Here is a 72,089-nt window from a genome sequence, read left to right on the forward strand (position 1 = left end):
CATCTAGAGGCAAACTCTCTTGTAGGTTGGCATGCGCCTCTTCGCTAAAATGAGGCATGTCACTTGTACTGAGCATCGTGCCCTGATTTGGAGATGTTTCTCCAACAGCCCTCTCTACCTGTGCTGTACTGGTCGTTGTATTTTTTGGCGATGAACCAGAATGACCGCTACACTCAGAGCTGTCACTTTCGCTAACAGCAAAACCCTCAAAATAGTCTTCGCCATCCGACAAGACACTATCTTCACTGTCAGAGCATAAAAGGGCATACGCTTCCTCTGCAAAATAAAATTGACGGGCCATTTTATTACGTTTATATTCTTATACGTAAAGGTCTTTAAACGTAAATGGTATGAAGTTCGTTAATTTAATTAGAACAAATTAATTGCCACAACAAATTAATTGACTGGCACAGCACTTCCTATCAAATTAATTCCGAATATAACTTATACTACCCTAACCGTCACCCTAAATTATTACTAACTATACCGTGATAACTATTATTACTAACTACCCTAATACTAAAACCTAGCACTATACCCTACCTAACAAGGCAGATTAATGGGATTGGGGGAAATTGTTATGTGGTTTTTTTTCACTATGTCTTATACTGTGATATTCACAGATCTGACACTGTCTCTCCTCTGTTTGCTCTCTGACAGAGCAGCAGGGGAGAGACAGTGTTTATATATACTTGGTCCCAGGGAAAGTTTGTTGCTGCAACAAACTTTCCCTGCGATGGCCATGATTTGTTACCATGACCAGGACCTGAACCAATCAGGTCCCGATCATGTCTCCAGGAGCAGAGGCACTGTCTCTCCTCTGTTTGCTCTCTGATAGAACAGCAGAGGGGAGACAGTGTAGGTTACGTGGGAAAGTTTGTTGCTACAACAGACTTTCCCTGAGATGGCCATGATTGGTTATCATGACCATCACATGTTCGGGACCTGAATAAATCAGGTCCCGATCATGTCTCTGGGACCAGAGGCAGGTGACAGCAGCAAGATCCAGGTGTCAGCGCTATTCTGAGACACCTAGATCTCGCTTTTAACATCCACCGTGAATTCACGTCGGCACTGCACAGAGCCCAGCAAGTGCTGACGTGAATTTACTGTGGGCGGTCGGGAAGCGGTTAACTTGGAAAACCAATGCAACTGTCATAGATTTCTTCGATGTATTGATCAAACGTGACAATACTGGCTGTGTTCAGACAGATGTACGCAGGAAAGAGACGTCGGTCAATTCCTATCTGCATGCCTCTTCGCTGCATCCAAAACATATGATCCGGTCCATTCCGGTTGGGCAATTTTTAAGAATACGGAGACTGTGCTCATCTGATGAGGACTTTGAAAAGCAAGTGACCATTCTTAAACAACATTTCTCTGAAAGGGGTTATACCAGGAGATGTATTAACAGAGCGTACAATAGGGCATGCAAAGTGACACGGACTCAACTACTTCACCCTACCGCTAAGAAAAACGATAATACTAAAATCAGGTATGTCACCACCTATCACGTGCTTCCGGTTTCAGTGTACCGGAAGTGTTTTCATGGGACGGCGTCGCCGCGGTCATCAGTATATGTCTAACATCTGTTGTACTCTATTATTGTCATCTGTGATTGGCTCAGGGCTGCTTTAAAGGGACTGTATTCTTGGTCCTGACACCACCCCCAGACGAAGGCTTCCGGGCCGAAACGCGCGTCGGGGCTTGACACCAGAGATGGTGACTGTCATGATGGGTAAGAGTCCCTTTTCAGCATATGATTTTCCTTCAGGGTATAATTAATTCCACCTCTGGTAAACGTATAGATAAATTTCTTGGCTGTTAATACAGGTACCATCCTGAGTGTACCATGTAATGTTTTTTACTTGGTTACATATTGCTATATACATCCTTTACTACATTATCAGTGTTTTCTCTACCTGTTGCCATTTATGGGTATTGATACATTACCCATTTATTTATTGCTGAGCAGGTTCTCTTGCCGTAGCTACTGTGTCTATATATTCTGGTTTTCTTTCCGCACTGTGGAAATCATCCCTGCTTTTAAATGTGTGTTATTTTATATTGATTTAATAAAGTTACATTGTTTTAATTCTACTTTGGTGTGTCAGACTCCAATCTTTAGGTTTTGTTACCATTCAGAGTAGGAATCATTGACCACAACTCCCTGGATACGGTCCTTGAGCCAATTCTCATTCCAATTACAAACTATATTTTCTAAACCAATAGTCCTTCTTAATTTACCCATTAGACATCTATGAGGGACAGTGTCAAATACCTTTGCAAAGTCCAAAAACACTACATCCACAGCGGCCCCTCTGTCTAGGCTTCTGCTCACCTTTACATAAAAACAAATCAGGTTGGTTTGACAGCTTCTGTCCTTAGTAAAACCGTGCTGGTTGTCACATGTAATACTATTTTTTGTCACATAATCCTGTATATAGTCCCTCAATAGCCCCTCAAACATTTTCCCCACAATGGATGTTAAGCTTACTGGTCTATAATTACCCGGCGAAGACCTAGAGCCCTTTTTGAAAATAGCACCACATTTGCCCTGCGCCAGTCCCTTGGCACTATACCAGTCACTAGAGAATCTCTAAATATTATGAAGTATAGACATTGGCTTTGTACCCTGTTTGGCCAGCTGCTATACCGCTATGGTGGTACAGCCCAGTGGGTCCACACCCCCGTCGTGACACTATGCTGTCCTATGCTACAGCGCTACTAGGCCCTGGGCTTCCATGTTCTGCAGTTTCAACTGTGTCAAGGATAACGTACCCTGGAGATGAACCTGATGTGATGCTATTATTGTCACTGCCTAAAACAGGTTCCATATCTGACAACATCTCTGATACTGTCTCAAATTCTATATATGTATATATACAGTACATATATATATATATGTGTGTGTACTGTATATATATATATATATATATATATATATATATACACAGTGAAGGAAATAAGTATTTGATCCCTTGCTGATTTTGTAAGTTTGCCCACTGTCAAAGACATGAACAGTCTAGAATTTTTAGGCTAGGTTCATTTTACCAGTGAGAGATAGATTATATATAAAAAAAAAAAAAAAGAAAATCACATTGTCAAAATTATATGCATTGTGCACAGAGAAATAAGTATTTGATCCCTTTGGCAAACAAGACTTAATACTTGGTGGCAAAACCCTTGTTGACAAGCATAGCAGTCAGACGTTTTTTGTAGTTGATGATGAGGTTTGCACACATGTTAGATGGAATTTTGGCCCACTCCTCTTTGCAGATCATCTGTAAATCATTAAGATTTCGAGGCTGTCGCTTGGCAACTCGGATCTTCAGCTCCCTCCATAAGTTTTCGATGGGATTAAGGTCTGGAGACTGGCTAGGCCACTCCATGACCTTAATGTGCTTCTTTTTGAACCACTCCTTTGTTGCCTTGGTTGTATGTTTTGGGTCATTGTCGTGCTGGAAGACCCAGCCACGAGCCATTTTTAATGTCCTGGTGGAGGGAAGGAGGTTGTCACTCAGGATTTGACGGTACATGGCTCCATTCATTCTCCCATTGATGTGGTGAAGTAGTCCTGTGCCCTTAGCAGAGAAAAACCCCCAAAACATAATGTTTTCACCTCCATGCTTGACAGTGGGGACGGTGTTCTTTGGGTCATAGGCAGCATTTCTCTTCCTCCAAACACGGCGAGTAGAGTAAGGGCGGGTTCACACATAGCGGAATTTCACTTAAATTCCGCTGCGGACACTCCACAGCGTTAATCCGCAGCGGAGCCGTTTCTCCATTGACTTTCACTTTAATTTAGCAGTGTTCGTTTACACGATGCGTACAATTCCGCTGCGGAGCATAGGCTGCGGAGCGGAATTTGGTGTCCGCAGCATGCTCTGTCTGTTGCGGAGCAGTGGCGGACTGGTTGCGGACTCATGGCGGAATTTCTCCATTGACTTCAATGGAGAGTCAAAATTCCGCAATGAAGTCCGCAGATCTTATGTGTGCTGCGGAGCGTATTGTTTTTACTACCATGACATTTCTTCATTCTGGCTGGACCTATGTATTTCTAGGTCTACAGCCAGACTGAGGAAGTCAATGGGGCTCCCGTAATGACGGGAGCGTTGCTAGGAGACGTCTGTAAATAGTCACTGTCCAGGGTGCTGAAAGAGTTACGCGATCGGCAGTAACTGTTTCTGCACCCGGGACAGTGACTACCGATCTCAATATACATGTATCTGTAAAAAAAAATATAAGTTCATACTTACCGAGAACTCCCTGCGTCTGTCTCCAGTCCGGCCTCCCAGGATGACGTTTCAGTGTAAGTGACGGCTGCAGCCAATCACAGGCCAAGCACAGGCTGCAGCGGTCACATGGACTGGAGCGTCATCCAGGGAGGTCGGGCCGGATGCCGAAAGAGGGACGCGTCACCAAGACAACGGGCGGTAAGTATGAATTTCTTTGACTTTCACTAGGGAAAGTGCTGTCCCTTCTCTCTATCCTGCACTGAATAGGGAGAAGAGAAGCACTTTTCCTGCAGTCCGCAGCGGCCAGTCCGCATCAATTTTCTGCACATTTTGTGCAGATCCGCTGCAGAATCTGCAACGCAGATTCTGTGCGGCATTGATGCGGACAGTTGCGGAGGAATTCCGCCATGTGTGGTCATGCCCTTAATGCCAAAGAGCTTAATTTTAGTCTCATCTGACCACAGCACCTTCTCCCAATCACTCTCAGAATCATCCAGATGTTCATTTGCAAACTTCAGACGGGCCTGTACATGTGCCTTCTTGAGCAGGGGGACCTTGCGGGCACGGCAGGATTTTAATCCATTACGGCATAATGTGTTATCACTGGTTTTCTTGGTGACTGTGGTCCCAGCTGCCTTGAGATCATTAACAAGTTCCCCCGTGTAGTTTTAGGATACCCCACGAGGGGAGATTTTGCATGGAGCCCCAGATCGATGTCGATTGACAGTCATTTTGTATGTCTTCCGTTTTCTTACTATTGCACCAACAGTTGTCTCCTTCTCACCCAGCGTCTTACTTATGGTTTTGTAGCCCATTCCAGCCTTGTGCAGGTCTATGATCTTGTCCCTGACATCCTTAGAAAGCTCTTTGGTCTTGCCCATGTTGTAGAGGTTAGAGTCAGACTGATTAATTGAGTCTGTGGACAGGAGTCTATTATACAGGTGACCATTTAAGACAGCTGTCTTTAATGCAGGCACCAAGTTGATTTGGAGCGTGTAACTGGTCTGGAGGAGGCTGAACTCTTAATGGTTGGTAGGGGATCAAATACTTATTTCTCTGTGCACAATGCAAATAAATATATATAATTTTGACAATGTGATTTTCTTTTTTTTTTTAATATATAATCTATCTCTCACTGGTAAAATTAACCTAGCCTTAAAATTCTAGACTGTTCATGTCTTTGACAGTGGGCAAACTTACAAAATCAGCAAGGGATCAAATACTTATTTCCTTCACTGTGTGTGTATATATATATATATATATATATATATATATATATATATATATATATATATAAATATATATATATATATATATATATATAAATATATATATATATATATATATATATATATATATAAATAAAATTATATATTCCCTACCTTCCCATTCTAATATTCTAGTAAAGACAGAAAGGTAGATAGATCAAAAGATAGATTGATGGATAGATTTTCTAGAAAGATAGAAATCTATCCATACAAATAATGTAGTGTAGGTGTAACACTGTATTTTTTTTGTAACATTCTGCCAGCAAGCAATGCTAACTATGTCTCTTCTTCTTCTCCTCACACTGAAACAATGTGTGAGGGGAAGAAAAGAGACAGGAGATTCGTTACCAGAACTTTCAAAATAAAAACAAATGTGATCGCTGTAAATGGTTTTCACAGCGATTACATGATCATTAGCCAACAGATTGATCTCTGATAATCTGCTCAGTACCCAGAGCTGTACGCAACAGCATGGGCAAAGGGCTGTGTGCACGCGAGCGCGTGCACATTCTCTGAAGTGCTGTTGTCAGTGGCAGATTATAATGAGGGCAATCTGGGCAAGTGCCCGGGGCCCGAGGCTGAAAGGGTGCCCAGTTCGCCCGATTCTCCTATCCCAAACCGGTTGTTAAAATTACAGCCGGTTTAGAGTTTCGGGGTGAAGCATGTCCTCTCACACAATTGTATGCGCGTCCTTAGGATGCGGATACAATTGATTAGTGTTGTGCTGACAAGACGGGAACCAATAGTTTCCGCCTCGCCACTCGGCGATTAAACAATGACACGGTCGGCACGATGATGTCTTAACGTCGACATCGCTGTTACCCCCGGATGACGCTGTCTGGTTACTGACCAGTGCAATGTTGCTGGAGGACGGTGCTGAAACGGGGACAGTTGAGAATGGGTTATTTTTTGTTGTTGTGGGTAGCATTGGGGGCGCTATCTACACAAGTCAATATCTACACTCGGCAACATCTACAGGGGGCATTGTGACTGGCATTATCTACAGAAGGCATTGTGACTGGCACTATCCACAGAGGGCATTGTGACTGGCATTATTTACAGGGGGCATTGTGACTGGAGCTAACTACAGGTGGCATTGTGAATGGTGCTATCTACCGAGGGCATTGAGACTGGCATTATCTACAGAGGGAATTATGACTGCCGCTATCTGCAAGGGGCATTGTGAGAGGCATTATCCACAGAGGGCATTATGACTGGTGCTATCTACAGGGGGCATTGTGACTGTTACTATCTACAGGGGGCATTGTAAGTGTGTGGTGTTTTACATTACAGTGTTTGACAAAATGTAATTCATGTAGACAGATTATGGTGCTATTAAATTCAGGGGCACGGTGTACAGTACTATTGTATTCAGGGGCGCAGTGTGTAATAATACTATATTCAGGAGCAAAGTGTGTTCTGCTATTTTATTCAGGAGCACAGTGTATAGTACTATTATAATCGGGCACAGTGTATGGTACTATTATATTCAGGGGCACAGTGTGTAGCACTATTATATTCATAAGCACAGTGTATGATACTATTATATTCAGCAGCATAGAGTGTGGCACCATGAGAATTTTATCTTCGTTTATAGGTGCGTAAATGTTGGAAAAGTAAGGAGCCGAAGACATCTGAGTGGCAAAATCTGCAGAAATGGGCTGTGGACGGGAGAAGGCATCATAGAGGTCTGGACTGAATGGAGAAGAAAAGAGAAAAAGAACGAAAAATAATCTGAGGTGCCACCTGTGAGTCACTAGATGTAAATGTTTATTCTCCTTGTGACTGATCAGTACTGTAGTCACTGTATGATCTGCAGCAAGATGATGGGTGTATCATTTTTTTTTTGTGAAACACATCTCCCAGCAGATCTTAAACATTGTTCTGGCTATACTGGGAGCTGCCGTTTTATGTCGTTCAAATTATATTGCAGGTGAAATTTGCAAAGGATCTCTGTACGGAGCTGTACTTCTGCTCGTGCTGTATATATGTACTTATCTTGGTTCTGGTGTTGTGTATATATATACTGATCTTGGTTGTGGTGTTGTATTTATATACTGAGTTTTGTTCTGGTGTTGTATTTATGTACTGAGCTTTGTTCTGGTGCTGTATATATGTACCGAGCTTGGTTCTGGTGTTGTATTTATGTACTGAGCTTGGTTCTGGGGCTGTATATATTTACTTTGTCTTAAGGTAAAAGTATACAGTAAAAACTAAACCCAAAAAAACATGGAGGAATCTCAGTTTTTTCAAATTCAACCATTATATGGTACTTTAAATGGTGCCAATAAAAACTGCAACTCCTCCCACAAAAAATAATCCTTCACACCGGTTATAAGTGGTGTACCCCAGGGTTCAGTGCTGGGACCCCTACTATTCAACTTATTTATTAATGATATAGAGGATGGGATTAATAGCACTATTTCTATTTTTGCAGATGACACCAAGCTATGCAATATAGTTCAGACTATGGAAGATGTTCATGAATTACAGGCAGATTTAAACAAACTAAGTGTTTGGGCGTCCACTTGGCAGATGAAGTTTAATGTAGATAAATGTAAAGTTATGCATCTGGGTACCAACAACCTGCATGCATCATATGTCCTAGGGGGAGCTACACTGGCGGATTCACTTGTTGAGAAGGATCTGGGTGTACTTGTAAATCATAAACTCAATAACAGCATGCAGTGTCAATCAGCTGCTTCAAAGGCCAGCAGGATATTGTCGTGTATTAAAAGAGGCATGGACTCGCGGGACAGGGATGTAATATTACCACTTTACAAAGCATTAGTGAGGCCTCATCTAGAATATGCAGTCCAGTTCTGGGCTCCAGTTCATAGAAAGGATGCCCTGGAGTTGGAAAAAATACAAAGAAGAGCAACGAAGCTAATTAGGGGCATGGAGAATTTAAGTTATGAGGAAAGATTGAAAGAATTAAACCTATTTAGCCTTGAAAAAAGACGACTAAGGGGGGACATGATTAACTTATATAAATATATTAATGGCACATACAAAAAATATGGTCAAATCCTGTTCCTTGTAAAACCCCCTCAAAAAACAAGGGGGCACTCCCTCCGTCTGGAGAAAAAAAGGTTCAAGCTGCAGAGGCGACAAGGCTTCTTTACAGTGAGAACTGTGAATCTATGGAATAGTCTACCGCAGGAGCTGGTCACAGCAGGGACAGTAGATGGCTTTAAAAAAGGGTTAGATAATTTCCTAGAACAAAAAAATATTAGCTCCTATGTGTAGAAATTTTTCCTTCCCTTTTCCCTTCCCTTGGTTGAACTTGATGGACATGTGTCTTTTTTCAGCCGTACTAACTATGTAACTATGTAACTATGTAACACACCACTCCATTGACATAAAAATAAATCTGCTTTAATGTATTTTGGGCACAATTAATAATAATTCTGCTTCCTGAAGTTATTAAACATTGCAGTGAACATGATTTATTCATAAAGAATCCCAATACACTGCTTATCAGACTTCTCTTTTCTTTAGTTTCCTCTTCATCTCCCAATCTTCATCATCTCTCTCTTCATCATCATCATGATCATCCTCTTCACTTTCTCTTTTTCTGTTAGGAGGCAATGCAAATTTAATGAAACATTATTGTGCTAATCATTCACACATTATCAATCAATATTATATTAGCATTTATTTTATTTCTGTATATTGCTGCTTTGAAATGCATTGATTGATGATCTCTGAGGTTATGTGCACACACAGCGTAAACACTGCAGATTATCCACAGTGGATTTTATTGCGGAAAATCCACATCGTATTACAGTAGCAGCAGAGTTGATGAGACTTGGACAAATCTCGTCCACACACTGCCAAAAAAACTCGCAGAGAAATCGTTCATAAATTGACCTGCGGTGCATTTTATTTAATCCGCACCATGTCAATTTATGCTGCGGAATCGCTGTTATTTTGTTGCGGTTTTTCCCAATGGGATTCAATGGGAGGTAAAATCCGCAACAAGGAGCAAAAATTGAAAACTTCAATTGTCATCTATTTTGCAGCAGCAATTCCATCTCGTGTGCAGGGGGCCTAGGGGGGTTTCCTTCTAAGGTGGGAATTTTTTTAGACTGGCATCTAAATCAAAAGAGAATTTTGCGCCCCTGAAATTATGGTGTAAATTATAGTCAATTTGTTGGGCTACGGAAGGCCACGTCTCCTTCTTGTTAAACCCATTCACTTTTTAGTGAAACTACGCAAATGCCTCAACATCTCAGCTTTTTTTTCTGTTTTCAGCACAAATGCCTTAAAAGTCACAGTTTTTTGCACAAAATGTGACTTTTGAGATTGCAATTTTTCTATGCCAGAGAACTGGTACAGAACAAATAATTCATATATTTTTATATTAATATATTTTTAAAGAGACACTATACTTCAAAAACATAAAAAATATTAAATACATTTATAAAAATGTCCCCTTTTTATGAACCTGAAAAACTTTTAGCAAGCTGCAGAAACAAGAGGTTTTGCTGAAGTCTTACAGACTAGGAGGGAGCCCTTTCCTCCCAGCCTTCTTTATCTTCGGATGGGTATTTGTTGGTATCAGCATATAATCGAAAGTTTTGGGTAAATAGGATGACAGTGCTTATCCCCATTGGTTATTAGGGTGTATTTGCATGGTGCGGTATTCCGCAATTTCTGTGCTTGTTACGGAAACTGGATAAATCACCGTAAAAAAAAAGAAAAAGACACAACCGCACTGTGTGCATACACCAAATTTAGCACTCTAGAATTCTGGGTACCACTATGTGTGTACTACTGCTAGTACTATTAGTACTACTGCTGGTGCCACTATGTGTGTACTACTGCTGGTACTATTAGTACTACTGCTGGTGCCACATTGTGTGTACTACTGCTAGTACTGTTAGTACTACTGCTGGTGCTACTATGTGTGCACCACTGCTGGTATTATTGCTAATACTATTGGTATTTCTGCTGGTGCCACTATGTGTGTACTACTGCTAATTCTATTGGTATTACTGCTGGTGCCACTATGTGTGTACTACTGCTGGTACTATTAGTAATACTGCTGATGCCACTATGTGATTACTACTGCTGGTACTATTAGTACTACTGCTGGTGCCACTTTGTGTGTACTACTTCTAGTACTATTAGCACTACTGCTGGTGCTACTATGTGTGTACTACTTCTGGTACTATTGCTAGTACTATTGGTTTTTCTGCTGGTGCCACTTTGTGTGTACTACTGCTAATACTATTGGTATTACTGCTGGTGCCACTATGTGTGTACTACTGGTAGTACTATTAGTACTACTGCTGGTGCCGCTATGTGTGTACTACTGCTGGTACTATTAGTACTACTGCTAGTGCCACTAGGTGTATATTACTGCTAGTACTGTTAGTGACACCAGCAGTAGTACTGTTGGTACTATTGCTAGTACTTTTGGTTTTTCTTCTGGTGCCACATTGTGTGTACTACTGCTAATACTATTGGTATTACTGCTGGTGCCACTATGTGTGTACTACTGCTAGTACTATTAGTACTTCTGTTGGTGCCACTATGCAGGGGCGTAGCTAGTGGGGCAGGCGGGGCATGTGCCTCGGGCGCAAGTTAGAGGGGGGCGCAAGCGCCACCCCCTCCTGCACTATAATTATCATGGTACATTGCAGTTTTGTCACGATGTTGCCGCGAATTGGGGCAAAAAACGCGACGAAACTGCAATGTGTATGTCCTGCAAAAGGACCTTTAGACATAAGGTCACATGACCTTATCTCTGACGTTTTTACTATTGCTTAGCGACCTGTTGGTCATATGACCGCAGGACTTCCAGCAGCAGCAGCAGAAGCAAGACTCCACAGAGAAGACTGACTGTAAGTATAAGAGGATTGATTTGTTTAATGGGTCTGTATTTAGGGGGACTGTATTTAGGGGGTCTGGTGTGGGGTCTGTATTTAGGGGGTCTGCATTTAGGGGGCCTGGTTTGGGGTCTGTATTTAGGAGGTCTGGTCTGGGGTCTGTATCAGTTTAAGGGGTTTAGGGTCTGTATATTTAGGGGTCTGTGTTAGTTTAAGTGGTCTGGGGTCAGTATTTAGAGGGTTTGTTTTAGTTTGAGGTCTGGGGGTCGGTATTTAGGGGGTCTGTTTTAGTTTTAGGTCTGGGGTCTGTATTAGTTTATATGGTCTATTTAGGAGGCCTGTTCTAGGGTCTGTATTAGTTTAGGGGTCTGCATTTAGGGGGTCTGATCTTGGGTCTGTATTAGTTTACAGGGTCTATTTAGGGGGCCTGTTCTAGGGTCTGTATTAGGTTAGGGGGTCTGTGTTTAGGGGTCTGGTCTGGGGTCTCATTAGAATAGGGGGTCTGGTCTTGGGTCTGTATTTAGGGGGTCTGGTGTCTGTATTTAGGGGGTCTGTATTTGGGGTGTGGTCTGGGGTCTGTATTAGTTTATGGGGTCTGTATTTAGGGGTCTGTATTAGTTTTGGGGTCTTTATTTAGGGGTTTATATTCGTTTAGTGGGTCTGGTCTGAGGTCTGTATTAAGGGAGTCAGGTCTGGGGCCATTATTCGTGTAGGGGGTCAGGTCTGGTGTCTGTTTTTAGGGGTCAGGTCTGAGTTCTGTATTTATTCAGGGTGCTTGTGATGGGGGTCTGTATTTGTTTCGGGGTTCTGGTCTGGGGACTGCAATAGTTTAGAAGGTCTGGGGTCTTTATGTATTCTATAATCTAGTCTGTGGTCCGAATTTATTAGTCTGAGTAAAGGGGATTGTCCGGGCACATCGATATGTCATCAGTATAAAAAACGGTCTGTGCCCGGACCACCCCTTTAATGTATGGTCCTGGGCCTTGGTGTCTAAATTTGTGTGTTTCTATAGGGGCTGGAAATGGCTGCAGAAGTGATGGGCAAAGATGCCTCATCAGGAGAAGTCGCCATAACGGTCTGCGTCAGATCAAGAAGAAAAGAAAACGGCTCCCATCAGAGAAGACTTCACTGGATCTATAGGGGATCTCCTCTCCTGACATGTCTGTTGCAGGTAATCCTTGTATCCTACATATCTCTGTGTACCCAGGACTAAAAGACAAATGCGTGTTACCATTCCCATTGTCAGGAGGATGTGTCCCCACACAGTGTGATACTGTCAGCGATGGTTGGAGACTGTCAGTATGTAGGGACACAGCCCTTTGACAAGGGGAATCGTGACAACAATTTGTCAATGGTCACACAAAAAGGTGGTGTTCACTATAGACACGGCAGAGTGGCGGTGGGGAAGGGGGGCCCAAGTTTTTGTAACAGCCCAGGGCCTATGGTCTACTTTATCCGTCACTGCCGGCCATTCAGCGCCTTTCTACGAGTGAGGCGGCGCGATACTTTGCGCCGCTTGCGTTGTTGAAAGGCACTGAATGACCGAGAAGTATTCAACCCCAGGAGACCTGCGCAGAAGAGAGCACGTCTCCATTGCTGCCGGACGGCGTGGGAACGGGATTAAGGTCAGTTTGAGCAGTTTGTTATTTTATCGTAATAAAAAAAGTGTGTGACATTATCTACGGGGGTGGCTTTATCTACAGGGGGGCTTTACCTATGGGGGGGGTTTATCTACCGGGGGGGCTTTTTCTATAGTGGGGCTCTATCTACAGGGGGGCTATATACAGGGTTGGGCTATACGTGGAGCACTATATGTGTGTGTGTGTGTGTGTGACACAGTGTATGGTGTATAGTACGCTATTATATTTAGGGGCAAAGTATGTGGTATAATAAGAACTTCATCTTTGTTTATAGGTGTAGCAATGTTGGAAAAGTGAGAAGCTGAAGATATCTGAGCGGCAAACTGCAGAAATGGGCTGTGATCGGGAGAAGTCACCATAGTAGTCTGGACCGGATGGAGAAAAAGAACTAGAATCTGAGACGTCACCGGTGAGTCACCTAATGTAAATGTTTATTCTGCCTCTAATCAGCACTTTAGTCACTGTATGAGCTGCAGCGGGATGATGGGTGGCATGATTATGATATGATTTATTTATTTGTGAAACAGCAACTCCCAGCATATCCTTACCATTGTTCGGGCCATGCTGGGAGCTGGAAACAATTTAGTGTGAACCTATACGTCAGGGGTTGCACTAAATTGAGCTGTATTTGTGCTGGTGCTGTATATATGTACTGAGCTTGGTTCTGGGGCTGTATATATTTACTGAGCTTGGTTCTGATGCTGTATTTATGTACTGAGCTTGGTTCTGGTGTTGTGTATATTGCTTGTAAAATGTACAAATGTTTTTATGCTCGAGTTACATAAAAAGAAATGTGGAAAAAAAAGAAATAACATGTCGGTTGGTAGAGAAAACAAACATGGCGAGGGGGAAGGAGATGTCGGGAAAGAGGTTGGGGGGCGCAAAACTGAATCTTTGTCCCGGCTGCTGGAGAACCTAGCTACGTCTCTGCACTATGTGTGTAAAACTAGTACTATTAGCACTGCTGGTGATGCCACTGGGTATGTGTACTACTGCTGGTACTATTAGTAATACTGCTGGTGTCACTATGTGTGTACTACTGCTAGTACTTTTATTACTGCTGCTGGTGCCCACTGCCCGATTCAAAGTTTTTCACACCTTGGCTGCAGGAAAGTTCACCACTTGCCCCTCCATTACTGCCTTCCCAGGGGTGCTCCGAGCCCATCTCCGTCTCTTCCCGGGTTGGCGTCCTCTCCACCTCCACACTCTACTCCATTTCTGCGGCCTCCACTTCTGCGACCTCCACTTTTGCAGTCTCCTTCTCTGCAGCTTCCCCTGCCACTGTACTGTTAGCATCCTCTGCTTTTTTTTTTACCTTCCCTTTTGCAGGGGGTTTCATTACTTTGCATGGGGGACGCCATCAGGGAAAATCTTTCATCATTCTCCAATTTGTCCCCGAAGGCTCTCCAACTGACCACAATCTTCATCCTCCTCTCCCCCACCATCTTCATTTCTTCCAGCATTTCCTTTACCTGTAGACTATACCGGGACCACTTGGCGCCTGATGTTTTCGCAGCTCATCCCCTGGCGACCGCCAGCTCTTCCTGCAGCCGCCGCAGGGACTTACCGAGGTCCAGGTATTCTTCCAGCCGGGCAGCTAGGCGGGAGCTGAAGGTTTCCACCGACTCTCCCGACCGCAGTAATCCCCACTCCTCTACCATACTCCGGTCCTCTGGTCTGGTATCCTGCCTTGCTGGGCCTTCTGGTCCCCCACCTGGGCAAACCTCCATCTCCTCTTCCACGTCTCTCCTCTCGATTCCTTCCAGAGCCCCAGCAGGGGGGGCCGCACAGATCTTTCCACGGGATGTCCTTCTCACCCCTGATGCTGGCTGCACCTTCCCAGCGGGTTGGGAAGACCCTCTACCCCCCGCCTGCATGCTCCAGGGAGTAGAGGTCTGAGGCTCCTGTTAGAAAAGTTTTATTTTAAAATGATTGCTACTTCATGTAATAGATATTAAATGTGCATGCAGGTTTCTCAGAAAATGCTTTAGTTAACAAAGGGTTAAATATGTTATATTCTTAAGTGTGTGAGGCGGTTGGACTTCTTAATAAAGATTGCAATCTCCAGAGGAAGTCCAACTGACCTAATCTCATTTTGAAGTGTAACATTTCATGTGACAGGAAAGCCACAAACGGTTTTCAGTTGGTCTGTACTGCAATATGCATTGATATGTGTACACCGCATTCCAAATTATTAAAAAACTCAAAATGTGAAAATACCATGTGGTCAAGATATATGAGGTATACAGAAATATAGAATATGATAGTAGGTTTTGTTATTCATATCGAATTTGTCTGTTTGTTAATCGTTAATCATGTGTCTTGTCTAAATGTGGTAAAAGTGAGAGTTGAGACAGTCTTTCACATTTCCGCATCGTGGTCACCGTGGGTGAGCGACATTACTGTCTTAGGACTGTGTTTAGGTAAGCGGCTCTAGGCGTCTAGAGTGCAGCGTGTACTACAGTCCAGGGAGAATAACGTTTTGGTAAGCGGCCTTATTTATAAGATGCAGCGAACACTGTTATTCAATATTCCCAACTGACCATCAAAATTCTACAAGACTCTTTGAATGAGATCAAATTAGAGTCAGATCATAGAACGAAGACCAAATAATAGAACAAAGGGATAAATTAATATTAGTAAGTCAAATTGTCACGTAGCAAAAAAAGTGGATTAACATCTATTGTCCCGAAGGCTTCTCATTAACCCCTTAAGGACGCAGCCTAGTTTGGGCCTTAAGGCTCAGAGCCCATTTTTCAAATCTGACATATTTCACTTTATGTGGTAATAACGTCGGAATGCTTAAACCTACCCAAGCGATTCTGAGATTGTTTTCTCGTGACACTTTGGGCTTCATGTTCGTGGTAAAATTTGGTCGATATATTTAGTCTTTATTTGTGAAAAATTGCAAAATTTAGAGAAAATTTACAAAAAATAGCATTTTTCAGAATTTAAATGCATCTGCTTGAAAAACAGACGGTTATACCACCCAAAATAGTTACTAGTTCACATTTCCCATATGTCTACTTTAGATTGGCATCGTTTTTTGAACATTATTTTATTTTTCTTGGACGTTACAAGGTTTAGAACATAAACAGCAATTTCTCATATTCTTAAGAAAATTTCAAAAGCCTTTTTTTGAAGGTGCCAGTTCAGTTCTGAAGTGGATTTGAGGGGCCTATGTATTAGAAACCCCCATAAAACACCCCATTTTAAAAACTAGACCCCTCAAAGTATTCAAAACAGCATATAGAAAGTTTTTTAACCCTTCAGGCATTTCACAGGAATTAAAGCAAAGTGGAAATGAAATTTGCAAATTTCATTTTTTCTGCTGAATTTCAATTTTATTCAATTTTTTTTTAGTAACAGAGAAGGTTTTACCAGAGAAACACTACTAAATATGTATTGTCCAGATTCTGCAGTTTTTAGAAATGTCCCACATGTGGCCCTACTGCGCTCGTGGACTAAAACACAAGCCCTAGAAGCAAAGAAGCACCTAGTGCATTTTGAGGCCTCTTTTTTATTAGAATATATTTTAGGCAGCATGCCAGGTTTGAAGAGGCGTTGAGGTATCAAAACAATGGAAACCCACCAGAAGTGACCCCATTTTGGAAATTACACCCCTCAAGGAATTCATTTATGGTTTTTGTTATCATTTTGACCGCACAGTTTTTTCACAGCACCTATTTGAATTGGGCTGTGAAATGAAAAAAATGATATTTTTTCCAATAAAATGTCATTTTTGATCAAATTTTCTTATTTTCACAGGGAACAACATACCCCATTTTGTTGCCCAATTTGTCCTTAGTGCGGCAATACCCCATTTGTGGTGATAAACTGGCATTTGGGCCCATGGGAGGGCTCAGAAGGAAAGGAGCGCTATGTGTTTGTTGGAGTCCAGATTTTGCTGGATTGGTTTTCGGGTGCCATGTCGCATTTGCAGAGCCCCAGAGGTATCAAAGCAATGGAAACCCACCAGAAGTGACCCCATTTTGGAAACTACACCCCTCAAGGAATTCATTTATGGTTTTTGTTATCATTTTGACCGCACAGTTTTTTCACAGCACCTATTTGAATTGGGCTGTGAAATTAAAAAAATGATATTTTTTCCAATAAGATGTCATTTTTGATCAAAATTTCTTATTTTCACAAGGAACAACATACCCCATTTTGTTGCCCAATTTGTCCTTAGTGCGGCAATACCCCATTTGTGGTGATAAACTGCCCTTTGGGCCCATGGGAGGGCTCAGAAGGAAAGGACCACCATTTGGCCTACTGGAGCTTTTCTGGTGCTAAGTCATGTGTGCAGAAGCCCCTGAGGTACCAGTACAGTTGAAACCCCCGAGAAGTGACCCCATTTTAAAAACTACACCCCTTAAGACATTCATCTAGAGGTGTAGTGAGCATTTTGACCCCACAGGTACTGTGTAAAAGATAATGCGCAGCAGATGGTGCAGTGTGAGATTTGCAATTTTATATATGTATATGCCATTTCAGTGTCCAATATAGTGTGCCCAGCATGCGCCACCGGAGATATACACCCCTTAAATTGTAATGTGGGTTCTCCTGGGTACGACAATACCCTACATGTGGCTGTTATCAGCTGCCTGGGCATACGGCAGGGCTCAGAAGGGAAAGATGAGGGGGGTAAGCTGTGCGGAGTGCATCAGGGTAAATTAAAAATCAAGGGATGTATGATACATTTTAAAACAATCTTTTATACAGAGCCCTGGTTTTTCGGGACACGTGTCACATTGGTATATTGTGTTCTTCCTTATCCCCCTCTTATAGCAGACTCTGCACCTCTTTTGACTCTTTCCCTTTCCACCGGTTTGCGGACCTTCTTCTGGAAAGTGTTGCCCTGGTACGATGCGTGTGGCCTCGCTTCCAGAAGTACTGGGTGCCCCCCCTTCCTGGTCCCTAAAGATTAGATCTTGAAATTCCAGGAAAGTTCCCCTCTGGCCTGCACATCGACGTAGCACATACGCATTGTACAAAGCCATCTGTATGATGTGCCCGGCCAGCTTCTTATACCACACCGCATGGCGCTGTAGGGCTTCAGGACTTGATTTGACAAGTCCATCCCTCCCATGTACCTATTGTAGTCCAGGATGCAGTCTGGTTTGGGGGTGGCCTTTCCTTCATATATCCTAAACCTGTAGGTATACCCTGATGCACTCTCGCACAGCTTATACATCTTCACGCCATACCTTGCCCTCTTACCTGGCAGGTACTGGCGGAATTGAACCCTCCCTTTAAAATGTACCAGGGACTCATCAATAGAAAAACACTTCTCGGGGGTGTATGCTTGGGAAAACCGGGCACTGGAACGGTCTAATAGGGGTCTCCGTTTATACAAACGGTCAAAACTGGGGTCATCTCGGAGTGGGCACGGCTCATTATCAGTATAATGTAAGAAGCGAAGTATTGCCTCATTTATTTATTTTTTTAGGTTCCAGTTCATTTCTGAAGTTGCTTTGAGGGGCCCATATATTAGAAACCCCTATCAAATACCCCATTTTAGAAACTAGACCCCTCAAAGTATTCACAACAGCATTTAGAAAGTTTATGAACCCTTTAGGTGTTTCACAGAAATTTAGAGCAAAGTAGAGGTGAAATTTACTCTTTTTATACCATTTTTTTTATAACACAAAAGGATTTATCAGAGAAACGCAACTCAATACTTATTGCCCAGATTCTGCAGTTTAGAGAAATATCCCACATGTTGCCCTGGGGCGGTAATGGACTGAAGCACCGGCCTCCGAAGCAAAGGAGCACCTAGCGGATTTTGAGCCCTCTTTTTTATTAGGCACCATGTCCGGTTTGAAGAGGTCTTGTGGTGCCAAAACATTGGAAACCCCCCAAAAGTGACCCCAATTTGGAAACTAGACCCCTTGAGGAATCCATTGTAGTTTTCATGGGGTGCATGCGGCTTTTTGATCAGTTTTTATTCCATTTTTAGGTGGCGTGGTGACTAAAAAACAGCAATTCTACTATTGTTTTTGTATACTTTTTTTTTTACAGCGTTCACCGTGCGCTATAAATGATATATTAACTTTATTCTGCGGGGCGATACGATCACGGCGATACCAGATGTTTATAGTTTTTTTTTATGTCTTATGGCGTTTGCACAATAAAATACGTTTTGTAAACAATCATTCACTTTTTGTGTTACCTTATTCTAAGAGCCAGAACGTTTTTATTTTTCAATCAATAAAGCCGTGCGAGGACTTATTTTTTGCGTAACGAACTGTATTTTCCATCAGTACCATTTTTAGGTACATGCGACTTTTTGATCTCTTTTTATTCCATTTTTTGGGAGGTGAAGTGACCAAACAATTGTGATTGTGGTACGGTTTATTAATATTTTTTTTTACGGCGTTCACCGTGCGGGATAAATAACAAAATAATTTTGTAGTTCAGGCCGTTACGGACGCGGCGATACCAATTATGTATAGTTTATTTGTTTGTTTATATATTTTTATTAATAATAAAGGACTGATAAGGGAAAAAGTGGGACTTTTACTTTTATTACTTTTAAAACTTTTATTTTCTTATTTTTACACATCTTTTTTTAACTTTTTTTTAACTTTATTACTTTGTCCCACTAGGGGACTTGAGGGCAGGAGGCCCTGATCGCTATTCTAATACACTGCACTACATGCGTAGTGCAGTGTATTAGAACTGTCAGCTACTCACTGACAGCAAGCATAGTGGGTCCTGACGTTGTCAGGACCCACTAGGCTTCCGTCTATGGCATAGCCAGACGCCATTGTTTGGTGTCCGGTTGCCATAGTCACCATCGCCGGCCGCTATCGCGTAGCAGGCCGGCGATGGCAGCTTAACCCCTAAAAAGCCGCGATCTCTATAGAACGCGGCTTTTAAGGGGTTAATCAGCGGGGACACAGCGATCGGTCCCCGCTGTAGGAGCTGTGACAGCTGCTGAACAAGACAGCAGCGTCACAGCTCCTGTATGTGTCGGGAGGACGGCCGAAACGGCCGTTACTCCCGAGACGTACTATTACGGCATGGAGCGCGAACGATACAGCTGCCATGACGTAATAGTACGTCAAGGAGCGGGAAGGGGTTAAGTTTGGTTGTTTTTTTATTATTTACTATATTTGTGATGATTAAGATATTTAAAAATATTAGAAAAGGACAAAGGCCCACCAGATTGATTTAGATCTCTTGTCCTGTGTGTATGTTTGGATTAATGTTGGCTATTTCTACTGAAGTTTGGAGAATAGTCAAAATAATTGATAAAGGATACAAAGTTAATCAAATCTTTCCATATTAAAAGTGTTTAAATTAAATATACGTAAGACTCCTATTCTAGAAAAAAAACAACTATTGGCATATTATTAACCCCTTAGTGACCAGCCCATTTTAGGCCCTAATGACCAAGCTATTTTATTCGTTTTTCTATAGTCGCATTCAAAGAGCTATAACGTTTTTATTTTTTCGTCTACATAGCTGTATGAGGACTTGTTTTTTGCGGGATTAGTTGAGCTTTTTAATAGCACCATTTTTGGGTACATATAATTTTTATATTAACTTTTATTAACCCTTTTGGGGGGGATTATAAAAAAAACTGAAATTCCGCCATTGTTCTATGCGTTTTTAAATTGACGCCGTTCACTATGCGACGTAAATAACATGTTACCTTTATTCTATGGGTCGGTACGATTACGGCGATACCACATATGTAGAGGTTTTTTTATGTTTTACGACTTTTGCACAATAAAAACACTTTTGAACTAAAATTATTTGTTTTTGCATCGTCGCTTTCCAAGAGCCGTAATTTTTTTATTTTTCCATCAATGTAGTGATTTTTTGGGCTTGTTTTCTGCGGGACAAGACGTAGTTTTGAATGATACTGTTTTTGGGTGCATGGGACTTATTGATTCATTTTTATTATGACTTTTTTGTGGGGAAATGGAAAAAAAATGCAATTTCGCCATGGTTTTTTGCGTTTTTTTTTACGGTGTTCAATTTGCGGTTTAAATTACATATTAACTTTATTAATGGAGTCATTACGGTCGCGGCGATACCACATATGTGTACTTTTTTTTTTTTACACACTTTTACTAAATAAAACCACTTTTTATGGAAAAAAATGCTTTTATTTATTTTTTTACTGTACTTTTTATTAATAATCTTTATTTCACTTTGATGACTTATTTTATTAGTCCCACTAGGGGACTTTACTGTGCGATATTCCGATCGCTGCTATAATGCTCTGGTATACTTCGTATACCAGAGCATTATTGCCTGTCAGTGTAAATCTGACAGGCAATCTGTTAGGACGTGCCTCCGGCGCGTCCTAACAGGAATATGTACAGGGCAGACCTGGGGGCTTTTATCAAGCCCCCGGCTGCCATGACACCCCATCGGAGACCCGCGATTTCATTCGCGGGCCGCCGATGGGTGACAGAGGGAGCGCACTCCCTCTGTAAACAAAGTTAAATGCCGCGGTCGCTATTGACGGCGGCATTTAACGGGTTAAACGGCCGCGATCGAAGTAAACTTCGATCGCGGGCGTTGGAGCAGGAGCTCAGCTGTCATCAGACAGCAGAGCCCCGGCTCCAGCCTGCACGGGAGACCCGTGCAGGACTTAGACTAGGCTGACGTGAAAAGGCGTCAGCCTAGCCTAAAGCCCATTAGTGAATCACGTGAAAAGGCGTATTAGTGGTCACTAAGGGGTTAATGGACCTAGAAGAAGGCAAACTGTATATATCCATAGAAAACGCCTCATTTAGGTGTCCATTAAATAGAGAGGAACATTTACTGAAATTGCTATATTAGATTTCCTTTCAAAAGGATACTGCTTATAACATGGGTAACGTATCAGGAACAGTTTCAGGATGTGGTTGTCTGTGTTAAAAAGCATTCAAATATTCCTTTAGAAGGGGATGTTAAGTATATGCACAAATTAGATGTGGTGAATGTAAAATGATGATGATGATTATGATGATGATAAGTGGTGTGGCAAATTTAGATTTAGGGCATGACCACACATGGCGGAATTCCTCCGCAACTGTCCGCATCAATGCCGCACAGAATCTGCGTTGCAGATTCTGCAGCGGATCTGCACAAAATGTGCAGAAAATTGATGCGGACTGGCCGCTGCGGACTGCAGGAAAAGTGCTTCTCTTCTCCCTATTCAGTGCAGGATAGAGAGAAGGGACAGCACTTTCCCTAGTGAAAGGAAACGATTTTCATACTTACCGGCCGTTGTCTTGGTGACGCGTCCCTCTTTCGGCATCCAGCCCGACCTCCCTGGATGACGCGCCAGTCCATGTGACCGCTGCAGCCTGTGCTTTGCCTGTGATTGGCTGCAGCCGTCACTTACACTGAAACGTCATCCTGGGAGGCCGGACTGGAGACAGACGCAGGGAGTTCTCGGTAAGTACGAACTTCATTTTTTTTTACAGATACATGTATATTGAGATCGGTAGTCACTGTCCCGGGTGCAGAAACAGTTACTGCCAATGGAGAAACGGCTCCGCTGCGGATTAACGCTGCGGAGTGTCCGCAGCGGAATTTAAGTGAAATTCCGCTATGTGTGAACCCGCCCTTAAAAGGAATTTGAGGGTAATTGAATGTTATAATTTAGTGACTCAGAAAAGAGAAGTGTGGTTTTGATTGTGTAAGATGACGGTTGGAAAAATCTCAAAAAAGGGAACTAGTTAGAAAGTTCTGACAATGTTAAAATGATCGGAAAAGCAGAACTATAGAAGAGTGTGTCAATAAATGTTGATATGTATAGTATGTGCATAAAATAATAGCATCTGATAACAGTGACTTTACTAGTAATGATAAAGAGTAATACAGATAGGTACATTACAATGAGTAATGTGGATGATGACGAGAAGTATGATGTAGACATGTATACAGTGTGTGTCCCCGTGTATACAGGGTGTGTGTTGCAGACTAGTCTGAGGACGAAATGAAATTGTGTACTGTTTGATGTGAGATGTTTTTCTCAATCCAGATTAGGAACTGAATTAATTGAACTTCAAATTGTTATTATATGTAAAATTAGTGTGTAAAAAGTCCTAGAACATTGAACTATAGTACAAGATTGTGTAAATAGACTGACTTTTTAAGAAATTAAAGTTAGCTGTATAAAATCAGGTTTTAAAGTTATAAATACAGTTTCCTTAATGTACGAACTTGCAAATGACAATGACTTGTTTAATATGAACATGAACATAATTGTCACAGTTTAATTGTAATGGCAGGAAGGAGGTGAAGGGAAAGTGAGCCCTAATCTACACACCGCCCTGTCCCTGCCTACTTGCAACGACCCGCCCTAGGCGACGGGGTACAACTGGGCGGCGGTCCCTACGCTGTCTAAGTGCACGGGAGAACAAACAGGGAACACGCAAGGGAAGGGGCAGTAGCCCACGGAACGCCGCGAGGAAACGGAGCGGTGAATGAGTAGTCCGGACCAGGATGAAGTGGAGTATACCCAAGTGAGCACGGAGGAGGAAGCAAGCCAGAGGCAAAGCAAAGCAGGTTAAGCGGAACTGAAGCAAGGCAGAAGCACGGCAGAAGCAGGCTGGAGCAAGCAGCAGTGGGGCCAGGAATCCAGAAGAATTGCAAGCACTGAGGAGGAGAACACGGCAGGTAATAAAGGACAGGGGGCGGAGCTAACTCTGACTGACCAGGCCGCGATAGGCTCTCCCACTCCTGAGCCTGCCACCCTGGTTGGTGGGAGATGGTGTCAGTCGAACAGGTCTGGCCTCAGGTGTGGATTGATTAATCCCAGGAGTATAACTAGACGTAGTACCTGGCAGATCCCTAACAGTACTCCCCCTTTTATGAGGGGCCACCGGACCCTTACTAAGAGGACCCGGTTTAGTAGGGAAGAGAAGGTGGAACCTCCTGATCAATACCCCAGCGTGAACATCACGGGCAGGTACCCAAGTCCTCTCCTCCGGCCCGTATCCTCTCCAATGGACCAGGTTATGTAATGGCAGGAAGGAGGTGAAGGGAAAGTGAGCCCTAATCTACCCACCGCCCTGTCCCTGCCTACTTGCAACGACCCGCCCTAGGCGACGGGGTACAACTGGGCGGCGGTCCCTACGCTGTCTAAGTGCACGGGAGAACAAACAGGGAACACGCAAGGGAAGGGGCAGTAGCCCACGGAACGCCGCGAGGAAACGGAGTGGTGAATGAGTAGTCCGGACCAGGATGAAGTGGAGTATACCCAAGTGAGCACGGAGGAGGAAGCAAGCCAGAGGCAAAGCAAAGCAGGTTAAGCGGAACTGAAGCAAGGCAGAAGCACGGCAGAAGCAGGCTGGAGCAAGCAGCAGTGGGGCCAGGAATCCAGAAGAATTACAAGCACTGAGGAGGAGAACACGGCAGGTAATAAAGGACAGGGGGCGGAGCTAACTCCGACTGACCAGGCCGCGATAGGCTCTCCCACTCCTGAGCCTGCCACCCTGGTTGGTGGGAGATGGTGTCAGTCGAACAGGTCTGGCCTCAGGTGTGGATTGATTAATCCCAGGAGTATACCTAGACGTAATACCTGGCAGATCCCTAACATTAATGTAACTTGACGCCCAGGGGTAAACAGGTGTCATTGATGTACCTTTGACTAACTATGATGTTCAGTATTTTGTAGACGGATCCAGATACTGGAATGAGCAGACAGGACATTTCACCACCGGGTATGCAGTAGTCAAGGTAAAAGAGGGCTGCAAAAGTCACTGCCCTCCAGCAGCTCTGCCCAAGAGGCAGAACTCATGGCACTCGCAGAATAATGTAAGTTGGGCACAGGTAAAAGGGTGAACATCTATACGGACTCAAGGTACACCTTTGGAGTCACACATTATGACACAATATGGCAAGCAAGAGGCTTCCTGACTGCAGCAGGCAAACCAATACAACACTGGTTTGCTCATGAATCTCAGAACGAAGCTGCTCAACATGTGCAGGGTTGCCTGACATGTGCAGGGTTGCCTGACATGTGCCATACACAACCCCGGTAAAATGATAAAAACAACCAGGAAGCACACGCCTCGCCCTGATTACCCCTTCCAGCGACTGCAGGTGGACTATATAGAGCTACCCGGGGTAGGTGTATATGAATATGTCCTCGTATGTACTGACATGTTTTCAAATTGGCCTCAGGCATGGCTAGTAACCAAAAACACAGCTAAAAACACTGCTAGGAAAATACTCAGTGAAGTACTATGCCGATATGGGGTCCTGAAGTAATTGAGAGTGACAGAGGAACCCACTTCACAGGAGAAGTATTAGGGCATATACTTACTAGCCTCGGTAACACATAGGCATTCCATACACCATATTACCCAAGAAGGTAAATATCTGTATGAAGGAAGAAAGTCAGTAATACTCCAAGCTCCGAAACCTCTGACAAAAAAACAAATGATGTCCTTTTTGGGTATGACTAACTTCTGCAGAAGTTGGATAGCCAATTAGGCTGCTATTACAGGACCATTGATGTCTTTAATTTATGAAGAGGCATTTTTTTTTTTTCAGATAAAACAGGTTCTTGCAGGCTCTTCAGTGCTTGGACTAACTGATTATTTAAAAAAACAAAAAAACAACAAAGAAAAAAACTTTATTCAAACTGTAGATTTTAAAAATGGATATATGACTTAAGGGCTAACACAGGAGTGTGGGGGAAAGGATAGACCTCTAGCTTACTACTCATCAAAGCTCGACCTAGTAGCTAGAGCCTTACCTCCCAGTGTTCAATCAGTTGTAGCCGCCACAGAAGCTATAAGAGCTTCCTCCACATTAGTGTTATTTATGATAGAAAGATGTACCACTTAAAATTTTTCGACCTAGATGTCTACTGCGGAGGATGGTGCACCACTTGATTGCCAATCCTCCATAGCAGAAAGAGTGTTTCAAAGATCAGATCTTAAAGATATTCCACTACTAGATAGTGATCTCATACTGTTTGTATATGGATCTTGTAAGAACAAATACATCCTACCCAGCAACTTATTCAGATATGAAGCTATATTGAGCCATCGGACAAGCCATGTCTCAACGGGGGGATGGTAGAAATCATATCTAAAGTGTTCACGGCATATGGCTTTACTAACTACTCTAAAAAAAATTAGTTTAACTTGTTTAACATGAGCCAAACATAATCCACAGGGGAATGTAAAACCAAAAAGAGAACAGTTCCCAAATCCACAATTTCCATTCTAACACATTTGTATGGATTTCATTGAAGTTGTTTTTGCTTCCTAAGATTTTAGGTTTATGTATAAGTGTGTTAATTTGAATCTCAGTGTAGGTAAGAAAAAATTTGGTTTGAGACACTTGTCAGATAGAACGTATGGTATCTGTAATGTCGGGGGAGGGAGACAGACAAGTGATCCCTAATCTACCCACCACTCAGTCCCTGCCTACTTGCAACGACCCGCCCTAGGCGACGGGGTACAACTGGGCGACGGTCCCCACACTCAATAGGTGCACAACAGACAAACAGACAAGGGTACAAAGAAGCCAGGGAAATGGGGAAGTTTCCCACGGGAACACCGTGAGCAATAAGCGAGGTGAACGAGCCGAGTCAAACCAGGAGATGAGCGAGGTACAAAAACGCAGAGCAGAAGAGTGGTCAGAAAAGCCAAGGTCAATCACAAGCAGAGAATCAGTAGTTCAAGAAGCTGCAGCAGGGCCAGGAAACCAACAGAGAAGAATCACAAGCAAAGGAGGAACAGGAAAGGCAGGTATAAATAGACAGAGGGCGGGAGCTAGCTCTGTCTGGCCAGGCTGTGATAGGCTCTCCCACTCCTAAGCCTGCCATCCTGGGTGGAGTCAGTCTCACAGACATAGAAGCAGGTGCAGACTGATTACCTATGGGCGTCGACACAGAAGTTGTGTCTGGCAGATCCTTTACAGTATCTGTGAATATTTCTGTGAGTAGAAGATGTTACAGATAATCAGCTCAGATCAAGGTACAAATCCTGCTGAAAAGTGTAACAACAAGTGGGGCATAAAATGTACCCAGTAACTACACGTCTTCTAGGTGCCCTGTCCAGAGGGTCAGATAAGTTTTTCTTATATAAAGGTGTTTGTTTGTTTGTTTGTTTGTTTGTTTGTTTGTTTGTTTGGATGTACAGGACTTGTCAATGAACTGATGGGACCCAAAAACTTGAAGGGTGATAGCATGAGATTGGTGATAGTATTATTTTCTTAGTTGAGACCCTATTGTCTGAGGTTTATAATTATAATGTATGTAATATGCCATGGTATTGTGAATAACAACTTGAGGTATTTTATGTGGAGGTATGAGGTGAAGGTCACTGGTTGTTGTCACTCATAAGCAAGAAGCACATGACAGCAATGAGAGCCCGGAGGTTATGTTACCTGGGTGTCTTTAGGTTTAAGAAAGGTGCTGCCCACGACCTGTTATATCTGCTGGTGTAAAAGTCCCATTAGGACAGTAAGTGACAGTGTGACAATTATGAACAATATGTACCGTGGTAGGAGAAGTTTAGATTATTGCCAATATTAGTAGGTTTAGCAGTAAAGAATGCTCGTAATATAGAGAAAGTGGCCGACAGATTGGACACGGTTACAGATTGTGTTTGATGTTTTGAATTCTGCCCAAGGGGGCATTTGCCAAGTAGTTGGCCCAAACTGTTGCCACTTTATAGACCTTTTTGGCATCATGCAGAACAAGTATGACCGTAGAGCAAGCTAAAAAAAAAATAAAGTCCGTAAGGGGGATAAGCCCTCTTTTAAGCACTTGGCTTGTGTACAAAATGTCCTCAAATAAACTAAAGGTGGTTAAAATTAAAGTGATTAAAATAATGTTTAAATTAATTTATTTTGTGCAGCAGCCATCTTGTCTGAAGACCCCGTCTTGTTATGTAGTGAATAAGAAAAATATTGTTAGTTTAAGACAAGTATATTAATGCTGATTTTGCATGTTATTAAAATTAGTTATTTTTGACCTTAGTTCTTATGCGAAACTCAAAGGGAAGAAATATTGTTTAGTGATTATTGATGGTCTACCCATTTGGTGAATACATTTGTAATACCACAGTTAAATCCATTCTCTAGGATGGATGAAAAGTTTTATTTTTACACTTGCTGAATATATGGCAAAAATTCTAACCAACAGGGAAGTTTCTATCTCTAATTGTATTCCAGGTGACCCTGTACCTGAACCTGAACCTGTAAAGCCAGGAAATTGGATATTATTTTCCTTGAAAAAGATCCTATCAGGTTCTGCTTACCACACCTACGGCCATAAAGATAGCCGAACGTACTTCTTGGATACACTTATCACACTGTAAGGTAGTTAGGGAATTGCCACTATCTTCCTAGGCTACAAAAGACTGATTACAAAGGGTGGTCATTTGCAGAGGCGTAGCTAGGTTCTCCAGCACCCGGGGCAAAGATTCAGTTTGGCGCCCCCCCCAACCTCTTTCCCGACATCTCCTTCCCCCTCGCCGTGTTTGTTTTCTCTACCAATCGACGTGTCATTTCTTTTTATGTAACGCGAGCATAAAATTATTTGTACATTTCACAAGCAATATGGTTCTATACACAACACCAGAACCAAGCTCAGTACATATATACAGCCCCAGAAGCAAGCTCAGTTCATATATACAGCCCCAGAACAAATACAGCTCAATTTAGTGCAACCCCTGCCGTATAGGTTTGTACGGCGTAAAACTACAGCTCCCAGCATGGCCCGAACAATGATAAGGATATGCTGGGAGATGCCGTTTCACAAAAAATAAATCCTATCATAATCACACCACCCATCATCTCGCTGCAGATCATACAGTGACTACTGTGCGGATTAGAGGCAGAATGAACATTTAAATTAAGTGACTCACCGGTGACGTCTCAGATTCTAGTTCTTTTCTCCATTTGGTCCAGACCCCTGTGATGACTTCTCCCGGTCCATTTCTGCCGTTTGCCGCTCACATGTCTTCAGCTTCTCACTTTTCCAACATTTCTGCACCTATAAATAAATATAAAGTTATCATTATACCACACACTACGCCCCTAAATATAATAGCGCCATACACTGCACCGCTAATTATAATAGCACCATACACCGTGTCACACACACACACACACACACACACACACACACACACACACACACACACACACACACACACACACACTGTTCCCCCTGTAGATAGTGCCTGCCATAGAGCCCCCTGTAGATAGTGGCTGCCATAGAGCCCCCTGTAGATAGTGCCTGCCATAGAGCCCCCTGTAGATAGTGCCTGCCATAGAGCCCCCTGTAGATAGTGCCCCCATATAGACCACCCCTGTATATAGTGTCCCACAAATAAATCCCCCTATAGTGCTCTACAGATAGCCCACCCCTGTATATAGCCCCCTGTAGATATAGCCCACCCCTGTATATAGAGCTCTACAGATAGCCCAACCATGTATGTAGTCCCCCTGTAGATATAGCCCACCCCTGTATATAGTGCTCCACATATAGTCCACCCCTGTAAATAGTGTTTCACAGATAGCCCACCCCTGTATATAGCCCCCCCTTGTACATATAGTCCACCCCTGTATATAGTGCTCCACTAGATAGTCCACCCCTGTATATAGTGCTGCACAGATAGCCCACCCTTGTATATAGTATATACAGGGGTGGGCTATCTGTGGAGCACTATATACAGGGGTGGACTATATGTACAAGGGGGCTATATACAGGGGTGGACTATATGTACAAGGGGGCTATATACAGGGGTGGGCTTTCTGTGGAGCACTATAGGGGGAGCTATTTGTGGGATACTATATACAGGGGTGGGCTATATCTACAGGGGGACTATATACAGGGGTGGGCTATATCTACAGGGGGACTATATCTACAGGGGGACCATATCTACAGGGGGACTATATCTACAGGGAGACCATATCTACAGGGGGACCATATCTACAGGGGAACCATATGTTCAGGGGGACCATATCTACAGGGCTGGGCTATACACAGGGGGGCTATATCTACAGGGGTGGGCTATACACAGGGGGGCTATATCTACAGGGGTGGGCTATACATAGGGGGGCTATATACAGGGGGAATATATATACAGGGGGCTATATCTACAGGGCTGGGCTATATCTACAGGGCGACTATATCTACAGGGGGGCTATATACTGGGGTGGGCTATCTATGGAGCACCATATACAGGGGTGGGCTATATCTACAGGGGGCTATATACTATATAGCCCACCCCTGTATATGGTGCTCTATAGACAGCCCACTCCAGTATATAGCCCCCCTGTAGATATAGTCCCCCTGTATATAGCCCCCCTGTAGATATAGTCCCCCTGTATATAGCCCCCCTGTAGATATAGTCCCCCTGTATATAGCCCCCCTGTATATAGCCCCCCTGTATATAGCCCCCTGTATATAGCCCAGCAGATATAGTACCCCTCTATATAGCCCAGCCCTGTAGATATAGTCCCCCTGTATATAGCCCCCCTGTAGATATAGTCCCCCTGTATATAGCCCCCCTGTAGATATAGTCCCCCTGTAGATATAGCCCCCCTGTATATAGCCCAGCAGATATAGTCCCCCTGTATATAGCCCCCCTGTAGATATAGTCCCCCTGTATATAGCCCAGCAGATATAGTCCCCCTGTATATAGCCCCCCTGTAGATATAGTCCCCCTGTATATAGCCCCCCTGTAGATATAGTCCCCCTGTATATAGCCCCCCTGTAGATATAGTCCCCCTGTATATAGCCCAGCAGATATAGTCCCCCTGTATATAGCCCAGCCCTGTAGATATAGTCCCCCTGTAGATAGACACACCCCATAGATAAAGTCCCCCGTGTAGACAAAGTCCCCCCCGCAGATACAACCACACGTCTATTACAATAAAAAAAAAAAAATCAAACTCACCTTAATCCCGCTCCCACGCCGTCCGGCAGCCATGGAGACCTGCTCTCTTCTGCGCAGGTCTCCAGGGGGTTAGTAGTGGCTTACCCAGGCAACTACACCTGCTTTCGGAGGAATGGGCAAGGTAAGAAAGTAAGGAACCTCACTGAAGAGTTTTGTGACCGATAATGGTAATTACTCCTCTAATTAGTTTACCAACCAGACAAGGGCAAGGACTGATCTTAGGTGGCTATGTGGAGAAAGGAAGGCCAAGTGGCAGGGAGGCTGTACTCTGGTTCAGCTTCTGATGCCATTCCACTTGTTTTTAGCACCTGATTTTCAGAGAATGAGAAAACGCCCTGGAAACTATCTGAATCGCTATAAGCGGTAGATCCCTGGAAGTTCCTTTGACCATAGAATATACATAGATGAAGTAGGAGTAACCTGTGGGGTGCCAAATGAGTTTAAGGCCCAAAATCAGATTGCATCAGTCTGTATTTTTCTGGTGGTCTACGATAAATAAGAATGTCGACTGGATTAATTATATTTATTACAATCAACAGAGAGTTGTTAATTCTACCAGAGATGCAATAAAGGGCATTGCAGATCACTTGGGACCTACATCTTTAATGACAAGGCAAAATAGAATGGCCGTGGATATGTTACTAGCAGAAAAAGGGGGTGTCTGCAAAATGTTTGTTTCTTCTGTTGTACTTTTATTCCCAATAATACAGCTCCTGATGGCAGTATTACCAAGGCATTGGAAGGACTCAATTCCCTGTCCGAAGAGCTTGCGGAAGACGCCAGAATAAATTACATCTTCACCTCATGGATTGCGGGGTAACATCTGTACTCATGACCATTGCCGTTGTTGCCAGTATATTGACTGTTTGTGGATGTTGTGCGATACTCTGCATAAGAGGATTGATCCAAAGGTTAATTGAGACCTCAGAGACAAAGACAATGTGCCAAGAGATTCAAAAGAAGAGAACCTGTCCTGTGTTTTTTTTTTCTGATGTTCCGCCTCAAAAGTCGCAACAATTGACTGTTGCAGGTGTAGATCCTCATTGAATTAAAAATACTGGAGATTCTACAAAATACAATTGACCTGCTTCAAAAACCACACCGCAGGTTAAATTAATTTCTTGAAATCTGATCCACTTCTCTGCTACTGTATTATGCTGCAGATTTTCTGCATCAAAATATGTTGCGGAAATCCGCAGTATTTACGCCATGTGTGGACTAACCCTAACAGCGTTTTCGTAGTAAAACCACTGCAAAAATGGCAGGTGCATATTTTAATAAAGTTTTGAAAAATGAACTCATTCAGAATAAAGACGAAATTACGCAATTTTAGATGAACTATCGAGCAAAGCAAAACCTACACCCCCCTGGCCAGCCTGGGGAGCTAAGGACTGGTATTAACAGATGGGCATCCATGTCTCCCATCTAATTTTCCTGGTAAGTACACTATAGAGTGTCAGTAATAAAACTGATGTAATTGTTTTATCCGGATTTTCTGTATTTAAAGGGGTTGTCCACTACCGGACGATTGATCACCTACAGTATCCACCGGATAGGTCATCAGTTTATGATCATGGGGGTCCGACTCCCGGACCCCGCACGGTTAAGCCGCTACGTACATGCCGGAAGAAGTTGGCTCCGGCCACGTGATAGCAGCCGAGCTGCAGTACTGCAGCTCTGCTCCTGTTCAAGTGAATAGGAGCAGAGTTGCAGTTCTGCAGCATGGCCGGTATGCAATATATGGAGCCAACTGCTTTCTACTCTGTACATCTCATAATCTGCGATAACATCTGGTGCCCGCATGCAGCCGGAACAGCGGAACGGTGCAGTTTTCGGGAGCCGGACCCGCACCGATGATATCAGTTAGTGCACAACCACGTTAATGTCTGAGATGGAAATACCCCTCAAAACTGCTGACAGAGCTAAATGGGGGAGTGTAACAATACCTATTGTCTCAGTCACGCATTTTGCATTACCTAGAAATCAACATTAAATTCCCCCTCGCCGCGGTTCAAGTATCACTGAGGCGGCCTTTTGATGTGCAAGTGTTCCTTGGCTCTCCTCTGCACACTGCCAGACCTTCCCTCTGCTATGAGTGATAGATAAGCGGTCTCCTGATTAGACGCTAGAGCCGCCATTCAGAGCAAAGAGTGGCACTTGCGACTGGTCATGCAACTTGCATGACAGAGACAACTGGTATTGTTATAATGCCCTTCCCCCTTCCCTATATATTTTGAGGCCCTTTAAAGAGGCTCTGTCACCACATTATAAGTGCCCTATCTCCTACATAAGGATATGGGCGCTGTAATGTAGGTGACAGTAATGCTTTTTATTTAAAAAAATGATCTATTTTCACAACGTTAGGAGCGATTTTGGTTTATGCTAATGAGCTTTCTTAATGCCCAAGTGGGCGTAATTTTACTTTCGACCAAGTGGGCGTTGTACAGAGGAGTGCATGACGCTGACCAATCGGTATCATGCACTCCTCTCCATTCATTTACACTGCACTAGCGATATAGTTATATCACTATGTGCAGCTACATACACAAACCCTAACATTACTACAGTGTCATGATAATGAATACACATGACCATCCAGCCTGGACGTCATGTGTACTCAGAATCCTGACACTTCTGAATCTTTTTTGTGAGATTCCAGCAAGTGAAACAAAATCTCATTTAGCTCCGTAATCTCGCGAGATTTAGTTTCACTTGCCGGAATCTCACAAAAAAGATTCAGAAGTGTCAGGATTCTGAGTACACATGACGTCCAGGCTGGATGGTCATGTGTATGCATTATCAGGACACTGTAGTAATGTTAGGGTTTGTGTATGTAGCTGCACATAGTGATATAACAATATCGCTAGTGCAGTGTAAATGAATGGAGAGGAGTGCATGATGCCGATTGGTCAGCGTCATACACTCCTCTGTACAACGCCCACTTGGTCGAAAGTAAAAATACGTCCACTTGGGAATTAAGAAAGCTCATTAGCATAAACCAAAATTGCGCCTAACGTTGTGAAAATTTATCGTTTTTTTAAATAAAAAGCATTACTGCCACCTACATTACAGCGCCCATCTCCTTATATAGGAGACAGGGCACTTATAATGTGGTGACAGAGTCTCTTTAAGTCTTCTGATTGTACAGCCCATTGGCATGCTGTGTATTGAATAACATAAAGAACATATTTACTATCCCAACGGAAACCACAATGCAGATGTGAACAGAGCTTTACTTGAATGTGCATAGTAATAGACTTGGAACTGTATTGAATCAGATGTGAAGTCATTGTACGCGAGCCGGGTTGTCTTCCTATATTTTGTTATCAAAGAAGTCGGGGCTAGGGTTTAAAATTGAACCCACAGATCTACATTTTCCAGAAACAAGGCAACGTCTATTGTCCAGAATATTGGCAGCATGTCTCGCTGTAGGTATGTTGTTTTTTTACTTGAAATGTTGGCATTCATTTCTGTGTATACTTTGTTGTAAGTATTTCTACGTTTATTCTAGTTTTTATTTTGTGGATCATCTGAACTGAGAAATAGTAATAAATCCCAAGTTTGTCAGATACAGTTGTGAAAAAAAATGAACGACTCATCTTGGGTAACCCCTACTAATCCTCCTCTGAGCAGACACGAATGCCAAGGCATGCCTTAAATACTGATTGTATGAAAAATAATCAGACCATCGTATCAGTTAAATATGATTTATTGTATTTTTGTTACAATTAGTAATAATTCTGCTTCCTGGAGTTATTAAACATTGCAGTTATTGTTTTGGTATTAGTTTATTAAGAAGACCTCCAACCACTCCTGCTAGACCGCTTAACAGACCTCTCTTTTCTTCACTTTCCTCTTCATCTCCCTCTTCATCATCACCCTCTTCTTCATCATCTTCCTCTTCATGTTCATCCTCTTCACTTTCTCTTTTTCTGTAATAGGAGGCAATGTAAATTTAATGAAACATTATTGTGCTAATCATTCCCACATTATCAATCAATATTATAATAGAATTTATTTTATTTCTTTACTTCTGGTGATGCTTTGAAATGCGGTGATTGATGATCTCTGAGGTTATGTTCACACACAGCATAAACACTGCAGATTATCCACAGCAGATTTTATTGTGAAAAACCCACATCGTATTACAGTAGCAGCAGAGTTGATAAGATTCAAACAAATCTTATCCGCACGCTGCCGAAAAAACCTGCCCAGAAATAATTCATAAATTGACCTGCGGTGCATTACTTTAATCCGCAGCATGTCAATTTATGCTGCGGAATCGCTGCTATATTGTTGCAGGTTTTCCCCATGGAATTCAACGAGATGTAAAATCAGCAAGAATTAGCAAAAATCGAAAATCAGAATGGGGCACTGTCACAGCGACACGTTCCTTTGTTCTTCATTGCAGCCGGCCTCCTTGGAAGACGTTCGATCCCATGTGACTGCTGCAGCCAATTACAGGCTGCAGCGGTCAATCCCAGGTCAATGCCCGGGTGGTAAGTTTTGGCTGTATTTTTTCCAGCATGGTTTCCACAGCAGAGATTCCGCCCTAAAGTCTAAAGTCTTCACCACAATATGGTGCAGTTTTTAGACTGGAATTCTTGCAGGTTCTAGAACGTATCCTGAAGGTACTGATTTGGTTCCAACAGAGATAATCAGTTACAGTTACTGGGGGAGAGTTAGTAAAATATTGAAAAGGAAAGAGTTAATAGGGTGATCCAAGAAATAAAAATAGGTCTGCTTTATTTTTTTGGCATAAACAGCACCACTATAGTTCAATTGTGGTGTTTGTTATTGCAGGTCATCCCATTCCAGTAAACACAGACACAGCCCAATGACAGTTGCGTTTTTTTCTTTTTCTTTTTTTTGAAAAACGGCTGCGTAAAAAAACACCCGCGAAAAAGAAGTGCATGTCACTTCTTCAGCCGTTTTTGGAGCCGTTTTTTATTGACTCCATAGAAAAACAGCTCCAAAAACGGCCGTAAAAAACGCAGTGAAAAACGCGAGTTGCTCAAAAAACGGCTGAAAATCAGGAGCTGTTTTCCCTTGAAAACAGCTCCGTATTTTCAGACGGTTTTTATTCAGCGTGTGAACATAAGCTAATACATCTTTCTTTTGTGTCCACTCCTGTGTTTGGTTAAAAAAAAGCTGAGCCAAAAACTGCATCAAAACGGTGTCTGTGGTCCTGGCCTGATGAGCCTGAAAGTCAAACTAGATTTGCACTATAATTTACGCCAAATTATGGCGTAAATTATAGTCAATTTGTTGGGCTGCGGAAGGCTACGTCCCCTTCTTCTTAAGCCCGTTCACTTTTTAGTGAAGCGACGCAAATGACTCAAAAATCACAACTTTTTTTGCTGTGAGCGGCACAATGCCTTAAAAGTCGCAGTTTTTTGCACAAATTATGACTTTTGAGATTACAACTTTTCTATGCCAGAGAACTGGTATAGAACAAATAATTTATATATTTATAATGTAATAATTTTTTAAAAGGACATTAAGCTTTAAAAACATTAAACAAAATATGAAATACATTTATAAAAATGTCCCCTATTTATAAACCTGGAAGACTTTCAGAAGCTGCAGAAAGAAGAGGTTTTGCAGAAAACCTGCAGACTAGGAGGGAGCCCTTTCCTCCCAGCCTCCTCCATCTTCTGCTGGGGATCGATTGGTATCAGCATGACATCACTGCTGAAATCAAAAGTTTGGGGAAATAGGGTGGCAGTGCTTATCCCCATTGGTATTATGGGTGTATTCACAAGGTGCAGTTTTCCGCGGTTTCTTTGCCAGCAGCAGAACCGTGATAAATCACTGTAAAACTAGGTTTTGACACACAGTTGTCGGACGCACAACAAAAAAAATGGCACGCCCGCACTGTGTGAATACACCCTTTGGACATCTTTCCATGATTAGTTTTTTGTAAGTCTTTGTGAGTAATCGTAGCAAATATGCGGCGATTCTAAAAAAAAAAAAAAAAAAGCACGGTTTAGCCGTAAAAGCTGCCACAAAAAAAATACTTTTCCCCAGCTTTACCCAGGTTTCCCAGGACCCTTGATGGCAAATCTGCCCAACCCCGAATGGCAAGTTAGTCTAGCTTTAGGAAAGGAAATTAATCAGTGCATAACTAGGCAAATTTGAAATTCGGCACTCTGGAATTCTGGGTAAGAACTTTTGCTGAAATGGAGGCCACACTTGGCACATACACGTGTACATGTGTATCAGACGCCTTTTCCTAAAGAGCGCAGGAGTAAGATGCTTCTTATTTATCACATCATCTCTGGCTGTCCGTACATATGCCCCCTTAGGGTATGTGCACACGAGAACTGGCTTTTACATCTGAAAAGACAGACTGTTTTCAGGAGAAAACAGCTGCATTGTTTCAGACGTAAAAGCTCCTCCTCGCATTTTGCGAGGCGTCTTTGACGCCCGTATTCTTGAGCTGTTCTTCATTGACTTCAATGAAAAACAGCTCAAATTACGTTTCAAAGAAGTGTCCTGCACTTCTTTGACGAGGCAGTCATTTTACGCGTGGTCGTTTGACAGCTGTCAAACGACGCCGTGTAAATTACTGGTCGTCGGCACAGTACGTCGGCAAACCCATCCAAATGAATGGGCAGATGTTTGCCGACGTATTGTAGCCGTATTTTCAGGCGTAAATCGAGGTATAATACGCCTTGTTTACGCCTGAAAATAGGTTGTGTGAACCCAGCCTTATGCTAAACCACGTCCACTTTTTTGTAAAGTGGGCTGAGTGGAGCAAATGCCTCAAAAGTCAAAATTTTTTGTGCATATTGCGACATTTAATGCATCAGTGACTTTTCTACACCAGTAAACTGACAATGAAGTAATAATAAATTCCACCCATAATGTATACACCAGTTTTTCTCAATATTTTTAATCCAACCCCCTGAAATTCGTAAAACTACCCCTAAGGCTACCATCATACACAATACCCCACTGATACTATTTAATATATATACATACCTAAAGTATTGGGACCATTACGAGTATATTCTACATGCAGTTTATATTCTACAAACCCAGTTTGGACTCCAGTATAACTCTACATTGGATTTTACTTTCTAAACCTCTTGAAAGGCAATTCTGTCCAATTATGCAGCAATACAGGAAAGGGAGAATTATCACTGCATAACTAGGCAGATTTGGAATTCAGCAGTCCAGGATAGTTGGGTAACGTTCTCTGTTGAGCTGTAATGAAGACCCCAATGGCTGTGAAAACACTGCTGTCCTGATGCGTCATGTGTGTATATAGTATCGTACACGTATGCTGCTTCTGTCCTTTTATGAGCAATCAGAAAGCCTCTGTGCACATCATGCTTTTTTCCTACGTTTGACGTGTAGAACGGGAAAAGTTCTCAATGTATACGTTAAATGTAGGTTGCAAGGGAATCCTTAACAGTGGAATCTATCACCATAAAGTTTAATGCTATATGTTGATTATATATGTCATGAACTCTCATGACCCTTTTAAGGCCATATACATGAAGCGGATACCACTATAATTTATAAGTAACGGATTCCACTATAAGGGTTTATTCAGAGGTTGCGGTTGAGGTGCTCTTAAAACTGCATCGAAAAAACGCATCTGAAAACTACATCGGTTGTAAACGCAATTTGACAAGTTTTTCTTTAAGAAACACAACCGCATAGAGAGACGCATCAAATCTCATCAGTCTTCGGATTTGTATTTTAATCCGGTTTAATCACACCTCACTCACATAGTCTGAATGCACCCTTGGGCATCCAATAAATGAATATGTTGCTCATAAACTATAAGGGTATGTTCACACGCAGAGTCAAAAACTTCGCAAAATACGGAGCTGTTTTCAAGAGAAAACAGCTCCTGATTTTCAGACGTTTCTAGAGCAACTCGCGTTTTTCACGGCATTTTCGCGCTGTTTTTTTACGGCCGTTTTTAGAGGTGTTTCAATAGAGTCTATGGAAAAACGGATCAAAAAACGCCCCAAGAAGTGTCCTGCACTTATTTTGACGAGCCGTCATTTTACGCACCGTCTTTTGACAGCGACGCATAAAATTACACTGTTTGAACAGAGCATCGTAAAACCCATTCCAAGCAATGGGCAGATGTTTGCAGACGTAATTCGAGGCGTAAAATGCCTGAATTACGTCTGAAAAGAGGTTGTGTGAACATACCCCAATAGTATCCGTGTAACGTATAGATCATAAAAAACTATTGATATCTATGGATGGAAAAGCGTAGTCTACCACACTACTCCATTCTTAAAAAAGGTATACTTACGTATACCAGTCTGTCTGAGGCCAAAATAACACTCTTTTGTCTTCATCATGCCAATGGAGCCCTATAGACACGTTTAGCGTGTACGTTAGTAGCTTTTCCGACATACACACTAAACATAGAGCCGAGGATTCCATTTGCCACAAAACCGCCTAGTACTGTACAACTGTAAGTCATTAGCCGGCTGGTAAGGGTGTGTTCACACACAAACTCAAAAACGTCTGAAAATCCTGAAGTTTTTTAAGCCACTCGCGTTTTTCGCTGCGTTTTTTTATAGCCGTTTTTGGAGCTGTTTTCAATAGAGTCTATGAAAACAGCTCCAAAAACGTCCCACGAAAAGACCTGCACTTCTTTTTCGCGGCTGTTTTTTTTTTAAAAAAACGGCCGTGTAAAAAAAACGCACATCGGAACAGAACTCAGTTTTTTCATTTAAATCAATGGGCAGATGTTTGTAGGCGTTCTGCTTACGATTTTTCAGCCATTTTTGGGTCTTTGCGGCCCGAAAAACGTCCGAAAATAGGCCTTGTGAACATACCCTAACACTGTGAACTACTGCTGTTACTATTTGTACTATTGCTGGTGCCACTATGCATGTAATACTGCTGGTACTGTTTGTAATACTGTTTGTACCACTCTGTGTGTACTACTGCTATTACTATTTGTACTACTGCTGGTGCCACTATGCATGTCATACTGCTAGTACTGTTTGTACTACTGCTTGTACCACTCTGCGTGTAATACTGCTGGTACTATTGGTACTACCACTGGTGGCACTGTGTGTGTACTACTGCTGGGACTATTGGTACTGCTGGTTGTGGCACTATGTGTGTAGCAATGCTGGTTCCATTATGTGTGTACTACTGCTGGAACTATTAATACTACTGCTGGTGCCACTATGTGTGTACTACTGCTGGTGCCACTATGTGTGTATTAATGCTGGAGCTATTGGTACTACTGCTGGTGCCACTATGTGTATACTATTGCTGGTACTATTGGTACTACTGCTGCTGGTTCTATTGGTACTACTGCTGGTACTATTGGTACTACTGTTGGTGCCACTATGTCTGTACTACTGCTGGTGCTATTACTACTGCTGCTGATAGTTGCTCCAGCAGTAGTACCAATACTATCAGCAGCAGTAGTAATAGCACCAGCAGTAGTACAGAAAAAGTGGCACCAACAGTAGTACCAATAGTACCAGCAGTAGTACCAATAGTACCAGCAGCAGTAGTACCAATAGTACCAGAAATAGTATACACATAGTGGCACCAGCAGTAGTACCAATAGCTCCAGCATTAATACACACATAGTGGCACCAGCAGTAGTACACACATAGTGGCACCAGCAGTAGTATTAATAGTTCCAGCAGTAGTACAAACATAGTTGCTCCAGCAGTAGTACCAATACTATGTGTGTATTTCCTTTGGTACTATTCGTACTACTGTTGGTGCCACCAGGGCCGGCGTCAGCACCCGGCAAACCCGGATTCTGCTTCTAGAGGGAGTCCCTGTCTAGGAGGCAGTGTAAATACCACTGTAGAACCTTAGCAGGTGCCACAGGGACCGCGGCATGAGGGGGCCCGAGCCGCCCACCTTCACAACCCCCCATGTCCAGTGGCCTAGCAGCAGCCAGCGACGCCACATTTAAGGCACTACCAGGAAGGGGGCTGTGTGGTACTACCAGGAAGGGGGGCTGTGTGGCACTACCAGGAAGGGGGCTGTGTGGCTCTACCAAGAAAATTGGCTGTGTGGCAATACCTGGGAGGAGGCGACTGTGTGGCACTACCTGGGAGGGGGCTGTGTGGCAATACCAGGAAGCGGGGCTTTTTGGTACTACCAGGAAAGGGGCTGTTTGGCACTGCCCTGGAGGAGGGGGCTGTGTGGCACTACCAAGGAGGAGGGGGCTGTATGGTACTACCAGGGAGGGGGCTGTGTGGCAATACCTGGGAGGAGGGTTGTGTGGTACTACCAAGAAGGGGGCTGTGTGGCACTACCAAGAAGGGGGCTGTGTGGCACTACCTGGGAGGGGGGCTATGTGGCACTATCTACAGAGGACTTTAAATTTATGGGGGTACAAACTGGGGGCCCTAACTTCTATATGGGTCATAAACAGGGCCTAACGCCTATATGGGGGCACAAAGTGAGGTTTTCTGCCATTTTCCTGCCGCCGTGAGTTTCCCTGCAAAGGGGCCTACTAAGTCTGTGTCGCCCAAGGGCCCACATAAACCTGGAGCTGGCCCTGGGTGCCACTGTGTGTGTGCAGCTTTTTCTGGTACTATTAGTACTACAGCTGGTACTGTTGGGGTATGTTCACACGACCAAGTTTCAGACGTAATTCGGGTGTTTTACGCCCCGAATTACGTCTGAAAAACGACTCCATTACGCCGACAAACATCTGCCCAATGCTTTCAATGGGTCTTACGATGTACTGTGCCGCTGACCTGTCATTTTACGCGTCTCTGTCAAAAGACGGCGCGTAAAAAAGACGGCTCGTCAAAAGAAGTGCAGGACACTTCTTGGGACGTAATTGGAGACGTTGAAAAACAGCTGCAATTACGTCCGTAATGGACGCCGCGAAAAACGCGAGTACGAGCAATTACGTCTGAAATTCAGGAGCTGTTTTCGCCTGAAAACAGCTCCGTAATTTCAGACGTATTTTGCGCTGTCGTGTGCACATACCCTAACTATATCTTTTTACTACTACTAATAAGGCCCTTTTCACATCATGGTAATGTTCTCTGTTCAACGTATGTGCCTGAAAAGCTCAATTTAACAGAGGCCATGACTGATACAATGTATTTGGGGGATCCTCTTGCTGTCATTGTTAGGGTATGTTCACACGGCGGGGGTCCGTAACGGCTGAAATTACGGGGATGTTTCAGCCTGAAAACATCCCCGTAATTTCAGCCGTAACGGCATGTGCAGGTGCTTGAACGCCACGTCAATTACGGACGTAATTGGCGCTGCTATTCATTGGAGTCAATGAATAGCGGCTCCAATTACGGCCAAAGAAGTGACAGGTCACTTCTTTGACGCGGGCGTCTATTTGCGCGCCGTCATTTGACAGCGGCGCGTAAATATACGCCTCGTGTGAACAGACAAACGTCTGCCCATTGCTTTCAATGGGCAGATGTTTGTCAGCGCTATTGAGGCGCTATTTTCAGACGTAATTCGGGGGAAAAACGCCCGATTTACGTCCGTAAATAGGCCGTGTGAACATACCCTTAGGCTGGGTTCACACTGAGTTTTTTGCAGGCGGAAAAATCTGCCTCAAAATTCCGTTTGAAATTTTGAGGCAGATTTTCTTTTCCTCTGCCTGCACGCCGATTTTTGCTGCGTTTCTCACCCACGACATTGAGCGCCGTGGGCATAACACAGCGAAATACGCTTTCTCTGCCTCCCATTGATGTCATGGGGAGGTCAGAGGCGTAAACGCCCGAAGATAGGGCATGTCCCTTCTTTCTCCTGCGAGCCGGTTTTTCCGCTCGCGAGACAAAAACGCCTCCGCCTCCCATTGAAATCAATGGGAGGCATTTTCGGCCATTTTTTGTGCGTTTGGCGCCAAAAAAACTTGCCGAAAAACTCAGTGTGAACTCCCCCTTAGGGATTGTCTACATGTAAAGGAATTGCTGCGTATTTTCTGTCCGGATTTGCGGATGGAAAATACGCAGCAGAATATAGTAGCAGCAAAGTTATTTATCAAATTTCATCCACATGCTGCGTAAAAATTTCCAAGCAGAAATTCACCTGCGGTGCATATTTTTCGTACTGCAGCATGTCAATTCCTGCTGTGGAAAGAGCACTGAATTGCTGCATTTTTCAGAAGAGATGTCACCATCTCCCAACGTGAAGGAAAAAAACAATGCAGAAAAATCTGCAACATTTTCTGCAGTAAAAAACGCAGGAAAAGGTGCATTTTTTCCGCAGCAGAATTTGACAGTTTCTGCGGAATTGCTGCAGAAATTTTCTGCAGCAATTTCGTTACGTATGAACAAGCCTTTATGGTGGTCATGAGGCAGGCGCTTCATGTTATATTTGTGTATATGCAGTTTACATAAGGACAGAAAATCAAGGTAAACCACTGAAAAATCATGTTGCCATTTTTGGCATTGGTGATTTGCAACCGTTTACCTATTCAGACCTACAAATGATCATATTTGGTAGGTTCACTCCTTAGGCAGATTAAGATTGTTAGTTCATTGTTAATACATATTTTATGAGTACTTACTCTTTTTCGCAGATGGAAAGGGAGACTAATCCAAGGAGTAGTACAAGGAGAAGAGATTTCTTCAAGAAAACCATTTTGGTCTGTCAAAAAAACATTTATATTGATAAGTAAAAAAAAACAATGTGTCTTTTGTTTTTTAGAGCAAGATGGTGTTAAAGAGTATCTGCGGTTTCATCCAACTTTTGACATGTCATAAAGACATATCAAAAGTTTGGATCAGTGGGGCTCCGGGTGCTGAGACTTCCACCGTTGCTGAAACGAAAGTGTAGAAGCGCTTAGCTGAGCGCTTTGCACCTTCGACTGTGATCGGCGCTCCCTGTCAGGCTCCCTGTCAGGCTGAAGATGGCTTACATAGAACGTCTATGTAAGCCATCTTCTGCCTGAAAATGAGTGATGATCACAACCGAAGCGGCAAAGCGCTCAGCTAATTGCTTCTACACCTTCGTTTCAGCAGTCGGTCACATGGCCGATTATCCCTGTTGTGTGAATAAGCCCTTGCACTTAATGAAATGTTTGTATTTTAGTATAAAAAGCACTTTTGTACTTCTGTAAGTTTCTTTTATAAAAATGTTGTACCGTTTCACTTCTGCAGCTTCACTGCAGCACGCCGTATCCTTCAGTTCAGCCGGCGTGACAGCTCAGTCTGCAGTGGCACCTGTGTGCTCCTGAGCCGCTATCTTAGCCTCTGTTCACATCTGCATCGAAGGCTCTGTGACAGAAATCCGACAGACTCGATTAAAGTTAATGGATTCTGTCGGACGCCGTTTGTTACTGTCATGTGACGCTATGGTTTTTCATTATTCTGCTCCCATGACAGAGCAGAGCAACAAAAAGACTTGATGCAAATGTGAACAGAGCCTTAGGCTGAGAAGATTGCTCAGGTAACACAGGAGCTGCTGCAGACCGAGCCATCAGGCCAGCTCACTGACCGATTCGGCTGACAACGGCATTCTGCAACTTCTATGTAAGGCGGGATTCACACGAAAGGGATTCCCGGCCGGGTGCCGGCCGTTCATAAATCTGTCGGCACCCGGCTGCATTAGGAATAATAGACCCCTAATGGGGCTATTCACACGACCGATTTTTTGACGGCCGGGAAAACCGCACGTCAAAAAATAGGACATGCTCTATTTTCAGCCGGGTGCCCGGCCGCCCGGCTCCCATAGAAGTCTATGGGGCCGGGTAATACACAGCTATCACCGGAATGTGTCCCGAGTGATGGCCTGGTCTACCATCGCTCGCGCACTCTCTCTCCTCCTCCTCACAGTGCAGAGTGCATGTGAGGAGGAGGATCTTTTATTGCTCGCTGTAGGAGTCGGAATCCCCAATCCCCGGCTGGGGATTGGGGATTCCGCTACAGGAGAAGTGCGTGACTACACTGTCCATATATGGACACAGCGAAGTCACGCACTTCTGCAGCGGAATCCCCGACTCTATGGCCGGGGATGCCGCTACAGGAGAAGTGAGTGACTACACTGTCCATATATGGACACAGCGAAGTCACGCACTTCTGCAGCGGAATCCCCGACTCTATGGCCGGGGATGCCGCTACAGGAGAAGTGAGTGACTACACTGTCCATATATGGACACAGCGAAGTCACGCACTTCTGCAGCGGAATCCCCGACTCTATGGCCGGGGATGCCGCTACAGGAGAAGTGAGTGACTACACTGTCCATATATGGACACAGCGAAGTGACTCACTTCTGCAGCTAAATCCCCGACTCTATGGCCGGGGATTCCGCTACAGGAGAAGTGAGTGACTACACTGTCCATATATGGACACAGTGACGTCACTCACTTCTGAAGCGGAATTCCCGACCTGTGGCAGGGAATTCCTTTTCAGGAGAAGTCAGTGACTACACTGTCCATATATGGACATTGAAGTCAGTGACTTCTCCTGGAAAGGGGGGGGGATGGGTGCAACCTACAGGGGACTGTGTGGCATCACCTACAGGGGCAGGGTGGGTGGCATCACCTACAGGGGGCAGGGTGGGTGGCATCACCTACAGGGGGCAGGGTGGCATCGCCTACAGGGGGCTGTGTGGCATCACCTACAGGGGGCTTGGTTGCATCACCTACAGGGGGCTTGGTGGCATTACCTACAGGGGGCTGGGTGGCATTACCTACAGGGGACTTGGTGGCATTACCTACATGGGACTTGGTGGCATTACCTACAGGGGGCTGGGTGGCATCGCCTACAGGGGACAGGGTGGCCTCGCCTGCAGGGGGCTGTGTGGCATCACCTACAGGGGGCTGTGTGGCATCACCTACAGGGGGCTGGGTGGCATTACCTACAGGGGGCTGGGTGGCATTACCTACAGGGGGCTTGGTGGCATTACCTACCAGGGGGGCTGTGGCATTATTTACAAAGGGCTGTGTGTGGCAACAAATTTTAAATGAAATTCATCCGATTTTAAAACGGACAGGGAAAAAAACGGATTCAAATCGGGTCCAAATCGGCCGGTAAAAACGGCAACTCGGCCCAAACGGAATCGGAACGGATGCAAAACGGATGCAAACCGGCCGGGAAAAATCGACCAAAAACGGCCGATTTTCCCGGCCGATTTTCCCGGCCGACACTCGGACCCTGTCGTGTGAATGAAGCCTAAAGTGATACATAAAAGCTGCAGAGGTTAACGGTACAATATTTTTAATAAAAGTAAGTTACAAAAAGTGATTTTAATGCTTAACCCGTTAGTGACCGGCCCATCTTGTTTCTACGTCGGTCACTAACGGGCCTTATTCCGATGACATAGACTTTTTACGTCGCAGCATCGGAATAAGTTTACAGAGCAGGGAACTGTCAGATCTCCCTGCTCTCAGCTGCTAGAGGCAGCTGAGAGCAGGGAGCGTCCCTGCTCTGCCGTGTGAGATCGATATTAGTATCGATCTCACACGTTTAACCCCTCAGATGCGGTGCTCAATAGCGAGCACCGCATCTGAGTGGTTTTGGAGAAAGGGAGGGAGCTCCCTCTCTCTCCCACCGACACCCGGCGATACGATCGCCGAGTGTCTGTGTCTCTAATGGCAGCCGGGGGTCTAATAAAGGCCCCCAGGCTGCCTGGAGTGAATGCCTGCTAGATCATGCCGCAAGCATGACCTAGCAGATGCCTGTCCGTGTTAAACGGACAGGCAGTAATACACTGCAATACAAAAGTATTGCAGTGTATTATAAATGCGATCGCAGAATCGCATATTATAGTCCCCTAATGGGACTAGTAAAAAAGTGAAAAAAAAGTTTAATAAAGTTAATTAAAAAAAAAATGTGAAAAAAAAATGAAAAACCCAGCTTTTCCCCTTACAAAATGCTTTACTATTAAAAAAACAAAATAAAATTAAAAAGTTACACATATTTGGTATCGCCACGTCCGTAACGACCCCAACTATAAATCTATTACATTATTTAACCCGCACGGTGAACGCCGTAAAAAAAATAATAAAAAACTATGGAAAAATTGCTGTTTTCTGTGAATACTGACTTTAAAAAAATGTAATAAAAAGTGATCAAAAAGTCGCATCTACTCCAAAATGGTACCAATAAAAACTACAAGTCGTCCCGCAAAAAAAAAGCCCTCATATGACCGCATCGGCGAAAAAATAAAAACGTTACGGCTCTTCAAATATGGAGGCACAAAAACAAATAATTTTGAAAAAAAAGCGTTTTTACTGTGTAAAAGTAGTAAAACATACAAAAACTATACAAATTTGGTATCGTTGCAATCGTAACAACCCGCTGAATAAAGTTATTGTGTTATTTATACCACACGGTAAACGGCGTAGATTTAGGACGCAAAAAAGAGTGGCGAAATTTCCGATTTTTTTCTATTCCCCCCCAAAAAAAAGTTAATAAAAGTTAATCAATAAATAATATGTACCTAAAAATGGTGCTATTAAAAAGTGCAACTTGTCCCGCAAAAAACAAGATCTTATACAGCTATGTCGACGCAAAAATAAGAAGGTTATAGCTCTTGGAATGTGACGATTGAAAAACTTAATAAATAGCTTGGTCATTAAGGTCCAAAATAGGCCGGTCATTAAGGGGTTAAATACAAACATTTCATTAAAACCACCATAGATGTCCATAGCCTTTTAATGCTACCACACCCTTAATCAATTGGGAATAAAGGACTTGTTTCCCCCATCTTTATGCTATACAAAATATACATAAAATTTGCTGAAAATAAATTTACATTTAAGATTTTCTTACTTGGTAAATAATAATGCATTTTTATGAAAGGGAATAAGATGACAATACATACCGTGTGATTCAGAAAACGCTGAGATCAGGAGGACAGGTAAGCTCAGACTAGTTGGCTTCTTGGGATGAACACGCTGCTTAATATACCAGCAACTTGGGTGTTGAATTCATAAGTCAACAATGATGATTAAACTGTAGACGAGATTATTTTGTTTGTTGTTCTCATGCACATAGAGGTATCGTGGGTCACATTTTTTGAAGAACCATTCTCATGATTTAAAATTAAATACATATTTTTGTATATTCAGTACAAAATATATATTCACATACAAATATTGTTTCTATTTTATTACATTTGTCATGAGTTCATTTATCCCAAGTTACTAGTAACGTAAAAATTATACAGTTCAACCAATAGTCTTAGGTGGCAAATACTGAACGGGAGATTTCAGATAGATTTAGGAATTTACATTATCAGGATTATATATTTTCTGGACAAGTTGTTTTTATACATCTATGTTTTGGTGCTGAATGAAAATGTATTTGGAGGGGAAAGGAAGGGAACAGTCTAGTTTGGAGGGCAAGTAAGGGAAGGGTTTACAGGCGAGAGGTAATATAAGACAGGCTTACTTGATTGCTTACTAGGGGGGTTCACAGGATAGTCCAGTGAGCAGCTCACAAGGGTCTCTAGAAATGTGCTTCACCCAACGTTCCAAAGATGACATCAACAACAAGAAAACTTGGGTACCGGTTGCATCTTGGTCCAACATGTTCAACACAGGTCAAGCAAAGGTTGGAGTAGACATAGGGCACACATATACCTGGAGACGGCTCTCCATCCTGCATTTAGATAACGGATAGTGTTGCTGAGAAGATGGTCAGTGCAGCCTTTGATAGAAACGGGGAGCCCTTTGGAGCAGGGGTGCACAACCTTTTCTGTTCTAAGGGTCACATTGTTAGATTGTACCACTATAAAGGGCTGCAATGAAACTTAAAGGTGTGTTCCCATCTGAGACATTTATGGCATATGGACAGTATAGCTCAATAAATGCTACAAAAGTATGCCTCTTTCCACTGTTTCATCAGGGAATAGTAGACTGGAAATACATGTGAGCCGCTTGCTTCTATTTCAACGAATAGCATTAAAATTTATTGACATTAGACAATATATTTCTAATTTGTCTGCCCATAATGAGCCAATCTATAAAGAGAAAAAGTAGAGGTGCACAGCGCCACATAGAGTAGGTAAACCAGGGAGGGGGCGGTCTGAAAGGTAGAGACAAAAGTATGCTCACCTATTCAGGTTGTGCTAAGTCATTCACAAATCTGATGCAGGCAGGGGTTAAATATTCCAGAGAGTATACTGCTGCAACGGTCCGATCTAGTAACAGGTTTTGTTACCGCAAATTTTAGAATTCTGTTTTCAAAGAAAAATTGAGCCACCACTTGCGCTGCTATACATACATTTACAAGTTGACATTGAATATCTAGAGTGTGTTTATTGTTGCTAAAAAAATACTAAATATTAGTCTGCACCTGTGCATTTAGGAGATACGCAAAAGTGCATATATACAGTGAAGGAAATAAGTATTTGATCCCTTGCTGATTTTGTAAGTTTTCCCACTGTCAAAGTCATGAACAGTCTAGACTTTTTAGGCTAGGTTAATTTTACCAGTGAGAGATAGATTATATTAAAAAAAAACAGAAAATCACATTGTCAAAATTATATATATTTATTTGCATTGTGCACAGAGAAATAAGTATTTGATCCCCTACCAACCATTAAGAGTTCAGCCTCCTCCAGACCAGTTACACGCTCCAAATCAACTTGGTGCCTGCATTAACCCCTTCCCGACATTTGACGTACATGTACGTCATGGAAAGCATTGACTTCCCGCAAAATGCCGTACATGTACGTCAAACGTTTGGCACCGGCTCAGAAGCTGAGTCGGTGCCATCATCGTCGGATCTCAGCTGTATCTTACAGCTGACATCCGACTGTAACGGCGGGGACCTAAATTAGCTTCGATCCCCGCCATTAACCCCTTAAGTGCAGCGCTCAAACGCGATCGCTGCACTTAAGGTGTTTGCAGCTCATCGGAGCCCCAGCAATGAAATTGCCGGGGTTCCGGTGGCTGCAATGGCAACCGGAGGCCTAATACTGGCCTCCCGGTCTGCCTAGCACCGAAGCCGGTCAAGATCCGCCCGGCGGCGGAGCCTGATCGGCTTCCGTAGCTGCCGGCAAGATGGCGCCGGGTCAGGAGCTGATCCGGCGTCATCAGCGGTGGAGGTCAGCTGTACTGTACAGCTGACATCCACCTGTAACGGCAGGAACCGGAGCTAGCTCCGATCCCTGCCATTAACCCCTTCGATGCAGCAATCGAAAGCGATTGCTGCATCGTAGCGGTTACTAGCAGATCGCCAGCCCTGACAGGCAATCGGGACTGGCGACTGCTGTTATGGCAACAGGAGACACAATGGTCTCCTGCTCTGCCATTACGGAAGCCGATTTAGGCCCCGCCGGGAGGCGAAGCCTAAACGGCTTGCTGTCAGTGAATGACTGACAGATCTAATACATTGCACTACATAGGTAGTGCAATGTATTAGAAAAAAAAAAATCTGACCATTGGACCTTCAAGTCCCCTAGTGTAAAAAAAAGTGCAAAAAATAAAAGTTTGAAAACAATAAAAGTTTCAAGTAATCAAATAAAACACAATCCCCCTTTTACTCTTATCAAGTCCTTTATTATTGAAAAATAATAATAAACCATATGTATTTGGTATCGCCACGACCGTAACGACCGGAGGTATCAAAATATTATATTATTTATTGCACACGGTGAACAGCGTAAAAAAACCCGTAAAAAACGTTACCAGAGTTTCTGTTTTTTGGTCACTTTGCCCTACAAATATTAGAATAAAAAGTGATCAAAAAGTCGCACGTATCCAAAAATGGTACCTATAAAAACTATAGCTCGTCCCGCAAAAAACAAGCCCTCATACACGTCCGTCGACAAAAAAATTAAAAAGTTATGGTTCTCACAACTTGGCGACAGAAAAAATACATTCTTTTTACAAAAGTAATTTTATTGTGCAAAAAGTTGTAAAACATAAAAAAGTGCTATAAATTAGGTATCGCCGGAATCGTACTGACCCGCAGAATAAAGTTAACATGTAATTTATAATGCGTGGTGAACGCTGTATAAAAAAAATGAAAAAAGCTGTGCCAGAATTGCGTTTTTTTGTTTACCTGACATCCCAAAAAATAGGATAAAAGGTGATCAAAAAGTCACATGTACCCCAAAATGGTACCAATAATAACTACAGCTCATCCCGCAACAAACCAGCCCTCAAGCCGCTACGTCTATGAAAAATAAAATTAGTTATGGCTCCAATAAGTCAGGAAATAAAAAAATATGCAGTTGTGCCCGAGGGGAACATTTCTTCTGTTTCAAGAGGCGATTTATCAAGGACCTAAAATTAGGGAACCAGGAAGGGGAGGGCCCAAACATATCCGCTGGAAGCGACGGTGCCCGTATTATACCAGGACAACACTTCCCAGCAAAATTCCCCAAACTACAAAAGGTGCAGAGTGTGGACCAAAAGGGGGATAAGAAATGACACCATTTATCAGTGCGACACCGGCCTGTGCGGAAAGGATTGCTTCACAGCGTAACACACATCTATGGATTATTTTTATTTTTTTATACCACCTGACTATGCCCCTTATATACTCCGCCCCACTTACATGTACCCCCACATTATAAAACACCAGCAATACTCAAACAAATGTAGTACCAAGCAAAATCCGCTCTCCAAAAGCCAAATGGTGCTCCCTCGGCCCTGAACCCTGCAGCGTCCCCAAACAGCAGTTTCCTTCAACATATATGGCACCGTCATACCCGGGAGAACCCTTTTAACAATTTTTGGGGTGTGTGTCTCCAGCGTCATAAGCTGGGCATGACATATTTGCCACTGAATGGCATATCTAGGGAAAAATATACATTTTTCATTTGCACCATCCACAGCGCAATCATTTATGGAAAAGACCTGTGGGGTGAAAATGCTCACTACACCCCTTAATAAATGCCTTGAGGGGTGCAGTTTCCATAGTGGGGGTCACTTATCAGGGGTTTCTTTTTATTATTTCACATCTGAGCGTCTGCAGTTGTGAACCAATACTTTGTAAATCGCCAAATTAGGCCTCCACTCCGCATGGTACTCTTCACTTCTGAGCCCTTTCATATGTCCAGACAAAAGATTAGTGCCCCATGTAGGGTGTTTCTAAAACCATGAAACACTGCATAATAATTAGAGAGCTGTCTTGTTATGGTGGCACAAGCCGGGCACCACATATTGGCATATCTATGGAAAAAAATCCCATTTTCACTCTGCAACATTGAGCGCACACTAATTTCTACAAAACACCTGCAGGGTTAAAATGCTTACTACACCCCTTGGTAAATGCATTGAGGGGTGTAGTTTCCAAAATGGGGTCACTTCTGGGGGGTTTCCACTGTTTTGGGCCCACAGGTGCCCAGAAACCAATCCAGCAACATCTGCACTCCAAATGGCGGTCCTTCCCATCTGAGCCCTGCGGTTTGCCCAAACAGCAGTTTATGACCACATATGGGGTATTGTCGTACTCTGGAGAAATAGCTTTACAAATGTTGGGTTCTTTTTTTCCTTTATTTGTTGAGAAAATGAAAAAATTTGCGCTAAAGCTACGTCTTATTGAAGAAAAAGGACTGTTTTTATTTTCACTGCCTAATTCTAATAAATTCTATGAAACATCTGTGGGGTCAAAATGCTCACTACACCCCTAGATGCATTCCTCAAGAGGTGTAGTTTCCTAAATGGAGTCCCTTTTTGGGCGTTTTCATTGTTTTGTCCCCTCAGGGGCTTTGCAAATGTGACCTGGCCTCCGCAAATCATTCCTGCTAAATGTGATCTCAAAAAGCCAAATAGTGCTCTTTCCCTTCTAAGCCCTGCCGTGTGTCTAAACAGCCGTTTATTACCACATGTGGGGTATTGTTTTACTCGGGAGAAATTGCTTTACAAATTTTGTGGTGCTTTTTCTCCTTCAGTCCTTCTGGAAATGAGAAAAAATTAGCTAAACCTACATTTTCTTTGAAAAAATGTAGATTATTATTTTCAGGGCCTACTTCCAATAATTTCTGCAAAAAAACTGTGGTGTCAAATCGCTCACTATACCCCTAGATAATTTCCTCAATGGGTGTAGTTTCCAAAATGGGGTCACTTGTGGGGGGTTTCCACTGTTATATCCCCTCAGGGGCTTTGTAAATGTGACATGGCCTCCGAAAACCATTCCTGCTAAATGTGAACTCCAAAAGCCAAATAGCGCTCTTTCCCTTCTCAGCCTCGCCGTGTGTCCAAACAGCCGTTTATTACCACATGTGGGGTATTGTTTTACTCGGGAGAAATTTCTTTACAAATTTGATGGTGCTTTTTCTCCTTTAGTCCTTGTGGAAATGAAAAAAAATTAGCTAAACCTACATTTTATTTGAAAAAATGTCGATTTTCATTTTCACAGCCTACGTGCAAAAATTTCTGCAAAAAACCTGTGGGGTCAAAATGCTCACTATACCCCTAGATAATTTCCTCAAGGGGTATAGTTTCCAAAATGGGGTCACTTGTTTGGGGTTTCCACTGTTTTGTCACCTCAGGGGCTTTGTAAATGTGACATGGCCTCCGCAAACCATTCCTGCTAAATGTGAACTCCAAAAGCCAAATAGCGCTCTTTCCCTTCTCAGCCACGCCGTGTCTCCAAACAACCGTTTATTACCACATGTGAGGTATTGTTTTACTCGCGAGAAATTGCTTTACAAATTTTGCAGTGCTTTTTCTCCTTTAGTCCTTGTGGAAATGAGAAAAAAAATCGCTAAACCTACATTTTCTTTGAAGAAATGTTGATTTTAATTTTCACGGCCAACTTCCAATAATTTCTGTAAAAAACCTGTGCGGTCAAAATGCTCACTACACCCCTAGATAATTTCCTTGAGGTGTCTAGTTTCCCAGATGGGGTCACTTTTGGTTGATTTTGACTGTTTTGGCACCGCAAGAGCCCTTCAAACCTGACATGGTGCCTAAAATATATTCTAACAAAAATAAGGCCCCAAAATCCACTAGGTGCTCCTTTGCTTCTGAGGCCGGTGCTTCAGTCCAGTAGCACGCTACGGCCACATGTGGGATATTTCCTAAAACTGCAGAAACTGGGCAACAAATATTGAGTTGCATTTCTCTGGTAAAACCTTCTGTTTTATAAAAAAAATTGTATTAAAAATTTATTTCTGCAGAAAAATATGAAATTTGTAAATTTCACCTCTACTTTGCTTTAATTCCTGTGAAATGTGTAAAGGGTTAAGACATTTTCTAAATGCTGTTTTGAATACTTTGAGGGGTGAAGTTTTTAAAATGGGGTGACTTTTTTGGGGTTTCTAATATATAAGGCCCTCAAAACCACTTCACAACTGAACTGGCCCCTGTAAAAATAGCCTTTTGAAATTTTCTTGAAAATGTGAGAAATTGCTGCTAAAGTTCTAAGCCTTGTGAGGTCATAGAAAAATAAAAGGATGTTCAAAAAACGATGCCAATCTAAAGTAGACATATGGGGGATGTTAATTAGCAACAATTTTGTGTGGTATAACTGCCTGTCTTACAAGCAGATACATTTAAATTGAGAAAAATGCTAATTTTTGCAATTTTTCGCTAATTTTTGGTGTTTTTCACCATTAAATACTGAACATATCGAGCAAATTTTGCCAGTAACATAAAGTCCAATGTGTCACGAGAAAACAATCTCAGAATCGCTTGGATAGGTGAAAGCATTCCGGAGTTATTACCACATAAAGTGACACATGTCAGATTTGAAAAATGAGGCTCTGTCAGGAAGGTCAAAAGTGGCTAAAGAGGGAAGGGGTTAAAGACAGCTGTCTTAAATGGTCACCTGTCTAAAAGACTCCTGTCCACAGACTCAATTAATCAGTCTGACTCTAACCTCTACAACATGGGCAAGACCAAAGAGCTTTCTAAGGATGTCAGGGACAAGATCATAGACCTGGACAAGGCTGGAATGGGCTACAAAACCATAAGTAAGACGCTGGGTGAGAAGGAGACAACTGTTGGTTCAATAGTAAGAAAATGGAAGACATACAAAATGACTGTCAATCGACATCGATCTGGGGCTCCATGCAAAATCTCACCTCGTGGGGTATCCTTGATCCTGAGGAAGGTGAGAGCTCAGCCGAAAACTACACGGGGGGAACTTGTTAATGATCTCAAGGCAGCTGGGACCACAATCACCAAGAAAACCATTGGTAACACATTACGCCGTAATGGATTAAAATCCTGCAGTGCCCGCAAGGTCCCCCTGCTCAAGAAGGCACATGTACAGGCCCGTCTGAAGTTTTGCAAATCAACAACTGGATGATTCTGAGAGTGATTGGGAGAAGGTGCTGTGGTCAGATGAGACTAAAATTGAGCTCTTTGGCATTAACTCAACTCGCCGTGTTTGGAGGAAGAGAAATACTGCCTATGACCCAAAGAACACCGTCCCCACTGTCAAGCATGGAGGTGGAAACATTAAGTTTTGGTGGTTTTTCTCTGCTAAGGGCACAGGACTACTTCACCGCATCAATGGGAGAATGGATGGAGCCATGTACCATCAAATCCTGAGTGACAACCTCCTTCCTTCCACCAGGACATTAAAAATGGCTCGTGGCTGGATCTTCCAGCACGACAATGACCCGAAACATACAGCCAAGGCAACAAAAGAGTGGCTCAAAAAGAAGCACATTAAGGTCATGGAGTGGCCTAGCCAGTCTCCAGATCTTAATCCCATCGAAAACTTATGGAGGGAGCTGAAGATCCAAGTTGCCAAGCGACAGCCTCGAAATCTTAATGATTTACAGATGATCTGCAAAGAGGAGTGGGCCAAATTTCCATCTAACATGTGTGCAAACCTCATCATCAACTACAAAAAACGTCTGACTGCTGTGCTTGCCAACAAGGGTTTTGCCACCAAGTATTAGGTCTTGTTTGCCAAAGGGATCAAATACTTATTTCTCTGTGCACAATGCATACAATTTTGACAATGTGATTTTCTGTTTTTTTTTTTATATAATCTATCTCTCACTGGTAAAATTAACCTATACTAAAAATTCTAGACTGTTCATGTCTTTGATAGTGGGCAAACTTACAAAATCAGCAAGGGATCAAATACTTATTTCCTTCACTGTAAATATATATATATATATATATATATATATATATATATATATATATATATATATATATATATTACATAAAAATACACATGTATAATAACAAAAGATATGTACGAAAAATACACATCTTAAATACCCAAACAAATACTGTTTGTAATTTAACCCCTTCCCGCTGCAGCCATTATTCAGGTTTTCAATTAAATGTTTTCCTCCCCACCTTCCAAAAGCCATAACGTTTTTATTTTTCTGTCGATATATAGGGTTTGATTTTTGTGGGACGAGTTATCGTTTTTCATAGCGGGATTTATTGTGCCATATAATGTACTAGGAAATGGGAGAAAAATTATTTCTGGGGTAGGAAATGAAAAAAACAGCGATTCCTCCATTGTTTTTTGCGCTTCATTTTTACGGAATTCACTGTGCAATTAAAACAACATGTTAACTTTATTCTGCGGGTCAATACGATTACGGCGATACCAAATATATATAGTTTTTTCTATATTTTACTACTTTTACAAGTAAAAAACTAAGTTAACTATTTTTTATTTATTTTGTGTCGCCAAATTCTGAGAGCCATAACTTTTTTATTTTTCCGTCAATTAAGTGGTATGAGGGCTTATGTTTTGTGGGATAAGCTGTAGTTTTTAATATACCATTTTGGGGTACATGTGAGGTTTTAATAACTTTTCATTCCATTTTTTGTGGGAGATGAGGTGACCAAAAAATAGCGATTCTGGCGTTTACATTTATTGTTTTTAACGGCGTTCATCGTACAAGTTAAGTAATAATATATTGTAACAGTTTAGACTCTTACGGATGCGGCGATACCAATTATGTTGATTTATTTCTTTTTTACAGTGCTCTAGGGGGGAAATGGGAAAAGGTTTGTTTTTTTAAACTTTTAATATATATTTCTTTTTACATAAAAAAAACAACTTTATTTTACTAATTTTTACTTTTTTTATTAGTCCCCAAGGGGACTTCAACCAGTGATCGGTGCATCGCTAGCACTATATACTGCAATACTAATGTATTGCAGTATATCATCTTTCTGACAGGCTTCTATTAAGCCCTGCCACAGGAAGGGCTTAATAGCAGCACAAAGATGGCAGACCTGGGGTTCTTCATTAGGTCCCCAAGCTGCCATAGCAACCATCGCCCCCCCCCATGATTGCATTGTGGGGGGCGCAATTAGCTGCTAGAGGGGGTCGCCCCCCTCTTTCTAATGTTTTAAATGCCACAGTCGCTATTGACCGCAGCATTTAACGGGTTAAACGAGCATTACTGTGAAGTGTTGGCTGTAGCATCGAGCCGACACCCGCATTGTATGGAGCGGGTTCACTCCGTGAGCCCATTCAATACTTCCCCTACCCGGCTATGACGTATGGATACGTCAAATGTCGGAAAAGGGTTAACTGGTTCCCGACCGCTGGCTGTATATTTACGGTCTGCGGTCAGGGTCCTTAAAACCCGAGCCATAGACTTTTTACGGCTCGGGTTTTAACTTGCTGCCCGCGCGATCGGGCAGCTGAATGTCGGGTCTCCGGCTGTCAGTGACTGCCGGGGACCCTGAGGAGAGGATAGAAGCAGCTTTCACTGCTTCTGTCTTCTCCGATGTGTTTTTACACAGCGTTCAATGAACGCTGTGTATAGGAATAGAGACAGCAGCAGCGGCGCTGTCTCTATTCCTCCCGGTGATCATGTGACAGGTCACATGATCGCCGGGTCCCGTTAGTGACAGACTGCTGCTGGGTCTTACAAGACCCAGCACAGCCCTATTAGTGACAATCGTCACTATGAGAGGGCTGATTTCCCCTATAACTGGGGCTGCTGTGCAGCTCCAGTTACAGTGGAAAAGATGGTGTAAAAGAAAGAAAAAATATATATAAAGTTCCCCAAAGGTCTTTTTTGACCTTTGGGGGACAGACCATAAAAATAAAAAAATAATAAAGTAAAGTGCAAAAAAAATTAAATAATAAATACACATAAAATACCCACCCCAAAAAAACATGTTCCCCCCGCCAATCATTGTTGTAACGCTAGCGCTGACCCAATTACCCTAATATAGACATGTAATATATTAAAATTTACGGTAGACAATGACGATCACAAATAAAAGGTCTATTTTAGGTTAAAACTATGTTATTACCCCAAAAAAATAGCTGAAACGTAAAAAAGCTTATTTTTTTACTATTATTTTCAAACTTTATGAATAAAAATTCTAAAATCGCAAAAAATGTATAAAAATGAAAAAAAATGAAACCTGCATTGTCTACGGAAAAAACGTCGCAAAAATCACGTCGTTAGCCCAACAAATAAAAACGTTATAGCCATTTAACTAACACGTGCTAAAAATGGCTAAACGGTGTCTGGTCCTGAAGGCGCAAAATAGCCCGGTCCTGAACTGGTTAAAGATATTATTCTAGAATACTAGAACAGGGGGAGGAAACCTCCAGCTCACCAGCCCAACGCCTGATAGTCCTGCCTCGCTCGGATCTCCGCAACGGTCCACGGTAGGCAATAATAGGGTAGAGAAAGTTGATCCAGCGCTGCAGAAATGTGGTTTAAAAAGGAACGTATTCCCAATTTTATTCGTATCAAAAGGTTAAAATTCGATATCAGGTAAATTTGGCATCAAGGCAGTAGTCGGCAGGTATAGTGGGCCTACGCGTTTCAAGCACGTCAAGTGCTCTTAGTCATGGCATTCATTCACTTACTGGGACTCAAGGGTGTGGGCTTATATGCTTTGTTTTAATGGGTGGAGCCAGGAAGCCTTCTGGGTTGATTAATTAAGAGCAACTTGTGTATTTCTAAAGCGAATGGAGCTATCAACCCCTCAAAAATATATGAGTTTGACAGCTTCTGCTCGTACTTGTAAGTATAGGAACAACTATACGGGCGATGTAGATGTAATACCTATATGTAGATTATTTGTTTATTTTGTGTTTTTTATTATGTACAATACATCTGCATATAATGCGATAATTTAATATCATTTGCTAATGCGAGGCTTGTTGCTACGTTAAATATGAAGGTTCCCCCAAATGAAAGGCGGACCGACTTCCCGGAAAAACCGCATCAAAGACGGGGCTCCAGCAGTCTACAATGAGTGTGAGTAAATTGAAACCCTTGTTGAGCTTGTGTACCTGTGTGTGAATGACTCCTGAACATATACCAATTAGAGATGAGCGAACTTATCAAAAGTTCGGTTCGGCTAGTTCGCCGAATTTCACAAAAAAGTTCGGTTCGGACCGAACTAGTTCTGACCGAACCTGTCACTTACGCGCGCCGAGCATGCTACTGTCCAGGGTGCTGATAGAGTTAATGGGCTGCACTAACTCTTTCAGCAACCTTCACAGTACATGCTCGGCGCGCGGAAAATACTATTTAAATGTAATAAAAAAATAAAAATTATACGTTCGTACTTACTTTCCTCCTGTCCGGCCTCCAGCGATGACGTTTCATCCCTTTCGCCGCTGCGGCGACATGGATGAAACGTCATCGCTGGAGGCCGGACAGGAGGAAAGTAAGTATGAACGTATTATTATTATTTTTTGGCATGTATGTATGTTGGCATGTATGTATGTATGTATGTATGTTGGCATGTATGTATGTTGGCATGCATGTATGTTGTCATGTATGTATGTATGTATGTATATCTGTGCATGTATGTTGGCATGTATGTATATATGTGCATGTTTGTATGTATATTTGCATGTATATATTTGCATGTATGTATGTATGTTTGCATGTGTGTATGTTTGCATGTATGTATTTTTGCATGTATGTTGTCATGTATGTATGTATGTATGTATGTATGTATGTTGTCATGTATGTATGTATATATGTGCATGTGTGTATGTATATTTGTATGTATGTATGCTTGCATGTATGTGTGTTTGCATGAATGTATGTTTGCATGTATGTATGCATGTTTGTATGTATATTTGCATGTGTGTGTATATATATATATATATATATATATATATATATGTATGTTGTCATGTATGTATGTATGTATGTTGTCATGTATGTATATATGTGCATGTATGTTGGCATGTATGTATATATGTGCATGTGTGTATGTATATTTGCATGTATATATTTGCATGTATGTATGTTTGCATGTATGTTTGCATGTATGTATGTTGTCATGTATGTTTGTATGTATGTTGTCATGTATGTATGTATATATGTGCATGTATGTATGTTTGCATGTTTTTATTTTTGCATGTATGTTTGCATGTATGTTTATATATATATGTGCATGTATGTAATTATGTTTGCATGTATTTATGTTTGCATGTATATTTGTGCATGCTTGTATATATGTATGTATGTATCTTTGCATGTTTGTTTGTATGTATGTATGTTTTCATGTGTGTGTGTATGCATGTATGTATGATAGTTTGCATGTATATATGTGTGTATGTTTGCATGTATGTATATTTGCATGTATATATGTGCATGCTTGTATATATGTATGTATGTTTGTATGTATGTATGTTTGTATGTATATAAAGAAGCAAAAGGCACGGCGCCACATAGTGCAGCGCCCTATAGGATCCTCCTTTTTTCTTCCTTCATATGCTGTTTGTATGTATGTATGTTTGTATATATGTATGTATGGCCATGTATGATACTGTCTGCTGGCGCCCTGTATCTAAGTCAACTTCGCGGCAGGCTTCTATACATGGTATAACAGTCAGTATCACACATTAAACTGAATCTAAGCCTACGACATGTTTTATTTCATTTTTTTTTTTTTTTTACAGGTTTGTTGTTTGGACTACGTCGGTTTCGAGGACTACTTAGATGACGTTTTTTTTCTTACAATAAAATGGTTAATGAGGGTTGTGTTGGGGGTGCTTTATTTCAATAAAATATTTTATCTATATCTTTGTCTTTTTCTTTTCAAATTTTATTACTACCACTTTAGTAATGGCCGCTGTCTGAGTGACAACATCCATTACTAAGGCGAGGCTTAATGTTAGCCGGTGCAGAGGCTAACACTAACCACCATTATTACCCCGGTACCCACCACCACCAGGGGTGCCGGGAAGAGCCAGGTACGATCCAGTACCCGACCATCTGTTGTGATGGTCGGGCTCTGGGGCGGCCGCAGGCTGGTATTATGAGGCTGTGAAGGGCCAAAAACAGTGGACCTTCCCACCCTTGTAATGCTAGGCTGCTGCTGCTGTGTTGTATCTGGCTGGTTATAAAAGTGGGGGGGACCCCACGTCATTTTTTTAAATTATTTATTTATTTACATTTTTTTTTTAAAAAGACATGGGGTTCCACCCAATTTATCATAACCAGCCACATACAACACAGTGTTATTAGCCTGGGAATGGACAAAACCAGTGGCCCTTCCCACCAATGTAATGCCAGACTGCTGCGGCCTTGTATATGGCTGGTTATTAAAAATGTGGGGGACCCGTCTATTGCTAAATTTGTTAAATTCAAAAAAAAAAACGACGTGGGGGTCCCCCCCATTTTTATAACCAGCCCGATACAACACAGCAGCAGCAGCCTAGCATTACAAGGGTGGGAAGGTCCACTGATTTTGGCCCTTCCCAGCCTCATAATACCAGCCTACGGCCGCCCCAGTACCCGACCATCACAACAGATGGTCGGGTACTGGATCGTACCAAGCTCTTCCCGGCACCCCTGGTGGTGGTGGGTACTGGGGTAATAATGGGTGGTTAGTGCTAGCCTCTGCACCGGCTAACACTAAGTACCGCCTTAATAATGGACGCTGTCAATCAGCCAACTGCCATTATCTAGGCACTAATAAAGTTTAAAAAAAAACACAAAGACAATTCTTTTTTTATTGAAATAAGAAATCCCCAACAAAACCCTCGTTAACCATTTTATTCAAATTTGAAAAAACGTAGATCTACGCAGTAGTCCAACGAATCGAAGATGTAGTCCAATCGGTACATCAAAATCTGCAACAACATAAAAAAACAGTTATCAATGTGAACAATACCAATACTTCTACTCACCTACACACATATATACACGCACACACAAACAAACAACCATACACAGACACACACATATATACACAAACACAACAAGATATACACACACACACACACACACACATAAACAGACAAACACACACATATACACGAACTCACACATATACAAACAAAAACACACATATTCAAACACACACACACAGTTATACACACATACACGAACACATATACACAAACACATATACAAACAAAAACACACATACCCAAACACACATATACACAAACACATATACACAAACACACCCATATATACACACAAACACACACCCATATACACACATATACACAAACACACATATACAAAAACACACACAAACATCTACACACAAACATACACAAATACACCCATATATACACAAACATATACACAAACACATATACACAAACACACCCATATATACACACACATATACACAAACACACATATAAAAACAAAAACAGACAAAGTCACATACCCAAACACACATATATACACAAACACACACATACACAAACACGGTTTCTTTTAAATGCTGCTGGGGAACCCGCTCGATCCACTATATAAGGCTGCGCTACAGTGCAGCATTTAAAAGAAACAGGATCCTGACCTGTCCATAGAGTTTAAGGCAGCACAGAGTATTTCAGGAGATGAGCGTGCAGATTCAGTGCTGCTGTGAACTCTGCTCTTACCATTATGTAGCTCTCAGTCTGTTACCTCTCCTCCACTCCTGTCCTCCAGAACACCTTCACATGATTGGCAAGTCACCACGTAATGGTAAGAGCAGAGTTCACAGCAGCACAGAGTATTTCAGGAGATGAGCGTGCGGATCTTGTGCGGGGTGGTGACTTGCCAATCATGTGAAGGTGTTCTTGAGGACAGGAGTGGAGGAGAGGTAACAGACTGAGAGCTACGTAATGTTAGGAGCAGAGTTCACAGCAGCACTGAATCTGCACGCTCATCTCCTGAAATACTCTGTGCTGCCTTAAACTCTGTGGACAGGTCAGGATCCTGTTTCTTTTAAATGCGCACTGTAGCGTAGCCTTATATAGTGGATCGAGCGGGTTCCCTAGCAGCATTTAAAAGAAACAGGATCCTGACCTGTCCACAGAGTTTAAGGCAGCACAGATTATTTCAGGAGATGAGAACGGGCAGCCGTTCGTTTTTCCGAGCCGTGCTCCCATTATGCACACGACCGTAAAAACACCCGTTATTGCGGGTCGTAATTACGACCCGCAATAACGGGCTCATAGACTTCTGTTACCCACGGGTACCTTTCCGTATTCTCACGGGAAGGTGCCCGTGCCGTTAAAAAAATAGAACATGTTCTATTTTTCTATTTTACGGGCCGTGCTGCTATAATTATAATGACAGCACGGTTCGCAAAAGCGGCCGGCTGCCCGTGCTCGTAGTTACGAGTCGTAATTACGAGCACGGCCCGTAAAATAAAAAAATAGAACATGTTCTATCTTTTTAACGGCACGGGTACCTTCCCATGAGAAAACGGGAAGGTACCCGTGGCTAACAGAAGTCTATGGGCCCGCTATTTCGGGTCGTAATTACGACCCGTGATAACGGGTGTTTTTATGGTCGTGTGCATGAGGCCCCGTAATGACGGGTGGCTACATGTGTGCACCCGTCATTACGGCAGCGTTGCTAGGGGACGTCAGTAAGGGTATGTGCACACACACTAATTACGTCCGTAATTGACGGACGTATTTCGGCCGCAAGTACCGGACCGAACACACTGCAGGGAGCCGGGCTCCTAGCATCATATTTATGTACGATGCTAAGAGTCCCTGCCTCTCCGTGGAACTACTGTCCCGTACTGAAAACATGATTACAGTACGGGACAGTTGTCCTGCAGAGAGGCAGGGACTCCTAGCATCGTACATAACTATGATGCTAGGAGCCCGGCTCCCTGCACTGTGTTCGGTCCGGTACGTGCGGCCGAAATACGTCCGTCAATTACGGACGTAATTAGTGTGTGTGCACATACCCTAAATAGTCACTGTCCAGGGTGCTGAAAGAGTTAACTGATCGGCAGTAACTGTTTCAGTACCCTGGACAGTGACTACCGATCACAGTACCTGTAAAAAAAAAGACGTTCATACTTACCGGGAACTCCCTGCTTCCTCCAGTCCGGTCTCCTGGCCGTTGCCTTGGTGACGCGTCCCTCTCGACATCCGGCCCGACATTCCTTGATGACGATGCAGCCCATGTGAGCGCTGCAGCCAATCACAGGCTGCCGCGGCCTCTGCAGCCAATCACAGGCTGCAGAGGCCTCTGCAGCCAATCACAGGCTGCCGCGTCAGAAAAGGTCGGACTGGAGGAAGAAGAGGGACTCGTCCGCAAGACAACGACCGGGTACGTATGAAATGCTTTTTATTTTATTTTTAATCAGCAGCCTCTTTTCTCTATCAGTGATTGATAGAGATAAGTGGCTGCCGATTTGTATAATGTTTTTGACCGGGTTCGGTCAAAACGGGTTCGGCCGAACCCGGTGAAGTTCGGATTCGCTGCGAACCGAACTTTTCCGGAAGTTTGGACCGAAACCGGGTTCGGTTGTCCTGGTTCGCTCATCTCTAATACCAATATTACAACTTGTTTCGAAATGAGAAAAAAAAAAAAAATATATAAAAGGACATTTAGAAAAAGAAAAAGAATTTAAAATCAGACTATGAGAAGCAAACTCGCAATGAGTTAGAATTTGAACACATATAACATAATATATATAAAATAATAAATCACAGATAACATAGCTATAGATGTAAAAAATAATTAGCTTTGTATTGTATTGAAACAACAGTATTCTTTCTAAAAAGTGGTGGAAACCTATGTATGTGTATATATATTTGTGTTGGAGATATTATGTCATGTCAGCATACATGTAGGAAGAATAAACATATGTGTATGAATACTCATATAAATATGTATTGCCTCATTGTGACTGGTATAATTCCTATATGTGTTTGAGATTTTATTATTTCTACCTAGATATTTATGTATGCATATAACTTGGTAAATTATTATATATACTTAATGTTGACTGTCACTTATTTCATGTAAGAGAATCGGTGGATAACTTTATTATTTTGCTGGATTATATATTGAGGTCTAAATTTAATAGCTTCATGTTTGAAACATAATTAATAAAAGTACGGAGCAGATGTTTGTAATATATTTATGATAAGAATTAGTTTTGATATAAAGAGAGAGAGGTTATTGGTCCCCCATGGAATAGATATTCTTTAGATCAACTTTATTATTTATTTTAATGGTATTGCTGTGCCCCATATACTGATATATGGAGAAAAATATTATTTCAGCAAAACTGGTATGTGCCGTGTGAATATTATATAACTAGTGATGGGCTTCTATGTAATGGTGAAGTGTCTTTCACTAACCCTATTTGGTTTGAAAAGGTAAGTAATTGTTATAATAATTATTTTTGATGAAATAATTTCTATGTGTCTCGAGGAATAGAAATGTACAGTGTCTAATCTTTCCAATGAAACGCTCTCGGTCTATTTAGAGTCTGGAATATACAATTCTTGGCTCCCTTTTAATTATAAAGGGTGAATATTACTGTTCGTAATATTGGTTGTAAAATGTATAGTCTGTGTAGTGAAATAAGAATTTACCTCTTCCTTTGGTCATATCTGAGTATCTATGTGCGTAGGGGAAATTCACTTTATCCCACGGGAATTCAATTGTCCCAGATATTTTAGTATAGAAACATCAGTTCTTTCCTCAAATTAAGTCCGTGCGGAAACCTTGTTTTCAAGTTAAATATCCAAAACGCTTCACGTGTTAGGAGGAGTATCTTTTTGAGATCTCCTCCACGAGTAGTGTTTTTAATTTTTTCGATAGCATAAGTTTTCAAATACGTTATATTCCTATATTAAAGAAGTGACAGTCAACATTAAGTATATATATATATATATATAATAATAATTTACCAAGTTATATGCATACATAAATATCTAGGTAGAAATAATAAAATCTCAAACACATATAGGAATTATACCAGTCACAATGAGGCAATACATATTTATATGAGTATTCATACACATATGTTTATTCTTCCTACATGTATGCTGACATGACATAATAATATCTCCAACACAAATATATATACACATACATAGGTTTCCACCACTTTTTAGAAAGAATACTGTTGTTTCAATACAATACAAAGCTAATTATTTTTACATCTATAGCTATGTTATCTGTGATTTATTCTTTTATATATATTATGTTATATGTGTTCAAATTCTAACTCATTGCGAGTTTGCTTCTCATAGTCTGATTTTAAATTCTTTTTCTCTTTCTAAATGTCCTTTTATATATATATTTTTTTTTTCTCATTTCGAAACAAGTTGTAATATTGGTATATGTTCAGGAGTCATTCACACACAGGTACACAAGCTCAACAAGGGTTTAAATTTACTCACACTCATTGTAGACTGCTGGAGCCCCGTCTTTGATGCGGCTTTTCCGGGAAGTCGGTCCGCCTTTCATTTGGGGGAACCTTCATATTTAACGTAGCAACAAGCCTCGCATTAGCAAATGATATTAAATTATTGCATTATATGCAGATGTATTGTACATAATAAAAAACAGAAAATAAACAAATAATCTACATATAGGTATTACATCTACATCGCCCATATAGTTGTTCCTATACTTACAAGTACGAGCAGAAGCTGTCAAACTCATATATTTTTGAGGGGTTGATAGCTCCATTCGCTTTAGAAATACACAAGTTGCTCTTAATTAACCCCTTCAAGACCCAGCCTGTTTTGGCCTTCAAGACCCAGACAATTTTTTTCAAATCTGACATGTGTTACTTTATGTGGTAATAACGTTGGAATGCTTTTACCTATCCAAGCGATTCTGAGATTGTTTTCCCGTGACATGTTGTACTTTATGTTAGTGAAAAAATGTTGTCGATAATTTTGGTATTTATTTCTGAAAAACACCACAATTTAGAAAAAAATTGCAAAAATTAGCATTTTTCTAAATTTAAACGTATCTGCTTGTAAAACAGATAGTAATACCACACAAAATAGTTACTAGTTAATATTTCCCATATGTCTACTTTATGTTTGCATCGTTTTTTGAACATCCTTTTATTATTCTAGGACGTTACAAGGCTTAGAACTTTAGCAGCAATTTCTCATATTTTCAAGAAAATTTCAAAAGGCTATTTTTTCAGGGACCAGTTCAATTCTGAGGTGGCTTTGAGGGCCTTATATATTAGAAAATCGCCAAAAGTCACCCCATTTTTAAAACTGCACCCCTCAAGGTATTCGAATCAGCATTCACAAAGTGTGTTAACCCTTTAGGCGTTTCACAGAAATTAAAGCAAAGTAGAGGTGAAATTTACAAATTACATTTTTTTTGCCAAAATTCATTTCTAATACATTTTTTTTTTGTAACACAGAAGGTTTTACCAGAGAAATGCAACTCAATATTTTATTGCCCAGATTCTGCAGTTTTTAGAAATATCCCACATGTGGCCTTAGTGTGATAATGGACTGAAGCACCAGCCTCAGAAGCAAAGGAGCACCTAGTGGATTTTGGGCCTACTTTTTTTTAGAATATATTTTAGGCACCTTGTCAGGTTTGAAGAGGTCTTGTGGTGCCAAAACAGTGGAAACACCCCAAAAGTTACCCCATTTTGGAAACTACACCCCTCAAGGAATTTATCTAGGTGTATAGTTAGCATTTTGACCGCACAGGTTTTTCGCTAAATTTATCAGAATTAGTCTGTAAAAATGAAAATCTACTTTTTTCTGAAAAAACATAGAAATTTTTTATATTTACAAGAGATAATATAGAAAATGCACCCCAACATATGTAAAGCAATGTCTCCAGATTACGGCAATATCCCATATGTGGTAATAAACTGCTGATTGGACCCACAGCAAGGCTCAGAAGGGAAGGAGCGCCATTTGGAATTTGGAGCACGGATTTTGCTGGATTGGTTTTCGGTTCCATGTCGCGTTTGCAACGCCCTGGAGGGACCAAAACAGGGGAAACCTTCCAAAAGTGACCCCAATTTGGAAACTACACCTATCAAGGAATTTATCTAGGGGTATAGTTAGCATTTTGACCACACAGGTTTTTCGCTAAATAAATTGGAATTAGGGCAGATACAGACGGACGTTGCGTTTTTGCGCGCGCAAACAACGCAGCGTTTTGCGCGCGCAAAAACCATTTGACAGCTGCGTGTGTCATCCGTGTATGATGCGCGGCTGCGTGATTTTCGCGCAGCCGCCATCATAGAGATGAGGCTAGTCGACGCCCGTCACTGTTCAAGGTGCTGAAAGAGCTAACTCTTTCAGCACCCTCGACAGTGAATGCCGAACACAATATCGAAAAACCTGTTGAAAAAAAAGAAAAAGTTCGTACTTACCGAGAACTTCCCGGCCGTTGCCTTGGTGACGCGTCCTTGGTGACGCGTCCTTGGTGACGCGCCTCTCGACATCGGGCCCCACCTCTCTGGATGACGCGCCAGTCCATGTGACCGCTGCAGCCTGTGCTTGGCCTGTGATTGGCTGGAGCTGTCACTTGGACTGAATTGTCATCCCGGGAGGTCAGACTGGAGGAAGAAGCCGGGAGTTATCGGTAAGTCAGAACTTCGTTTTTTTTTCTACAGGTTCATGTATATTGGGATCAGAAGTCACTGTCCATGGTGCTGAAACAGTTTAACTCTTTCAGCACCATGGACAGTGACTATCTCCTGACGTCGCGTACCGATAATTTTTTTGCTGGGTTCGGCCAAAACGAGTTCGGCCGAACCCGGTGAAGTTCGGTTCGCTTGTCCGGCTTCGCTCATCGCAAAGACACTCCGTTTGGATGTTCGGAAACAGAAAAGCACGTGGTGCTTTTCTGTTTATATTCATCCTTTTGACAGCTGGTGCGCTGTTTCAGTCGGTTCGCACGGAAGGGCTTCCGTGCAACCTGCGTGGTTTTCACGCACCCATTGACTTCAATGGGTGCCTGATGCGCGAAATACGCAGAGTTATTGAACCTGTCGCGCTTTTTGCGCAGCAGACAAACGATTCGCAAAAAGCACGGATTGTCTGTACTGCCCCATAGACTTGTATTGGTCCATGCGTGCCGCGTGAAAACCACGCGGCCCGCACGGACCGAATACACGCTCGTGTGAATCCCCCCTTAGTCTGTAAAAATGAAAAGCAACTTTTTTTCTGAAAAAGCATAGAAATTGTAAATTTTTACAAGGAATAAAGGAAAAAAGAACCAACATTTGTAAAGCATTTTCTCCTGATTACGGCAATACCCCATATGTGGTAATAAACTGCTGATTGGACCCATGGCAGCGCTCAGAAGGGAAGTAGCGCCATTTGGATTTTGGGGCACGGATTTTGCTGGATTGTTTTTCGGTGCCATGCCGCCTATGCAACGCCCTGGAGGGACCAAAACAGTGGAAGCCCCACAAGTTACACCATTTTGGAAACACCCCTCAAGGAATTTTTCTAGGGGTATAGTGAGCATTTAGACTCCACGGGTCTTTTGCAGAATTTATTAGAATTAGGCGGAGAGAATTAATATCACAATTTTTTTACACTAAAATGTTGAATTTTCGCATTTTCACAAGGGATAAAGGAGAAATGAACAACCAATTTTTGTAAAGCTATTTCTCCCGGGTACGGAAATACCCCACATGTGGTCATACATTTTTTTCATTAGAAATGATTTAACCCTTTCAGGACTGATCCATTTTTTGCTTTCTTATTTTCGTTTTTCACTACCCGCCTTCCAAGAGCCATAACTTTTTTCTTTTTCCGTCAGTAGAGTGATGTGAGAGCTTATTTCTTGCGGGAGGAATTGTAGTTTCTATTGATACCATTTAAAGTGCCATAAAAAGTACTGGCAAAGTGAAAAAAAATAGGAAAATATAGGAATATAGGAAGAAAATCTGATTCAATTTTTTGGGGTTTTCGCTTTTACAGCTTTCGCCGTGCGGTACAAACGAAAACTACAGCGATTTTGGTGGTTTAAATTATTTAAGTTTTTTACGGTGTTCACCGTGCGAGTTAAATAATGGTATATTGTAATAGTTCGGCCTTTTACGGACGTAGCAATAACAATTCTGTTTATTTTTTTACATTACTTTTGAAGAAAAATGGGAAAAGGTTGTTTTTTTTTAACTAAACTTTTTTCTTTCTCACTACTAATAACTTTAATTCTTCTACACATTTTATTAGTCCCCTTAGGGGACTTGTACCAGCGATCATTGGATCCGCGGGTACAATATGCTGCAATACTAATGTATTGCAGTATATTGTTATTTTTACAGACTCCAGTAACAGCGCGATCGCTGTTCCTGTCCGTTAGTCCCGGGTGTCAGCTGTAATACACAGCCGACACCCGCAGCGTATGGAGCGGGCTCAGCACGTGAGCCCGCTCCATACATCAACCCGTGCACCATGACGTGCAATTAAGTGATAGTGCTCAAAGGGGTTAATGGACAGTGGATGGTTTGAATATTGCAATTTTCCACTGATATGCCATTTTAGTGCATAATATGTTGTGCCCAGTTTGTGCCACTGAAGATAAATACCTCATAAAATGTTAAACGGGTTCTCCTGGGTATCGCAATGCCATATATGTGGACGCAAACAGCTGTTTGGGCACGCAGCAGGGCTCAGAAGGGAGGGACGCCATTTTGCTTTTAGAGCGCAGATATTGATTGGTAGTTTTTCTGTTTGGGGTTTTGCTGGTATTTTAGTTTATAATGTGGGGACATATGTAATCTGTGCAGAGAACATCAGGGCATAATAAGAGGGTATAAAAATGCGGTAAAGAAATAATAATTCATAGATGTGTGGCCGGTGTCGCACTGATAAATGGTGTCGGATCTTATCCGCTTTTAGAAAGCACTGCACATTTTGCATCGCCATATTCCTGGGAGCCAGAACTTCTTTATTTTTTCACCACCGGAGCTGCGTGAGGGCTTATTTGTTGCGAGACAATCTGTACTTTTCATTGGTACCATTTTGGGATACATGCGATTTTTTTGATCACTTTTTATTACATTTTTTTGCAAGCCGGGTGACCAAAAACAAGCAATTCTGACAATGTTTTTTAGTTTATTTTTTGCGGCGTTCACCGTGCACTATAAATGACCATTATATTTTATTCTGCGGGTCGGTACGATTACGGCGATACCATATGTATTTTTTATAAAATAATTTATTTTCTGTGTCACCATATTCTGAGAGCCGTAACTTTTTTATTTTTCAGTCAAAAAAGCTGTGTAAGGGCTTGTTTTTTGCGGGACGGGATTTAGTTTTTATCGGTATTATTTTCGGGTACATGAGACTTTTTGATCACTTTTTATTCTCTATTTTGGGAGGGGTGGTGACCAAAACATAGCGATTCTGGTGTCGTTTTTGATTGATTTTTTTTGGGGTGTTCATCGTGCAGGAAAAATAACATTATAGTTTTATAGTTGGGGTCATTACGAACGCGGGGATACCAAATATGTGTACTTTTTTTAACGTGTTCATTTTTTTCCTATAATGAAAGACTTATTATAGGAAAAAAAATGCAGTGCTTGTTTATATAACTTATAACTTTTATTTTTACACCTTTTTTAAAACATTTTTATTCTTTTTTTTACTTTTTTCACTTGTCCCACTAGGGGACACTTAGACTTGCAGCTTTGATCGCTGCTAGAGTACATTACACTACACACGTAGTGTAATGTATTCTAACTGTCATTGTGACGTGACAGTCACACTGACAGGAAGCCTCGGAGGACCGGTGGAGGCTGCTCCTCCGAGGCTTCCGTACACGGCAACCCGGAGATCATTGTCTGACCTCCGCTTGCCGTGACAAGCATCGGTAGCCCCCACGATCACTTCGTGGGGGCTACCGATGTGCTTCAAACCCCTTAAATGCGGCGACGGCAATCCGTCGCCGCATTTATGGGGTTAATTGCCTAAATCAGCGGTCCGCTGACCGGCAAGGCTGGAGTATCAGCTGTCAGGGACAGCTGACCTCCCGGTTCCCGGGCACTGCGGGAAGAGGTTAATCAACCCAGAAGGTTTCCAGGATCCACCCATTAAAACAAAGCATATAAGCCCACACCCTTGAGTCCCAGTAAGTGAATGAATGCCATGACTAAGAGCGCTTGGCGTGCTTGAAACGCGTAGGCCCACTATACCTACCGACTACTGCCTTGATGCCGAATTTACCTGATATCGA

Source organism: Rhinoderma darwinii, chromosome 2 (assembly GCF_050947455.1).
Source record: "Rhinoderma darwinii isolate aRhiDar2 chromosome 2, aRhiDar2.hap1, whole genome shotgun sequence".
NCBI lineage: Eukaryota > Metazoa > Chordata > Amphibia > Anura > Rhinodermatidae > Rhinoderma > Rhinoderma darwinii.